At 38.8% G+C, this 72,089-nt stretch overlaps 1 protein-coding gene across 5 annotated transcripts; it reads right to left on the bottom strand.

Moving 5' to 3' along the window:
- Positions 1–18,898: 18,898 nt before the first annotated feature.
- On the bottom strand, positions 18,899–50,076 carry FMR1 (fragile X messenger ribonucleoprotein 1). Of its 5 annotated transcripts, none has more exons than XM_062502692.1 (15): positions 49,939–50,076; positions 41,831–41,883; positions 40,912–41,005; positions 39,860–39,931; positions 39,433–39,581; positions 38,335–38,428; positions 38,126–38,242; positions 34,563–34,733; positions 34,382–34,460; positions 31,916–32,025; positions 28,690–28,776; positions 25,669–25,868; positions 24,203–24,321; positions 23,160–23,242; positions 18,899–21,466 (listed from the first exon to the last, which is right to left on the bottom strand). In XM_062502692.1, the coding sequence occupies exons 1-15, from the start codon at positions 49,987–49,989 to the stop codon at positions 21,305–21,307; spliced, it is 1,641 nt and encodes a 546-aa protein (XP_062358676.1). In that variant the 5' UTR covers positions 49,990–50,076; the 3' UTR covers positions 18,899–21,304. The 5 variants fall into 5 exon arrangements, with proteins under 5 accessions (XP_062358676.1, XP_062358673.1, XP_062358675.1 ...); XM_062502689.1 differs by having other exon boundaries at positions 24,203–24,382; positions 25,673–25,868; XM_062502691.1 differs by having other exon boundaries at positions 18,899–21,415; positions 24,203–24,382; positions 25,673–25,868.
- Positions 50,077–72,089: the final 22,013 nt, after the last annotated feature.

The following is a 72,089-nucleotide window of genomic DNA, read 5'->3' as shown; positions in this document are numbered from 1 at the left end:
GCTGGCACAGCCAAACCTTCAGAGCCACCAGGACAGAGGTGGTGATTGATGCTACAGAGAAACAGATGCTGCAGAATGAAGCTCTACTGCACTTACCTGGACACAGAACAAAACACACACAAGTGCTCAGAGATTTATCCACTGAGATGGGAGATACACAGAGGATAGTGAATTCTGTGAGGAAGCAGTGCAGAAAGAAACATGGCTTTTGTGAAGGGACTTGGAAACAGTACTGTGAAACTTAGAAGGTTAAAGCAGTACAGCTGTGGACAGTTTTCCCCTTTCATCTGGCAGAAACAATTTTTTCCCAGTGTTTTGTTAGAATAAAAAAGTTTTGAAGAACAAACTCCAGAAGCAAAATTGCTTTAGAGAGAATCAGTTGTTCCACTGGGACCTTACAGGAGAACATAAAACACCTCTTCCAGGGAGACCTTTAAACTTCATTTTAGCTGTGCATCCAAGCCTAGGTCAGCAAGATCATAGCAACCATAACATTTAAAAATTACATCCCTTACATGGAAATAAGATGGGAAAATATTTATTGAGTAATGAAGTATACATTCTTCTATATCTGCACCAGCTGGCATTGCATGAAACTCCACTGGGTAAAATACGCCTCAGAACTGAACTTTAAGCCTTCAAAAATACAAGTTCCCCAGTCACAGGGACTTTGCTTAAATACAGTTCTGTATTTGGCCTTGGATTTCTGAGCTTTACAGTTCAAATCTATTCTCTCATTCCATTGTATTTATTTTTTAAGTTCAATTCTCATGACTTTGAAAGATTTCTAAAGGTCAGAAGAGAGATGTACCAAATATTGCCACAATCACCCACAACGTAATGCAGTCATTTCATATTGATTTAAAGCTTTCAAAAAAATCATGGTGACTTTTCATCTCAAGGAGTGTGAGTCAGGTTTCAGGGGGAACAGAAAGTAAGCCAAATCCTTTGCCATTAGATGTGGTGCAGGCTCTGGGTGATGTGATGAAGGGGCTGTCCTGATGTTAAAGCTGTATCATAGTTCCCACCTCTGGGGGAGCAGCATCCACCCCTGGACACAACTATCGAGCATCAAGCTGTTTAGCCTTGTATTTATTTAATCTTTGTGAAGATAAAGAAGGATGTTCCACTGAGAGCTCTTTTGTTTCACACTCTCTCAGTTCAATAGGATAGAGAATAGAGCTAAAACCACAAGCAATGGTTTGTGTATATCATGTAAGTCTTCTAAAGCCTTGTCATGATATGCTGTATTATGTTGTCTTTTTTACTGAGTGACCATTGCTCTATTGTACACTATCTGCCTTTTTGTGACTTGACGAACCACATTGAAAAAGGCAGAAATCAATAAAGTTCTCCAGAACCCAAAACCTTGGTGGGAAAAAGGTTTTCCTGCAGCACCATCTTGTGGTTCGTGATTTTAGTACTGAAACTATCCCTCCCTCTCCCTGGGCCGGGAAGGTTTTTCTGCAGACTTGGGAACCACACCCAGCTTTCAGCAGCTTCTTTTCTAGCCACAGAAGTACCGTGAGGAGCCTGGCAAAAATGATTGTGGCCTCTTGTAGCTGACCTGGAACCTCATCCAGTTCTTGGGAAGGGATAGAAGGGACAAAGGAAAACGGAATTTGGCTCAGTAACATGCAACTAAAAATCAGCAGCCTAGGCACTGGGGAAAAGACATGTTTCAGTTAGATGTGAGGTAATCCCATGCTGAAATTGTTCTGTAATATGCTTAGGTCCAGGAGCCCAAAAACAAGAAAACAGAAGAAATTTATATAAGGGATCTGAATATTCAGTGTAAGGAGGCAGCCAATCAGCTGATCAAAGAAGCCAACTTTTTGTGACACTGTCAGTACAGTTTGTAACACACACAGGCCTGTGAATAAATATCTGTGCTTTGACCCTAACGTGGCAATCTTGACCTTCAATAGTAATGAAATAGCAATTATGACATCTTAGGCACAGAGAACAGTTTTTTACCTAATACCCATGAGCTGAAAGCTATTAATTCAATGCATTGTCAAGCTAATAGAGAAATTAAAATGTAAAATCAGATTTTTTGTCTTCTCTGATTGAAAAGCAAAACTTCAAGGTTTTCAGAACACCTTACAGCAAAGCTGCTGCATGGAAAAGGACAGGCCCCACCTTTGTGTACTGTGCTCTGAACTGCTGTCCCACTAAGGGGAACACAACCTGGCTGTGACTTTTTCATCTCACCTCCATAAGCATAACATTTTGCTTATGCTCTTCTTGTTCTGGTGCTGGCAGATACAGTTACTGCAGATGCACTGATTGTTCACCCTTAAATACAGTAGTTTCATCAGAGTGTGTCCCTTTGCCAGGATGCTATGTGACACTGAAACCAGTTGTGCCACAAAAAACATGGAAACTGGAGGAACTTTTTTCCCTTCAAATTAAAATCATGAAGCACCATATGAAAGCCCAACATTCTCTGGAGCACAACTCGCTCTCCATAATCACCAGCCATGAGGATTTCTCTGGTTTGTTGTATTGCACTGAGTAGTTTGTTTTGTATTGCAGGGTTCATGGGTATTTTATTGCACTGAATAGTTTGTTCTGTACTCCCCCAAGTTTGTGGTGCTGGGGGAGTCGCCCCTCCCCATCGGTTGTACCCCACTGATTGTGGTTCTGTTCCTCTCCTCCCCTTCCCCTGGGTTTAAAATCCCCCACCATCCTCTCTTCTCTCTCTCTCTCTTTTCCCTCGGAAGTTGTTCTGCAATCAAGTAGGACTGTGGTCCTGGGAGAAGGAGCCTCCTTGTCTTTTACCTTTGTCATTGTTGGCATTCTTCATCCCCCATGGTCTGGAGCTGGCCGAGGGGACCCAGGGAGAAAACAAAACCGACAGTTTTGTCACTTGCACAGTTCAGCTGTGACAGTGCCTCGAAATTCATGCAGCAGGAAACTGTTTTTTTCTTTGTCAAAATGTCTATATACATACTTCACCTTCCATAAAAATAATATCAAAAACAGCAAATACACATCAGATATAGAAAGCAAACAGTGCCATATTCAGTTTCCATTTTTCTGTTGCTCCACGGAACAGTAGTTTTATTGCACTAAAAATAGTATGATACTTTTGCTTGCAAAATTTCAACCAAATTATCTGTAACACAATGCTTCTGGCAATGGGTGCAATGTCAGGCTTTAAACTCCTGCACATAGTTACAACTGATTATCAGCAAGTACTCCAACAACTTCATGAGATCACCCATATGCATACTCCACCCATATCACACTTGGATTTTAAGTGATCCCCTTTTTAGGACTTAGGAAATTAAGACAAATATTTTAAATGGGGAATTCTGAAAGTACAGAGTTTCTAAGAATATTTCATAATATTTACACTCCAGCTCACAACCAAAGTTCCATTCCTGCCAGTTTTAGCTTTTAGAAATTCTGCTACATGGACTTCACAGCCTCAAGGAAATATCACAAGTGATTGCATTGTTATGGGTGATACTGACTTCTACTGACATTCTTTTAGGCACTCACTCTGCACTCAGCTGTTGAAAAGTGTTACACATTTGTTTCTTTTATTTTTGTCATACTGCAGAGAAATTGAAAGAAATTCCATTTTAGAATCACCTACTTTGGAAGACAGGTCATCCTAAGATCAAAAAAAGTTGTGTGGTGCAGCAATACTCAGCAGAGAGAACTACAGAGACAACACTCTTGCAGTTTCCTTAAGTACTTCGTATTTTTGCCAAGCATATCTTTAAAGCAATTGCTCAACAACATATTTCCCAAATCCTCTGTAGCCTGGTAAAGAATTAGCTGTTCTCCTCAGCAAGAGCAGCACTACTGTGCTAAGGGCCATCCAATATGGAAGCAGAGCAAGCTTCTTCTCAATACCAATCTAATGAGTGACAACTCCCTTAATCTTTTTCTAAGACTGACCCCTAAGCTGAAATGGACATGTAACTGCTATCTTTTTATTCCTCCACAGGGATGCTACTGTGTGAAAAGAACACTGACTTTACTATTCAGGGGTTGCCACAAGCAGTTTGCCTTTCCGTGTTACCAGTTTTTTTTTTTGTTTTTGTACAGGAGGTATGGAAGGAGTGCAAGAAACTAGAATGAAAAACTTTTACTGCAAAACCAATACTACAATCAAGGGTTAATAACTTTGTATTACTTCAATGCTAAAATAAAATGTGTCATTTTCTAGGAGATAGTAAAATAATCCTGATGTCTTCTGATTGATCTTCAGGATCAGGTGGATGTTCCTATACACCAAAGGGAGAAAAAAAATCCCAAACATGAGTATATCTTCATTTAGGGATGCCTTTACATTTTTTGCCAAATCAGTACTGACTATTGAAATATTTCTCCATTGTCTAATGACCTCCCTGACACTTTTTTATTTCATTGTGACTTTTAGTAGGGTATAGCTTGGCACGGTCACATGAAGTAAATAGCATTTCACTCTCAGATTACATTTATTTCAGTAGTAATTGCTCTTCAGCACTGAGGAAGAATGCCAAGAATGCCAAGGTGTGGAGCTATGGGAATACCTCAGCTACAAACCACCCCTATCCATACAGAAAGGCAGGCTTGTCAGTGCTTGTAAATGGATCTGCCTCTCCTGAAAGCAGCAAATCCATTGTGTTTCCACTTTCTTACCCTACAATTTGCACATGAGATAAGGAACACTGAAGTGGCAGAGGGCTTTGACCTCAGACTGTCCATGGCTCTGCTTTCAGCTGTCAGCCCAGGACAGCAATCAAATTCTTGCAAACTCATTACCTCTCCCACAACAGAAACGGAAGGTGATCCCTGACAACCAGTGCCTTTGGACAATGTCTAATGCACTAGCAGGCTACAGGTATTTGGTAGTGGATATCTTTAGTATTCTACACAGACTCAATGGAACAACCCTAAACTTAGAACAAAAGAATACCCCAAATTTAGCTTACCTTCTTTTCTTCGTCCTTTTGGTTCTCTAAGTCAGTCCAGTAAGTGGTGATGAACCTCTTCATCATGAGTTTTTTCACCATTTGCTCTTTTCTCCTGTGCAATTTTCTGTACTTTTTTACTTATCTTTTGTAAAGGATTGATACACGGACTGCAACATATTAAAAACTGAAATTGGTTGACTTCCAAAGTAGGAATTTAGAGAAGGTCACCTAGACTTCAGCCATGAAATCCTAGCTCCAGTGAAAAAACTCCAAAAGCTCTAGTTGATTTCAGGGGTCATCATAAGATTCATCACCAAAAGAAAGATCAAGGTGAGAAGAAGCATTTCTATGCTTTTCCCATTTCCTCCATTTTCTTCATTAATTCCACCTTTCGATTCACATAGAATCACAGGATCGTTCAGGATAGAAAATGCCTTTAAGATCATCAATCCCAACCATTAACCCAGCACTGCAAAGCCCACACAAGGCACACACAGACCTGAGACACCCCTCGCTGCCCAGCTCTTCCTGAGAGAGGAACTACTGCACAGGACTGCTTGTTTCATCCCCAGCAGGCGAGAGAGGCAATGCAACCATGACCAGAAACTTCCCCAGTAACAAGTCAACAAAATTCTCTGGGCTTCTTACCACAGCTGTACTAGGGATTGGGCAGGAATGAAGACTTTTCTATCCTTTAGTGGTTTCACCCACCTGTCCTTGCATGTGGTTCTTAAAGAAGACTAACAAAAGTGAGAGGAGTAAGATAGACTGGCAGAGTTATGGACATAGCAATACCATCAGAGCACAGCTCCAGACAGGAGATACTGTGCTGATAGCACGCAGGGGAAATTGCCAACTGGCAGGGAACGGATGTGTAGATTCTGCTTCCTTGCATGAAAAACATGATTGGAAGGAGGCAAACACAGTTTGTCCATGGGGATGTGGAAAGTAATAAAGCCTCACTGATTTGGGAAATTAGATCAACTAGAATTGATCAAGTGTGGCAAGGACAGGAGTACTCAGCTCCCTCTATCAATTTTACAGGAATTTCATGTTCCTACATTTTCTTTGTCTGGCCATGGTATAAAAACCTTGCGATATGCTCTACAAGAGGCACAGTGGAGTTAAACAGTTATCCCAAATTTCATCAGCAGAAGTCCGTTTTTTTTGGGTTTTTTTATAACTCTAGAGAACAGTTTTTACTTTTGTGCACACCAGTTGCAGTACAGATTTGGCACTGTACATAGGACTCTCTCAGCAATGACTGTGTAATGCTGAAAACAAAAGAATTTCTATCCAGAGAAGTTTTTGGCTTACTAAAGGAATGTTTCTCAAAGCTCTATCAACTGTCTCTAAGACTGGTAAAACTCAAAGTTACAGTGTGATAGGATTGCATCCTTCCTCTAACTTAAATATATGATGTTGGAAATTTAAACCATTTAGCATCTGGTTAGTTAGTGCATTAAAAACAAAGTAAAAAACCAAGTCATAGCAGAAGAGCAAAATTCCTAGTTTCACTGGCTATAAAAAAACACAGAAATGATCATTTAAACATTAATGTGAATTCTTCCAAAATGAACACATATTAATTCATTTTCCAGAAAATTTATGATAATTTCATGTTGATTCTTTGCCTTCTGCTTTCAGTCACTGATGACTCAGTGCAGCTATCTGTATGCTGAGCATCAGCTGTTGAGTACAGTGTAAGATGTAATGTGGAGATTTTCACAGCAGGTTTTGTCAAAATGTGGAACTCCATAGCAAACAGCCATCTGCCAAGCAGCCTTATTAGTAAAGTCTACGTGTGTGTGTATACATGCACATATATAATCCCACACAGACTACTATATCTTAGAAGAACAGAAGTTTCACACTTGAGGAAAAAATCTTCACTAAAAAGACAATTCTGTCATATTAACCAAGCTGTAGCAGCAGTCATTCAATATAAACTACTACCTATGCAGAATAAAGCATAGTATTTAATTAATTCCATCAGGTTAATGACCCTGATGTTGTGGAGTTCACATTTTCCCTGTATTCTGAGAACATATACACATGCTGAAACTCTTCACAGTATCAGACACTAAACTGCTTGCATAGAACTTGCAGGCTGTAAAGTGCCCTACGCATTAACAACCCCATGCTGCATGTTAGAAACATTAGATATAATTAATTCCCAATTCACAGCACATCTCTCTCACTCTATTCAGGCCTCATACTTTGTTCTTCCCTTCCTTATCTTGCTGCCTAAGTCCAGGTCTGTCCTGGAGCGACTCCACTTTCGTGTTTTGTGTGCAACTTCCCAAACAAGACAAGTAAGATTAAATCCAAGTCTTTTATATCCAGGTCTTTAGAAAGAGTACTGGGGTAATAAATAATCTTTTTATTCTTTAAGCCAAATTCACACTCCGATTTATGTAGCTTCAAAATAGAAGGACTCATCTTTTGTGCTGGAACGTTAGTTTCTTGCCCTTTTTTCTCCCCCAATCTTTTCTCCCCTCACCTAGTTAAAAGATTTCAGTTCTCCATATTTTCATCATTTAGAAACAGTACTTCATAAATTTGGTCTGGTCATGATCTAACACTTACCTTCTCTGCAAAAAGGCACAGCAACAGATTGGTAGTAATCCCAAAGTCAAAAATCCTCCTCCAGTAAGCAAAATCACTCGAATGGCCAGCTGCACATCTGTAGAGCCAGCAGAAATTTGCATTAGTTCTCAATAATTCTGATTCAGACACTGAGGATCTCTTTGCTGCCAGGAAGTCACAGCCATATTGCCACTTAGCTTTGACAGATGTTTTGTCATCAAAGTTCTGACAGTACTCAGACATGATGACATGCTCACACCTAAAGATTTCAGTAAATGCCAAGGAAAACTGCCATCTTTCAGATGAATTTAAACTTGAACTCACTGAACACAAGGGCTTTTTCTAACCTAAATGATTCTATGATTCAGCAGCACAATGGCAAAAGTGTTAGAAATGAGCTCAGATGAGAAAGAACTGGTCTCAAATTTCACTTGAGATAGAAAAGCACAAGTGCTTGTTTAGATTCAGAGGCAACCAGGGTTTGAGTGAGCCCAGGGCATGGGGCACAGTTGAGTGGGGGGAAAAAATAATAGTTTCAAAAAATAATCAAAGTCCCTTAGAAGCTGCTTGAAGAATGGAGATAAAATCTTTCAAATGAATTATCTACATCTACTTCAGTTCTAACGTTTGTAGCATTTTCTTAAGGCCTCATTTTATTCCCAGTGAAATTCAAGACAAACCTCCTAACGAGAAGAACCATTCAGTATGCAGCCCGTGACCAGCTGACACAACTGCCACGAGTCTAATATCTGTTAAGTGCTTCAATTTTGTCAACAGATTGCTACAAGGCAAACAGTAAATGTTTGCATCTTCTTTGGACATATGCTGTACATCCAGGAGAATTCAAGGAGCTCATTAATCTATGAACAAATAATTCTGTAAATTAGTCAGCCCTTGATATTGATGTCCAAACAATAAAAACCTAACTGGAATGAAGAATCAATCAGTCACAGCTGAATAAGCATATTTAATTTCAAAATTTGCTTTAGTATGTATCTTAAAAATGAGCAGCATATACAGTATGCAGTTTCACTGTATAGCTTTTCTTCTTGCTGTAGTGAAGTGTCTTTTATACAAAATATAAAGGCCCAAGCAGGGACTGAATATTATTAAAACTTTTAATTTCTGTCAATATGCCCCTAACTAACAAACAAATTCTGATGGCATCATATTGGATAAAATTCTTCAATCAAAAGTTATCTAGCTGGTGGTAACTATAGCTGGTCCAACACTGGAATGTGGAGCTACTCAAGCACAAGGAAAGTTTCAAAGTCTTATTTTGATCCCAGCTTGCTCCTGAAGAAGCACAAATAAGAGAAAGTGAATTCATGTTAGCTGACAAGTAACCTTGGGGTTTCATGTCTGTATTAATTCAGCTCATCCTAAAAACTGGGATATCACCTCTGAAATCAATGGAGGTATACTGAATTATACCAGGAAGAACAAAGTCATTAAGTTCTAGATTATGGTTTCTTTCTACTAACTTAACATCCATATTTGGGAAGATTGCTTGTGTCTGAAAACTCTTCCTACGTTGTCGGTTGTTTGTCTTTGGACAAATTAAAAACTTGTTTTGACACAGCCCCTGGGAAACCCATTGTAGCTATGCTGGTAGAACAGGGAGGATTAATTGTCAGAGGTCCTTCCACATCCAATAATTCTGTCTATAATAAAACACCTCTAAATTTTTTTCCTTTTTCAATTTATTGAAACAACCTCACCATGAAAAGCAACACCTGTTTCTAGAAAGCTACGAAAACAAGAAAGATTTATGATCAAAAGTAGGATTTGATACAACCCTTTCAGTAGAGCAAAGACAACCATGGAGTTTTAAGCAAAGACAGGATCTACAAAAAATGGTTTTTGCATTCATATGAGGAAAAAATCATGCCTGCCAAGTTGATGCTCAGAGGAAAAAAAAGAGGTAAAATGTAATGCTAAGGCTGAAATTTGGTAACACAGAACCAGTGACATTTTGGTTGTAAGAAACTTCTGCAGAACACATAGATGAATCTTCCTCTTGAAGCAAGGCTACTGCCAATATGAGGTCAAGTGAGCTGTGTCTTGTTATATCCAAGCCTTGAAAACCTCCAACCTCCCTTTCTGATGAACATTTTCCCCCCTAATGTCTGAGCTACATTTCATAAGCATCAGTTAGTGGCAATTCCCACTTGGTAAATCATCTGACTCTTCCAGGAAGAATTTGTGACTCTCATCTTAGTAACTTCCCTTCTGAACAGGTTTCAGTAGCTATTAAACAATCAATTAGCCTCCTCTTTCCCATATAAAATGCATCCAGTTCATTCACTTTTTCTTCTCTGGACTTTCATGGAGTAACTACTTTGGATTAACCCCCACTTTAAATAAACAAAGCCTTTACATCATTTTTTGTACTGACATATGTGACTATATTTATTTGTATGGCACTTGTTCTTTGCCTGTGATGGACTTGACAATATCCAGAAAATTTTCTATTAATAATTGTTTAATTTATTAGCATAGATGAAGAAACACGTGCAAGCTTAAAGTTACTTTAAAGCGAGTGGTGTCCTGGAAAGCTAAAGGTACAAACAGCAACGAGAACTGTATTGAGCATCCAGGAGCAGGGCTTGTTCTCAGGCAGGAGCCCAGAGCAGCACACTCACCATCTCTCACTGGCATGTAGCACTGCTCTTCCTGGCCAATTTTGAAAGGACAGCAGTGAACTTTTGAGCATTCAGACATGTTCAGGCCTTCTACAGGACAAGGAGTTAAGAGTCGCTCATTGCTGAGGCGGCAAGCTTTAAAAAGAAGAAAAAAGAACAAACCACAAACCACTAGGTAAGATGTCTATCCTGGGAACAATGTGAAACAGAAGAAAGTCATCACTTTGGTGTCTCTAGCATGTTTTGATTAATTCTGTCAGGAAACAGTATCATTGACATTTATGTATGTTCTTTCCCAAAACCTAACCAATTTTTATATTGAAATTAGCAGAAAAACTAAATCATGTAACAGAAAATATTTTGTAATTTGCTCTGTTTCTGTAAAGATCTGTTACAAAGATGAATTTAAACACCATTGTGACACTTTTTTGTATTTAGGTTTGTAAAGTAAGGGAAAAAGACAAACTAAATTTCCTGACTGTTCTATTTCTAATTAAAAACCAGCAGAAATCTCAGGCTTTTTTTGTTTGTTTCTGAAGGACTATATTGCAACCAACAATCTCTGTTTGCACTTATTATTTCTTTCTACAAGCAGCTGAAAATAAGCTGCTAAGAAAAACCCCCTACAACATCCAATACAGTTAATGAACAACACATATCAGTAATTTTTGAGATTTCCTATTTAATAGCAGATTTATTGATAATCGTGTGATACTCTGTGGGAACGGCTTAAATGTGTAAGACAGTTATAAATAGTAGACATCTCTGTATATTTAATTCCTATGAAGCATCATATCTCATCCCTTATGCTACATAGAAACTGGAAAGCATCATTTGGTTCCAATGACTCACCCAGGACTTGCTGTATTGTCAATCTCACATTTATCAGAGGCATTACAGGTAGCCAAAATCAGTTTAATAAAGGGGAGGATCAGGATAGCCACCAGTCCTGTGTGTTTACTTAGGGCTATGTGTGAGCAATAGTGGTGGAGGCACACTGATATTAACGCAGAAACACACCAAGTGAGAAGTAGCATTTCTGCTTCTCCTTCCTATTGGTCTGTGGTGTGGTTATGGAACCGGACTGGCAATTTTTATATATAACAAATATTTTCTGTACTCATATTATTTTGCTTTTTGATATTAGCAAGTTAGCATTGTGATTTCCATCTCAATAATTTTATGAAATAATGTAGTTCTTGTAATTTAACTTCAGCAGTCCAAAGATGAGTGGATCAGTCTAATCTAAGAGGCCAGATGCCTGTCTTAGCCAGTACAAGTGGAAGAGACACCAGTGTGGGACAAAATCCTTCTCTGATTTAGACTGTGCCGAATTCTCTTTTATCTCTATGTGTACGTGGGAAGACTGGAAAACTAATTCACATGAGATACAACAAAGCTAGGCATGGTGGATCCTATGCCAAACTTTCAGCATAATTTCAGCATTTCCTGCACAGTCACATCACTGGTGATGGAGGGTTTTGCAGGAGGGTAGCAATGCAAACAAATCTGTGGTCCCAAAGAGGCACTTAACAATCCTATTTTCAAGAGCTCTAGTGAGTTTTACAGTATTAGACTGAGGGTTTTAAACACATGAAATGCTGACAGGTAGGCGAAGGAGGGTGGACTGGAAGTGAGGCAGAAGTGGGAAGGGAAGAGAGAAACAACGCTGCAGTGGTGAAGTGACACTTACTCATTGGTCTGAAGAAGCTTAAGAAAGATTCAAATACACCTTTCATTGTCATGTTAGGTTTGCTGGGTGCCTCTGCATTCTGTTCTGAACCAGGATGAACTGGTGCTGCAAGAACTGAAAGTTCATAATTATTAGCTCATTACAATCAAAACTATCCATAATTAATTAAAGCAATGACATTTTTGTCCCTATTATCATGCATTAGGAAGGCATTTACAGTAATCAAGAACTGTGTCTACTGATGGTTAGCAAGGTTAAGCACAGATATTTCTGTTATATTCACTTATATTGCTTTAAATTGCTCCATGAATCACAATGAGTAAAGAACTAAAGCTGTAAAATTTAAATTAAAGAATCCATTCAGGTGGAAATTGTCAAGGATAAAAAGCCCTGCTGCTCACCTATGAGGTGCAGGTTACATGAAAACATTTTTCTGCATATATAGTTGTATTTCTCCTATGCACATAAGCAGAACTTTCAGCTTTTTAGATAAAGGTCAGATCCAGTTAAAACACAGAAACATGGTGACAGGCACCTTTATCAGACAGAACCAAACATGCATCTATTCCAGCTTCTTATTTCAGACAGGGACCTGCTGCAGTTGCATAGAAAAAACATCCCTAAATATAGAGGTACTGCAGTGTTTACACAAAAGCTACTGTTTTCTTACTCTGGGACTTCCCAATCACCTTTCATTTATCCTATTCTAAGAACAAAAAATGGGATCAGTAAACCTTGCTGCCTTCCTACATCTCTTCTTCATTACACCAAAAGTGCAAATCACAGTACAACTCCACAGGCAATCAACCTCTCCACAGTGAGGGGTTAAAAAGAGACCGAGTATTCCCACCTGTTTGCCTTCTTTCCCCTCTATGAGACAAACCTACACCATCACCACTTTAATAGCTTTGAGTGATGGAGTTTGCTGAAAGCCATTTCATGGTGTTAGAGCCTCTTTGAACAGATGAGACCACAACCTAACAGAAAATGAAGGCATTGAACAATCTTCAGTCTTTTGGATAATTCTTCAGCTAACAGCATTGGGACCATAAATTAGGGAATTAGGAAATTAGTTGTCCTGGTGCCCAACTTGCTTCTTCTGTGCCATACAAAACTCCCTTGGGAAAAAAAAAGAAATGAGTAGAGAGAATTGAAGGTACTGTCAAAACAGATAATCTGAAACTATAATGTAACAGAAACGTGACCACCAAAGCTCACATTGACAGTTTTGTCATGAGGTCCCTCCCCCTGCTAGTAAACAAGACAGAACAGAAGATTTTAAAGACTTTGTAATGATTTAATGGGAAGTTCACGAGATGAGGTTTCCAACATGCGGTTTGGTAAGAATTATTTGAAAACCATGGCTGCCCTAGCCATTACTCTCTCATGTGAGGGTTTAAAGAGACACAAGCCATTTACATAGGTTTATTGGCCATTGCTGTATTACAAACTGATCTCTATGTTAGAGATATAATGCACTTCCATGCACTCTGGCAGCCTTTTATGACACAGCAACTGCCAGCCTTTCACCAAGAGCTCAAAAGTCTCTGGTTTCTCAATGCATTAAGGATCAAATGAAAACATGTTTGGATGGAACCTTTATACTTGTCAAATTATAAAACTTAACTTCTGTTAAGTGCAAGTAACCAGACAAAAACCTTTCTAATTACTTTGAGTCGTCTGCTGTAATAAGCGAATACATCAATTCCCAACAGACTGTAAGAACAACTTTAATAGCATGCTGAAAAAAAAAGCTGAAGTGGGGGGGAAAAAAAAAGAAAAATCTGTGATCAACTGTGAAATAAAAGCAAGTTGCATTGACAGAGATGAAACAAGCAGCATGTATTGTACAGATGCACAGAGGGAACTATAGTTGCAGGAAAAAAAAATATTTTACTCTATTTAAGTCTCAGAATGGATCAATCCAATCTAAAGTAATTGCTTGTAATATTTATCAGTATTTTCCAATCATTTCCAAGACAAGAAACCTGCTTGCTGGTAAAATGCTTGCTGCTTCTTTAAGAGTATTTTTGTCCTTGCAATACTCACGCGAATGGACGCTACAAAGCAGGAGCAGGACCATGAAGACCCACGCTCGACAGGTGCTGAAGGGCAGCATTACTGCAATAAAACCAAGAGCCAGAATAGGTATAGGGTTCTCATAAAACAAATTATTGGTTTTAACTTCATATTTGGATTACAGCAAACCTGACAGTTGATTGCTGCACAGAGCAAGAATACCTTTTTTTTGCAAGAAAGAGGCCAAAACCCATTGAAAATATATGTGCAATTATTGAAGAAATTACTCATTTAAAGGGAGTTTAAAGGAAGGCATCTTGTTAACAGAGACTAACCAAAAAGTTATCTTTCTGGTAATAGAGCTCTCCTAGAGCTGGACACCTGGCATGTAAAAAGATAATTTTCAGCTAAAAATTTTAATCCGAGTTCAATGAACAGAATCAAGAATGAAGAATGAAAAATTTTTGAAATCTTAAAAACTGAATTCTAGTTTAGCTCACTGAATTCTTCACTCTTTTCACAACTGGAACACAGGAAGAGCTTTGGATAACATTTTTAAAAGGTGGTTCAAAACGGTATTATGGACAAAAATACTTTTAGAAATCCCCATGTGATTCATAGTAATTTAACAGAAGGCTTAAGCTGGGTTTTGTACCCCCAAGAAGCCCCTGATGACTGCTTTGTCAGATGCTGTATTTCACTTTGCCTGCCCCTCCTGTTTTACACAAAAAATTGCTTTTTTCAATTATTACCACTTAGCTGTAAAGATAGCTTAAACCTAGAAACAATTTGTTAGTACTGGGAAGGGGAAACCCCATTTTCTGAAGTGCTGTACAGGGAAAAGACTGACTGCATTTCACATGGATATTGTCCTTTAAAGGATCAACTCTTTCTGCACTCCTACTCAGTGAGGAATGCTTCCCTGCCCTTGGAAGTGCCTATGCTACAGAGGAATGCACAAACATGTTCTGTCCCATGAATAAACTACTTCAGTAATGTGAAATTATTTCTTAAGAGGACGGGAATCATGTTTTCCAAGATACTTACTAAAATTTAGTATTATTCATGACAAATTAGGAAAACAAAGAATGAAAACAAGATAAAATTCTTATTCTTGCCATTACTTACTTATTTTGCTGTCTCCTCCAGCCCTGATGGAGCAAAGCATGAGCAGCTCCCCAGGGTGCAGCAACTGCAACTGGCCTGGACAACTGTGGAACCAAAGGGTGTCACAGTCACACCCTCCCCAACCCCCCCAATTCAGGTGCACAGAACAGGATGGAGCAACAGAGGGGCCAGAAAAAGCTCAGTGTGTTTTGGGAGAAATTGGCCCCTGCTGAGACTGTTAGAAAGCCTCCCAAGTTTTCTAATTCACCAAGTTAAAAACAAGTTCATACTTTTACCAGTCACACTCCAGTGTACAATAAAGAAACATCACCTAACTGAGCAGACCAGGTAATAGATCAAAATATACTTAAATCAAAAAGTTCAATCGGAATACTTAAATTACAGCTTCTCACTAACCCATGAAAGGTGAATTAATAAGGTATTGCTTTGCCAAATATTTGCACATTTGAAGCACAAATCTGACATGCATCTTTTTAGACCTGGAAAGCCAATCATATCCTGGGCTGCATCAAAGGGAACACGGCCAGCAGGTCAAGGGAGGCGATTCTGCCCCTCCACTCCACTCTCTTGAGACCCCACCTGATCTCAACAAGCTGGTCTGCAACCAGCTCTGGAGATCTGGCCTGATTTCAGCTGGGATAGTTAAATATTCTTCATCATAGCTGGCACAGTGCTGTGCCTTCGATTTAGGATGAGAATACTGATAACACAACTAATGCTTAGTTGTTGCTAAGCAGTTCTTGCTCTTAGTCAAGGACTTTTGAGTTCCCCTGCTCTGGCAGGGAGCAGGTGCACCAGAAACCAGGAGGAAGCATGGACAGGACAACTGCCCTGGACTGGCCAAAGGGATATTCCACACCATGGCACATCACACCCAGTATATAAACTGCAGGAGCTAGCAGAGAGATGCCAAACACTGCCTAGGCATGGGCAGGGCATTGGTCAGTGTATTGAGCAATTGTATTGTGCAGCTCTTGTTCCTCTTGGATTTCATCTCACTTGCTCATTTTTGTTATGATTATTATTATTGTACTCTATTATAATCTTTCAATTATTAAACTATTCTTGTATCAACCATCATTTTTACTCTTTGTTTCCCCTGATTCCCGTCACCACTGGGAAGGTGGAGGGGGAAGACGAGACTGAGTGAGTGAGCAGCTACTTGCTGTTGCTGGCTGGAGCTAAACAATAAGTTCTCCTATATGAAGGACATAGACCTTTCCAAGCTTGTCCAGAGGGCCATGAAGGTGACCAGAGGCCTGGAACAGCCCTGCTCTGAATACAAGCTGAGAGACCTGGAATGGTTCAGCCTGGAGAAGGCTCTGGGGACACATTAGGGCCCGTCCCAGTACCTAAAGGGGCTGCATGAGAAAGATGAGCCTGGGCAGGGCTCATCTTTTAGCAGGGCCTGTGCAATAGGACAAAGAGTAACAGTTTTAAACAAAAAAGTTCAAATTAGACTAGATATAAAACTGAAGCTTATACAACAAGGGTGGGGAGGCCCTGCCACAGGTTGCCCAGAGAAGCTGAGGATGCCCTGTGCCTGGAGGTATTCCAGGCCAGGCTGGATGGAGTTCTGGGAAATTTGGTCTATGGGAAGGTGTTCTTATCCAAGGCAGAGGCTGGAACTAGATGATCTTTAAGGTCCCTTCTGACCTAGACCCTTCTAGGATTCTACCACTTCTGTTCATTTTATTAAGGAAAGGCTCTGACTAGACTGGGAACAGCGTTTTTAAAATATACAGAAGTCTACAGTAAATGCAGATGCCATCAAATCAGCAGTTCCCCTAACAGATGAGCTGCCTAAAGCAGTTGCAGTTTGCTGCAACATCTATCTGAACTGATGAGCCTGAAAAAACATACATTCACATGGGGTTTTTTTCCTCATTTCAGCTAATGGCAAAATGAGTTTAAAGGGTGGGTCTCTTTAACCTCATTTGTATGCAGCACTAGCTTGCTAAAATAAGGAACAATACACAAGTATCCTCAGTTTCATTGTTTCTCTCTATACCCAGACTACACTCAGCCACTCTCAGTAATTCCAATGATATACTTGGAAATATCTAGTCCCCAAGCCTTCCTTTTCTGAAGCATATGATTTACATCAAAGTGAGATTTCCCACACTGATTTATTTCATGGAACACTCCAGACAGTGTGATGCATTTCTGACATGGGACTTTTCAGACTGCTAAGAATCACAGAAAACTGCCCCCCCCCCCCCCCCCCCATTTTAAATAGAACACTTAATTGACTTTGCTACCTTTAGGAGTGTTAATTTCCCTTGCTGTAGCTGTAGTCTACACCTAAGGCTCAGCCTGGGTACCAGGCAAAAAAGCACATCCAAACCTCAAACCACACCTAATGTTTGCTGTACCATTTCTGCAACAGTCAATTTCTTAGCATTTACAGACCAAATCCATGTGATCATTTTTTGCTTTAAATGAACTGCTTTTATTGAAAACTAGTTTCCTAAATTCAGTGCAAAACTGTAAGTAAACATATTCTCCTACTGAATTTTCAGTAGATACACAAAATTATCTATGACTGTTGCTCTTTCTTGCAATACAATTCCATACAGTACTCAAAGCACACAAAAAAATACTATTTTAAAGTCTATTGTAAAGTAATTTTAAAACAACGTAAAAAAAAGGAATAATTATGGCAAACTGACTCATCCGGATTTAAAAGCAATTATTTCTCTCTATCCAACTGAGATTAATGACCTTTGTAGCTGCGAAAGCACAAGTGACAGACATGCAACACATTTTAAAAATTTCTTGTAGAAAACCAGATACGTCCCCTGATGCAGGCAAAAGATTGACAGTCCCCTGTCAAAGACTCACACTTTCAAAGAGTAAAGAGCTGTTTCTGTAAATCGCAGCATACAAAGATGATGTGAAACCCACACTGCACTTAAGTCTAATGAACCTCTGCCAAGGAGAACCTTGTGATCAAAGTGGAATCTATCCAAAACACTAAGCTCAGGACATGTACCCTCACTTTTCCTAACATGCATTAAGCTGCCTTAACACCTTAACAGTGCAAGCATCCTAGTCACCCCAATCTTCATGGGTGTGAATGTCAGGAAAAGACTCTTTGACTAGCATCTTTTAGGATGAAAATCTGCCAAATTGAAGTGAATGACAAATAAGCTTAGTACACACTACTGTGGAAACAACAAGCTCAGCCTTGTCACTTTTTAAAAAATTCTTTTAAGAAGCCACCAGAACCAGCAACACATCTCCCCTGTCCTTAACACAGGTACTCCACTGCAAGTCTTGCTGCTGCTGGAAACAGACAAAACCTTTAACAATACACAGGATAAAAATATTTTACATTTAGTTCTCTTGCAGATTAGCAGAGAACTTAGCAGAACTGTACAGCAGGACTCCTGAAATGACTGAGGAATGCTCACTGGAAGCCGAAGTCTTCCCTTTTAATGTTCAGTATTGAAGGACTGTGCAGTTCAGGAAAATAAGCTGCCTTTCACACTAAGCGCTCATAAATAGTAGGGTATACACTCAGTCCCATACTGACAGTACTCAATGTCCTTCCTGGACATAGTACACAATATTTCATATTAGGGATCAAGAAGGGCTGAAAATGCTCATCAGTAACTGATTCAAGTAACTTCTGTATTTACCAAACTAAACCTAGTATCTTCTTGAACTCCTGAGTGCTCCAAAAGATTTTTATGTGCTTAAAAAAGCTGAATAAAGAGATTCTTTTCCTTGACAAAGTTTTAATAACAACTCTGAAAATCTTAACTCCCCACCATCATTAACAAAAATGCATTCATTAAACAGAAACACAAACTTTCTCTTTTTTTTAGCATTTGTTAATTCATATACTTAAAGAGTTTAATCTTACTGAATTTAGACTTTGGCATGATTCACAAATACCTCTCACTCTTTCAAAGAACTTTATTTTAAAAATAATTTTAATTCATTAGACCATACTTTATAATAGTTACCAATAAGGATGGACCTGAACTCAAGCAGCAGACATTTGTTGCACTTTCCAGTTTTGTAACAACATGACTGTTCAAAATAAAAGTGTACATTTAGGTTCACAGGTTGATTTGTTGAAATCTAGTAAACATTTAAAAAACACCAGAATATGAACCAAAAGGGATATATATGTTAAGTACACAAATACTGGAAAAAGGTCATGATCCCAAAAGCCACTTGGAAGTGGAATGCAGCCAATTAGTCAGACTGTGGCTTAGTAATTTCACATTTACGTGGGTTAGCACCTTAGTGAACTCAACCACTGTGTGAGAAATGTGAGCACATGAACTGCAACTACTCAAAAGATACCGTACCACTCCATGAGGAGACTGTGTCTTCCTAAGCAGTTGGTGGTGTATTTTTGGAATCTGGTAATATCTGAGACTTTTCTAAAATGTGTAAATAAACAATGGCTACAGTAGAAGTCTAAACAAAGAAATACTTTCTACTTTCTATCGGTTGAGATTTTTTACAGCAATCATTCATAAGGATTGCGTCAACATCAGTTAGCAGAGGAAGATCAAACTTTATTGAAACTGCTTGCATACAAAATATATTGCACTATAACCAAACAAATGTCAACATAAAATCCAATCTGTTGTAGCTAATATGTACAGAGAATATTGCCCAAGAGCAGTTACATTACAAGGTCAGTCTACCTTGGTTAATTATCTACAGTATTTTAAACCAAACAGCTTACAGATGATGTGTGCAAGGTACCAATTTCTGTTTTCAAATACTATACATTCCCAAAATAAATAACTAGAAATCAACATTAATGTTTGGCAATACTTTTTAAGACATTTTTATATTTGTTAAATCATGTGCAGTTCGTTGCCAGTTTTAGTATGCTCACCTGTATGCAAGGAAAAAAAAAAATGAAGAAAGCAAAGAAACAAAACTCACAAAATACATCAGAGGCAAGGTCAAGTTTGTACAATTCTGTACATGAACAGTGGCTCTTCTGGAGTAATCTGAACAAAAATGGACTAAAATGAAGGTCCTTATGCAGTTGTGCCCAGTAAGTTTAACATGTGATCAGAAATGAAAGAAAGCACAGCACCTCCCACCATTTCCCACTCTTCCCTGGTGTACAGCTGTACTTTGGATCAAATTCTGTGACAACTTCATATTGGCTGGTAATTAGGACCTTGCAGCTCAAAATATGAAGAATTTTTGTTTTACCTTCAATATTTTCGACTACCGTATCTGTACTTGCCAGGGCATGGAATGTGGTGACTTTCTTCCTACTTCTCCTGAAATAGTCCCCAAATTAAAATAAGCAATTCAAAAATGTTGTGAAGTTGAAAACCATCAATGCTTTAGGCTGGTCATCTGGCCAAACAGCAGGCACGCATTACTAGCTTGTGAACATGTTACACTTGTTCCCTCAGTAACAATGAGTTTTTTAGTTTTCCACAATGGAAAGATTTTTTTTTTTAGTTTTATTTTTTTAAAAAAAAAGCTTATGTACTGCCTACAAAGAAAAAAATTACACCCCTTTTTCAATAACACTATTTGCCAAATCTTCAGTGCAAAATAAATTTCCTATTCTTATAACTGCCTAACTGAATGTTTATGTAGGGAAAAAATTATGGAAAGCATGCACTTGTCTATAAAGTACTAACGTCTGACAAGGATTGCTACATATATTTTACATTTAGTGTTACCAACTCATCTTCCCTGATTTCTGCATCCAAATATAATATTCCTACCTGCCAAGATATAAAAAAGGCACAGATCATACAACTTTTTTGCTAATGAAAATGACAATTGTTACATCACACAGATTTCAGGGTCCACCAAACTATTGAAAAAGGTGGACCGCAATGTGAACTGACACAGGACATAAAACGACATAGCATTTCATGAAGAACTGGTAAGTTAGATTGAAAACAGAAGCCAATTTGATTACTGCAAACACTATTTATTCTGAAAATTGAAATTGAGCAGTGAATTTGACCCGATGTGTTAAAATGGTACAACTGAACAGAAAGTTTACCAATGCACAGCTCAGTATTTGTAAAACAAACAAAAAAAGAATCTTTCATCGTTTGAACTGCAATATGTACTTGGAAGCGATTTTCAGAAGTTCAGGTATTTTTATGCAAATATTTGAGTAACTTCTTATTCTGAAAACAACTGCATACTGTTGATGTTAAAAAAGGCTAACAGAGAACATATGTTCATTTCATGCCCTGCGCCATCTTGCCTACTATTTGTCTTTGGCCTAACAAGTTTCTCTAACATGGAATAGGAATTACTGAAACAGTATAGGAAATATGACTTCAGAGTTATGCAGTTTAGGGGACTCCGTTCACCAGCGGCTGTTGAGCGTCTGCGCTGTCCGTCTTCTCCTTCTTCGGGTTCCGCTCCTTGCCTGCCCGCAGCCGGCTGCCTTCGCTCGAGGTATTCTGTAATGTTTTAGTGTGGACACTTCTCTCATTATTGCAGTCAATTCTGATCTGGAACAATTCAGAGTCATATAAAGCATTCTCCTCCTTTCCTCCACCCCTGGGTGTTGTCTACCTTGGCTGTATGGGAGGAGCAAATAGTGCCAGCCCCTCATGGCACTGTTAAATGTACCTGGCTGGAGCGGAGGGCGTCTGTTCTGTACTGTGCAAAAACACCTGTGACCCAAAAACTCCTCTCCCATCTACCTACCCTTGGAAGTTAAGAGAAAAATTTCCAGTTTTTATTTGTGCACAAAAGAGTTGAATTAATATCAGATGGCTCTCTGAAACATTATTTCAACATCTAATAATTTGACTTCGTACTCTTTGTATGCAAAAAGCCCCCAAAAGACGTAGTGTCATTTAATGACAGCTTTTCTCAACCTCAAAAAAAAATCTACTCAGACCTTTTTTGAATGTGAAAAACAACATCCGTTTAACGCATCCAAAAAGGCATCCATCTGCAGCCTTTTTACGTGGTCTTGAAAAAATTTCAGGAGAGCTTGTTGAAAGCATAAAAATTTGCTTGTAAAGGGGGAAAATGCATATTCCTTGATATATAAGATTTTTACAGCTTTATCAGCCAGATTTGAACAACATGCAAGTACTTGTTTTCTTGTAACATATCACTACATCCAAATCATGGAGCAACAGATAAAACCCCCTCATGATTTAAGTGTTTTATGGTTATTTTTCCAGTACCACATTTCCTCACTGCCTACTTCAAAAACTTTGTAAGGTAATTACTAATTAATTACAAAACTCACATGGCCATTATTTATTTTTTGTTTTGACAAGTTAACTATTTGCATTTCAGATGAATATTCAGTTACTACACCTTTAAGTTCAGCACTCACATTTCAAAAATAAAGCATCTGGTCACTTGTTCCATTTTTGTCCTTAACCAGGCTTTCTAAAAGCCAAGAGTCATCTCTATGCCCCATAGGAAATGTGACTTCTGGTAAAACCATGCAAAGGCAGCACCTTGCAGCTGCTCTTTGTTTCTTCCTTCCAACTTAACTCATCCTATGAGACAAGAGATGGTAGAAGGTTTGCAAGCTACCATCTGAAGCAAAAACAGTTTCCATGTGGGGAAACTTAATATATATACATAAGGTATCAGCTTGATAACTTCATGAAAAAAAAAAAATGAAAAAAAATGTAGAATATCTTTAGGTTACAAGATATTTCAAATCTGTTACCTGAAAAGTTTCTCGACGTGAAATTTTAGCTTACTTTCTAGACTGATTAGCCTTCAATTGCAGATGTTTCATTTAGCAGTGAAGGTAGTTTCTGAAGTTTTATCTTTCTTACTCTGAGGATTCTGGCTACAACACACTCTTTATATAGTGTTAAGGATTTTATTCCCTCGAGTACATAGAGGATAGATAACAACACACAACAAAGCAAGAAATAAAAGCTAAGACTTAAAAGCACTAGTAAGGAAAGAGACTGAAATCAAGCTGGTTAGTAAATCCTTGGGACTTGTCATCCGTTTTTCACCAGACAGGCATTACAAAATTGCATCTTTACATGGCTTGATATATTTGGAGACCTGAGCATCTGTGTCATTTTGTACCACAACCTTCATAGATGTGAATATGGAATAACAAGGCTACTGTGTCACTCACAACCTTGAAGACACTACCACTGTATGACACAATGCAATTTGAACAGTACAGACTTCCCATATGAGAAGAGTTACCTCAAGAGACCCATCTGCTGTCCTCCCTTTTGCCTCTCTTGAGTTACGCTGACGGTTATCTGTTCGCGACTGTTCATCACTGCCTGGAAGAAGAAATTACCAACTAAGTTGTTTAATAAAGACATGATGTCCTGCCACTTCATTTTTACACAAGTACAGTAGGGAATTAAGAATTTTCCGTCTCATGAACAATTATTATTAAAAACATATAACAGCTCTTAAACTATGGGCCAGGAATCACTAAAGAAAATGTTCTCATGTTATAATGCAGACAAAACCTCAGTGTCTAAAACCACCACAGTTTAAAAAAAGATTGACTACTGACTGAAAAAGACCCACTTCTCAAAATAATTAACCACAGAAGAGAAGTACAATCAGCAGTATTTAATACCTTAAGCCTCCTAAACTATACAGTACTTTCTTACAAAAAAGTCTTATTACGCAGTACTCATACTTTGAGAAAAACATTTCAAGAAATAAGCAGAGCTGCAGAAGAAAGTAGTTTAAAAAATAAATATAATGAAACATCCTATGTTTACAAATGAATATAATGAAACATCATATGTTCAAGTATATATATTTAACTTTCTAAAGTTTTCCCACCTTACTTTTGCCTGGTCCTTTCCACTGAACACAAATTACAATATTGCCCTGTTCCATGAAAATCCAATACAAGAAGATGTGAATATGGGCAGGTGAATGAATAATACAGATATGAAAAGATTTTTCTGCATCTACTGACAAACTAGGAATTGATTTCTTGATGTCCACATGTGATGGCACAGGGCACAAACTTGGGCCAAGAGACATTTTAAGAAAACAGGTAATAGAGAAAACTCCCAAACTAAAGCAGGTCAAAAAGAATTATTCCCCTCTGCTCCACGTTCAGCACGTCTGAAACAAAATTCTCCATTTAGAAGACTGACAAAGAAAGAGAAGTCAGGAGAGTGGGGAGTTGGAACAGGTGAGCAAAGGAGCAGCTAGCAGAAGTGAGTTTTAGGATTCCCACAGCACACCCGTTTCCAAAAGCAGTCTCCATTTACCTTTGAATCCTCCGCGCCCCCTCCCGCCTTGGCCTCTGGCGCCGCCGCCACGCCTCCGCCCGTCCCCCCTGCGCAGGTAATTGTCCCGCTCCTCCTCCGCCGGGGCCGCCGACCAATCGCTCAGCTCATCTCTGTGATCAGACTCTGTTTCAGAAGCATTTGATGCTTCAGAATTAGTTCCTATCAAGAGGATGAAAAAAATCCAAACACGCCAGTGTAGCTTAGCATGAAATTACTATAGCAGAATGCAAGATGTAGATACTTAAGTTTTTTCTTCTTTTTTTTTGTTAATAGACAGTTTTGGGATGTTTTTGCCTCCCAACCTCTATAACATACATAACACAGAAAGGTATATATGCATAATACATACTACTACTTCAAAATTCAAGACAGAGTAATAGAAGTTTGTTTTGTGTTTAAGGCTAAATAATTAAGTGTGCCACATGCTTAAAATTGATGTTATCAGCATATCATATTAACACATTACTGAACATACTACAAAGTGTACTAAGAGTCTAGTAAACGTAAGTGTAAGAGATTAGAATCCTTCATATTTCTACAACTGAAAGTTCTGAATATAACCTGTCCTGTCTCCTCTCACCACTGCAACTCATCTTATGAAAAGAAAAAAATTCCATCATGAAACAGCCGGTAACAGACTACAAAAGCAGAGAACAAAGTTAAAATGCTGGAAATGTATCAAATCAGATAAATGGCCATTGCAATTTTTCCAATTAACAAATCACCTTTATTGACAAAACTTTTTGACAAAAATCCCTATTTTTCCCCAATAACTCTTATTATTAGCAAAATGAGTTCAAATCTTCTAAAAATAGTAAATGTCACAAAAAGATTAATTTTGTATTATGCAGAATGCAAGCTAAGATTTTCTTAAAGATCACACTACAGGCCTTTCAGTCAGGACAAACACCAGCTGACCTACATTATGGATAATGAAGTAATAGGTTACTCTGAAGAAGCACAATCTGGAAAACTTCATTAATGAATTATCCAAGGTTTCAAAGAGTAACACACTATTTTGGTGACTACAGTCTTCTAGTAAAACCATAAAAGTTCAATTTAATATGAAGAAAATAGCTTTTCTGTATATTGAGCTACACAGTATTTTCACCTATAAATATTTATATTAAGACAGACGCACACAGGTTTAAATGAAAACAGACTTGTCAGGAATTGTTCAAAATGCAAATAAAATAAAAATCCTCACCCTAAGGAGTTATGGAGTAACTAGATATCCTCCATAATGTAGAAGACAGAAGCATGCTGTAACAAGCAGGAACTGCACGGAAATCAGTGTAGATTACAGGAAAGCACTACACTCCCAAGTATTTTCTTACAGCATAAAACTCTAGATAACTTTCAAATATTAATATCAACTGCATTTTTAATAGCTCTAAGTCCAGCCTTTTCCAAGCAATCACGGGAGCAGCTGGCCCTGGAGGTACCTACCTGAAGCATAGCCTGGCCCACGCCGGCTGTGCCCGCGGTTTCTGTAGGGGCGGCTGCCGCGGCCGAGCCCCGGCCCGTCGTCGGTCATGTACCCTTTGTCCTTATCCGTGCGGTTCGGGGGGGGCCTGGAAGTAGCTCCGATCTGCCGCAGTTGCTCATCGATTTGCAATCTTTCCAAACGCAGCTGGTCCACTTCCTGTGAGAACACAAGCCCAGCAAGTCATGTACAACCACTATTTAACCATCTGCACGTGCAGGAAGCAGTAAGAAAAAAACCTGAAATATTGCAACTGATCATCTATTTAATACTCAAACAGCAACTCAGCTTTGAGAATAACTTGTTTAACAGAAAGTCTTTCAACTGCTCAAATCCGTGCGCTACCAACGCAATTCTTCCTGTGGCACAGTTGACAAGTTTAGGTTTAAAACATGCATCAAGAAAAAGCACTCAGATCAGAACACAAGCTCTTTACGCTGCTCAAATATCAAAGGTATTAAACAATTCAGATGTAACAGTATTGTTTCAAAAAGGCACTCTGCTGCTAAACCCTACGTAATGATAATGAACAGTATGAGGAATGGGAGGAAGCATAAAAGCACAGAGAGAAAAGTGCTGTAACTCAGGCACAGAGGCAGCAGCACACAGCACCCTCACCATACACAATTAGGTAGAAGAGATACAGCAAGGCATATTCAAGGAGTACCTTTGCCAGTTTCAGACGTTATCTAGCTCACATCAGAGTGGCAATCCCCTTTTCTTTTATTAGGGAGAGATATAGAAGTTTCATTCTGACACTGCATCCTCTGCTGGTCACCTAGTCCAGCTAGAACTTTGCTAAGATGCTTTGGTACTCAGAAATGCACCCCATTAGTGACTTGGTATATGTATCTCTTCTTTCCCCATAAACATGTTCCCTAACTTAATCTTCCTTTTGGAAGACTAAGACTTCTTGCTCCACACTCTCCCATTGGTGTCAGGGGGCTGGTGTTCCTTTATAAATAAAAAAACCCCAAAACTGAGGATGGCATTCAGTACCTCATCCTTCCTGTTTGTGAGCAAGGTCCTTCCTCCATCCAACAGCAGGCATGCATTTTCTTTGGTATTCCTTTTGCTGCCAATACATCTGCAGAAGCCCTTCCCATTTCCTTTATTTTTGCCATATTCAACTCCTGATGAACTTCAGCTTTCCCAAAATCATCCCTGCCCACTCAAATAGTGTTTTTATACTCCATTTGAATCACCTGTCCTTACTTTATTCCTTGCATCCTCATTTTTTCTGTATTAATTTAGCCACAGGCTCCTTGTTGATCCCTGCAGGCCTACTGCTACTTTTGTGTGAACACCTGCATATCAAGATGGACTATTCTTGAGCTTAGAGAATGTGATGCTTTAAGAGGCAGGTCATCCAAACCTGTTTTCCTTCCAGGAATGTATCCTATGGGATTCTTCCAAGCAGATCCCTGAACAGGCCCAAGTCCACCTTCATGCAGTCTGTGGCTGTAAATCCTCATGTTAGTCTTTTTCTTTCCTCTCAAGATCCTGAGAATTCACTACAGTCATTCCAGCCAAGTCTGCTTGTTTCTTTTTACAAAGAAATTCATGACTCTGAGCTGACACAGTACATTTGATGTACTTTTACAAGTCTTTTACAAAAAGTTTCCTTAATAACCTTTGCCTGGAGGCATAAAAATCTGAAAGTCTTAGAGGAACAAGTCTGTCCCACTCCTTGTCAGTGTACTGGAGGACATTTTTCCAAATCATTAAGGCAACAAGCCACTAAGACAACAACATTTTGTAGGTATATGTCTAATAGGATGAGAAGGCCAAGATAAAACAGAGCTCTGAGAATCTAAGAAGCTATCCAGTAAAGAATCTATCCAGTAGTTATCACATAGACTGATGAACACTTATTTGTGACCTTCTGCTCAGGAAGGCTGGAGAGCACAATGACAAAGTGACCATAACTGATGATGAACTGAACAATCTAAAATAAAACTGCTGGGCTATTAAACACTTTCCACTACCATGACAGTACCCATTTCAAGCAACTGAAGAAGTTTAAACCAGAAATATCTTTTCAAATCATAGTGAGCATGCAAAAAATTAACTTGATTTTTAGTATTAGTTTTCATCTGGTCCTTCTCTACTTGTGCCTTGTGACAGCTGCAGAGCTGCTGTACCTCAGAATACTGACAAGAGCAGGATTACAAGGTAAAGTGACTGAAAGGTAACAAAACAAAAGTTGCTTTTCCTGACTTCTTTGATCACCTGTACTGAGAAGTTTAACAATGCATAGAAATTTTAGCATTGTAAAAGATTCACTGATAGCTACTGCACTGACTGGACAAGTATCAAATCACCAACGGTCTGAAGGCTTCAGAAGAGATGCAAGACTTTATTTAATTAAATGAACTCAAAAGCTGTCCCAGCACTTAGATCTGGCCCTGCCATTGAAGACTGGGCACCTGGCCACAACCACCACAGGCAAAAGTAACTATAAGCTACAATGTGGGATATTTTTTGCTCCCTACACAACACACCACTTATCATAGACTACTGGGAAAGGTACAGAGCCAAAAGGCCAACACAACACAAACCTGAGCCGCCTACAAAACTCAGGTATGAAATGTCAGTTCATTACAGAAGAAGTAGTTTAGCATTTTTGTGTTTAAAAAAATGCCCACTCTATACAAGATTCTGCATAGAAGGCTGTTTGCAATGCAGTTGCATGAAGGTCTGACTACTCTCTCATACACAAAGTTGTCAGCACATTTTGACATAATTCCCCCCCCCACTCTTCTGTAATTTGCATCCTGAAAAAAGTTGTCATCCCATTCTATAGACAAATTACTCTTTTATTAAAAACATTCAACTTTTAGACAGAAAACCTGCTATAGTCCTAATTCTTCAACAGCCTCAGGACATGAACACATCATCATCATCACACTGTTACCATCCCAAGTACTGACAGAAAAAAAAAAACAAAACAGTGGTAAAGAAGCATCATTATCCTCACCTTTAAATAATTAAGATGATAATCCAGAAGAACAGTTGCATTAGTAATGCTATCCTTGGTTCCTACAAACACAAATGGTACCATTCCCTAAAACACAGTAACAATAGGCTTTGGTTATTGATTAGGCATTGAATTCTGAAGAGAACCAAACTTCTTACTGTAAAACTTGAAAACAATTCTTATACCATGCATAAGCAAAAGTGAAAAAGTGAGACATCAGTATATTTTAATTCTGATATTGACTACACCATGTAGTCTAAATCCCTTTATGCAAAGAGCTTTTTTAAATAGACAGATTTAGATAATTTGCATCACAATATCAATATTTATTTTCTTGAACAAGTGAAGAAGAATCAATTTAGAACACTTCATGTTTCTTCCCTTCGAAATAACACCTTTGCTGACCGCATCCCTTCTCACACACCAGCTGCTTTTGGTCTACTTTTGAGCTATTAAAAAAGTACATCAAATTAACATTGTGTCACAAAACAAAACCTGATCCTTCTTGAATACCTCTACAGTTGTAAAAAAATAACAAAAAATATTCAAGAAAGAGTTAGTACTTCAGGTGATGATTTCTAATTTATAGTTCTTCTACCCCTTCAAGTATGTTAAGCAATTCAATAAATCTGTGGAAAATACAAATCTGGAAATTCTAAAGTCTGAAGTTATGGCATTGGGAGACAAAACACCTAAAGATTAATTTAGCTAAATAAGCTTTCTAAAAAAGCTTAAAAATAAGCTTTCTAAAAGGGCCTCACTGAGTATGGAAAACAAAGTAAACCTTATCAATAAAAAGAAAATTTCTACATCAAAACTTCTGATACTTTGACAGGTCCATGTAGCATTTCATGGTGAGGTGTGAGTGCAGCCCACAGGGGCCAAGGAGTGAACTGTTTCAGCAGCTGCAGCATCACCTGGGCAGGAGAAGCTTCACTGTGGACTGCAGACATTAACCTGAGCATCTCCAACACTCAGCTGCTGAAGCCCATGCCACTGCAGACCAGATCTTGGCACACCTACTGATTATCTCAAATACTGTTTTGCTATCTCATCACTGCCTCTAAAAAAAGCCCTTAATTTTCACTGTACACACACTCTTTAAAGAACTGCATTGTAAAAGAAAGGTTTGCTGCAGAAGTGATTTGAGACACAAACGTCTTAAAAATTAAAAGCACAGTATGCTGAGGTTGCCCAGGAGTGGCCAATCTATAATTTGTCTCCACTTTTAAGACTGTGTTTGGTTTTCTTCCCCCCCCCCCCCCCCCCCCCCATTTCTTTAACAGACAAAAACCTTACATTAGACCTTACACATCTACCTTAAGTAACCAGGAAAAATAATATATACACAGTCCTCTAGTCCTAAGGAACCTCAGCATTAACACTGACTTTCACGAGCATTAGAAATTCTTTAGCCACAGGCATTGTTGACTGAAATGTTTTATTATCTGGGGTATTTTAAGTCTCATAAATATTTTATACAACCTGATAAAGAGCAGTGAAATTTCTACTAAACTGGCATTAACTAGCTCACAGTATCAATTATTAAATGATGACAAGACAAATGATTTAAAAGGGCATTTAAGGAAACTGCCTGCTTGGCAGCGGATTCAGGGTATGACAATGCCAGCTATTAAGAATATAAGCTGGTAACCATGTCAAGCAATTTTAGCCATAGAAAAGCAGCAAAGTGCTTATTTAGTGAACCTTACTTTTGTCTTCAAAGCAGAAGTTCCTATATTCAACTTGGCTGCAGTGGGGAACACTGAGCAGACCATATGTGCATAATAAATTTAGAGAGAAAAGTAATATAAATTACTGTAACAAACAGTACCTAGCTCATTTTAAAATATGAAAGGCCTGAAGACAGCCTGTTATAAAATTACAGGATATATAAAACTGCACTTGAGACTAATGGGCAGTATTCTAACATCTCAGTCACTTACAAAGAACCAAATGCTGTATTAAAATTTAACTGAACTACTGTTTCATTACAAGAAGGACTGCAATATCCAAATTCACACATGGGAAGATTATTTGGATTTCATAGTTGAAACAAAGCTTCATTCAATTTACAAGTACCAACTCTTACCTGTCAAAGTCTGATCTCAGGTTTCTGTATTGCACCTGGCATGACACAACTAACATGTGAAACAGTACAAGCAATGCTAGTACAACAGAAACATGAATGCAGAGCTTGACAGCTAAAAAAGACCTTTCAAGGTAATCCTTAAAAGTTGCATTTTGGTCAGAAAAATGTAAGTAAATCAGCTTTTTCAAGTCAGAATTTAAAAAAAAAAAGCGCCAGACACACTCCCTGCAGCCATGAGTACTGGCTCTTTTACTCTTCTGTGACTCCCTAGCCTGCAGCAATAGCAGCACCCTCCTGCTTATTAAACTAATTCCATTTTATGCCGCAGGAATTTATCTTCAGAAACTAAATACAACAAACCAGTGAAACCTTTATGTCTAAATATTGACCATTTACATTTTCATATAAAACTAGTAAAACAGTAAAAAGCCCTCAGGTAATTGTTTAGCCCCTCTGAACAGAAAGATGGTAACTGGATTGTGGATTTTCAGCAAGTCTTACAGTGATAAAAGAACAGAGGAAGTAACTACCCAAGCAAGAACATAAAGGCTCCAGAAACCATATTTCATAGCTTATCCAAAGCAGCAAAGGTTCTTAGCTGGTACATATTTAGATTTTGAGGTAAATGAAAGGCAGTTCAGGTGTCTTTAAGCACATTTCACATCTGAAACTGCATTGAGTCCTTTTGCACTGAGATGTTAAAACCTTCATGCTGGAAGTTTTTTTGCACACCACAACCTTGCCCCTCAGTGCAGCAGAAGAAATTGCTAATGAAAAATCAAACCAGGTAAAAACCTAAGAAATCAAACTCAAAGCAGATTAATGAAACAAGCAGGTTTCATATCTATGAATTTATAGCCTAGCACATGCTGGGAAAAGTCATTGCTTCCAACAGGAGCAACTTGAAATCTCCTTATAAGAAGTTGCACCACCAATAAATTTCACAAAGCATTCTTCTAACACAGAAAAGCCAAATTTATATAAGCATTAATAGGAAAAGAAAGAATCAATCAGAAAACACATTAATCAACACTTCATCTTACCATTACAAAGATTCAAGGAAGAATTTATTTTAACATTGGGTAGAATATAACCAAGTAACAAAAAGAAAAATTGTATTAACTGAAAACATACCTCCTCTTGTGGAATATTTTTATCATTTTCAGCTTCAATTCTCACTCTTACAACGCCAGATTTGTCCACTATCTCCTGAATCAGTTTTCCATTTTTTCCTATTACTTTTCCTACAGAAAGAGCATACAGAACATTCCACTTTTATGGTCTTCCCCCAAACCTGAGAGTATTGCTGTACTCTAATTAGACAGGACTATTTACATACCAGTGCAAGAACTTGTCCAAAATACCATAATCCTCTACAACAAAGACTTGGCTAACAAGCCACAAATTGAAATGTCCACATATGCCTGTGGTGTTAACTCATAAAACTCATTGATCCCACAAATACTCAAGACCTTGACTGTTTATTTGGCTTTACTTCGGTACGTTTAAAATAACTTCAGTCAATTATGAACATTTCTGTTTGCATTTAAAATATCCAGTCAAAACAAACAAAAATCCTTTTACAGTGCCATAACATTTGCTGTAACTATTTCTGGTGTAAGCAGAACTTAACCCATTTACAAAATTTTAGTTGATCAAATACTATCAAAGATACTGTTTGAGGCAGATGTAAAATTCTGTAAAACTGAGGTTTTTAGGCATTTTTGCCAGCAGTTTATAATTCGCTAAAAAGTCAAAGATAAAAATGGAAATAAATTATATTCCAATGCCAGTAATGCAGACATATATCTTCTGAAAGAGACATTCTAGTGTGAGACAAGGAAAATGAAAATTTAGTTCTCTCCAATCTCAGCAAAAAAATGTGCTGTCTGCAAACTGGCAGAAAAACTAAGCTGCTTGGGACATGATGAGGGAGTGCCACATCCTTCAATCACAGTTTTTAAGAAAAACTTAGGAGTGATGTCAAGATGTTTTCTGCATGTATGAAAATGAAGTATTTTTATTTAACAACTACTGGAAAACTTAAAACACAATCTGTTTTTTATTGGTACATCACTAAAATAGAGGTAAAAAGCCCCAAGAGCCTAACTGCTACTGTTTGTCTGATACAATTAATCCGTGAAGAAGAAATTAAACATCACTTTTAGTCACAACAGACTCCTATTGCTCCTATCACTCAAAATTTTCATTTTTGTGTTTCAACTTTTCTGACACTAATATTTGCAAAAAACAATATAAAATAGGGCCAGTAAGTTCCTTCTCAGTGACAAAGGCTGTTCTGAGTGTTAAAAATTACTTCTGAGCATTTTATCTGAGTATTTTATTTCATTACATATTACTGACAAATTGAACAGTACCTTACTAATAAATGTAAAAAAGCCTTGGTAGTGATTTAATAAAGTAAATCAAACAAAACCCCCAAAACCTCCACAACTTACACCAGTTATTCCAATCCAAGATTTTGTGAGGATTTGACAACACACACACACACAAATATTTTCAAATAAAAAATATCCATACAGTCTTAAAAAAAGATAACATATTGGGTGGGTTTTTAGTGTGTGTGGATTTTTTTTGCTGAGTTTGAGTTTTTAAAAATATAATTAAATAGAAAAAGGTGGTTGTTTACATTCTCTTTAGATTAAAAAAAACAAAACAACAAACCAGGATATATATAGATCTAAAAAAGCCTTCTGCATTTTTAAAGCAAATTACTAGGAATTTTAAAAGCCAAACTATTAAACATAGCTTATTTCAGACATAACAGTGTTCAGCCAAAGATGTATTCTAAATGATCCAGGCCAAGAATTAAGAGTAGAAATGAAAACCTGACAAAATTAAATTGCTAAATTCTAAAGAGAAACAGACTTTAAGACCTCAGATTAAAATCATGATGGCAGTTTCTAATTTTCACTTATTGCCAGCAAAACCAGGAGGGAATAGGGAAGGGAAAACAACAGCTTTTAACTAGTTCCAGAGCTGAGCTGCCACATTTCTTAGTACTTGTCCCACTGCAGAATTTCACACTGCTTCAACACCAGCTTTCATACACTCCCTGACAAACCTCGTAAAGCTTTTGCTTTTAGGACTATGTTATACCATAGAGTATTTTCTGTGCTCTTTCCTTATCTACTGAGTGAAATCACATATTTGTATTTTGCTTTGTAGCATAAAAAGCTCATTAAAAGATTTCTCCAAATACACAAGGGCTGCATGTGTTCTTAAGGCCTTTTTTAGTGTTTGGCAATGGAAGTATTTTAGATTTTCTTTATCACTGTTACCTAATTTATCCCACAGTGCTGCTTTTAAACATACTGTAAAAGACCAGGGGAAAAAAGACAAATTTAAGTCAAAGAAATTATTCAAGGTATACTAGGAAAATATGACACTGCAGATTCATCTCTTGTATAGCTGAACTAATCTCTGGACATGTATGGGGGAAGTAATTAATTTCTCTGGCTCAGTCCAGAAATTATTCTGCCTTGTACTTCAACATCAGCACATTGCTTCTAGCTCAGTGCAGTTCTCAGAAGGCATTTATCATTACTGCCATGGAGGCAGCTCCCAGAACTAACATACCTACTAAATTCCTTGGGACTTGTATGACATCTTCAGCAAATTCAAGGTAACTTCTTGCCTTTTTCACCGCATCTTGATCCTACAAGAGGAAGATGTGCAAGAAACAAGATTAATTTCCCCAAGGTTTTTGTTTGCTCGTTTCTTTCAGGTATTTTCTGAAGTGATGAAGAAGGGAACTTACCTCTCCATAAATATGGAATGTACAAGTATCTTCATCAAGATCAATGGCAGTCACTCCAGGGACTTTTCTGGCTTGCTGAATATTAGCACCATGAGTGCCAATGGCCAAACCCATTAGGTCTTCACGTACTACAAACTGTTCGTGGAACCGGGATGCAAGTTGCCTAGAACTCTGAAGAAAAATCTAATGTCAGCTCACTTTGATTGTCTCTCCAGTACACTGGAGAGAGAAATAAACATAAATTTCAAGCCTATTTTTCAATCAGATGCTTAGCCTACTTTTTATTTAATCAATCCCTTTACCACACTTATTTTAGCTTCAAAAACACCAAGGAGTCTCCTTCAGAAATCTTTTCAATATTAACATAAAACTGGCCTCTAGCTGTGTTGACACCTCTACTCTGAACTACTCTTTAATAGCCACAGCTATCAGGCGTTACTAGGTAAGACAGCACTCATATGGTAGTAAAACAGTGGTAATTATTAAAGCAAACCTTTTATCTCTGAGAATAAAAAAGGCACCAATTTCAACAGGTGGGTGAAACTGTAGTAACTCAACAACTGACACAAAATTGTATATAAAACAGAGCAACTCTGGATATCTATTTCACTTTAAAAAAAATTAAGAATCCGTGCCCATGCATGACAACACAAAAAATTGTTTGAATTCAGAAAACAAATATGTTCAGAATTTCATCCAAGAATCACACATCTACCAGGACAGAAGGGTCATACTGAGCACTCACAAGCATGAGCATAACAGAACACAGGAAAGGAACAATAGTTCAGTGCACTGTGGGAAGGTAAGAGAATTTCCAACTGTGATAATCTATTAAGACAGAAGTGTTTTGCAAGGAAGAAATAAGATAAAAGCCAAGATATATAATCCTGTCCATGTTTCAGCATTGCAATCAAAGCTGTAGCCTCTGTCAAGGCATACATATGCACACTTCAAATTAGCAGTTTAATGTCAGCAAAATAAGACCCTACAGATGTTGAGAAAACACCAAGCAATTGCCCTCAAGAATCCCTATACTGTTCCAGCTAAACTGGTACTGCTTTCTGACCTGCTCCTGCTTAAAGCTGTTGGTAAATATCGTGTGCTAAATCACTGTTTCAAAGAACTGGTTACAGTAGATAGTGGTGTAAGTACCCATGAGTTATGAAATACTTCAGATACTCTGAGGGTGCTATCAAGCACTTCAGTAGCTACATTACAGACAACTTGGAAAGCAAAAGTTATTTTTAATTGTTCACACTTCTACATTTTAACAGATAATCCAAATGCAGATTTACGAGTGGACATCTTTTATAGACAGCCAAATAAAAAGAACAGGATGAGCAAGACAGTTGTTAATTATCTCTGACATGTGGAAAAGATGAAGATACATCATCACTGAGGACCCTGGCTCTCACAGTCAAACCAGAGTTTTACTGCCTGCACTAATACATCGTTAGCTCTTCTGCAAATGATTAGAAAGTATGTTCTCTTTAAACACCACAAATTCTGTATTCTATTTCCCTCCAATACATTAACAAGAAACACCTATGCAAGTAATGTATTAAAACTGAATTGTACCTACAGTAAAATACAAATGAGAATGCAAAACACTTGCAAATTCAGGCTTTTTAGTATGTGAAAGACACCCAAAACAGCTAAGTCACACCCACTGGGAAAGAATGTAAACAAAAGATAATCGACTGTTTTACTTGCTGCTCTAAAAGCCACGTTTGAGAAGTAGAGCCATGCAAGTCAAGAATGTAATACACGAAGGAGAAGGTACAACAAATAGGAAGAAAAAACTCCATTGAACAAAAGAAGCAGGTCTAGTGATAACGACTGAGAAAACAAAATAGGTAAAACTACTAGAAGAAAAGAAGTGGCAGACGTTAAAAGTTCAGTGACTATGAGACACATACAAAGGTTTATTTGATGAAAATGGTGAACTGCTATTAATAATGCAGTAATGCCCAAAGTGTTCACTAAGTATTTTTTCTGAAGATGGACACATGCAATCTGTTGCTATGTCAGTGTCTCAGCAGCAATCACGAGTATAATTTTTATTATCTAAAGCTCTTCTTTTCAGCTTTGGATGAAACTGATTTTGTATTTATTCTAACTACAAGAAACACAAATGCCAAAATTAAAAATACCAGCCAACTTCGGTCACACTAATTTGAACTTCCTATACTTATCTCCCAACTTTTATTTAAGTACTGCTTAGGTAGAAACTGAAGTTCAACAATGGTCTTCCAGTGAAAACCAAATCGAGTTTGAGACCTTCATAGCAGCACAAAGGCTCAGTGTTACAAAGACAAGAAGAATCCAAGATTAGTTTGGGAAAGGAATCAATGACAACAGCTGTTGGTGCATGCATTTGTGGGGGCATGTAAAGAGAATTAACTCTAAAGAGGCTGTTGTTCTTTCCACCTCCAAAATAATACTTTGCACTTCAAGAGGTAAACCACCCACACAACTGTCAGTTCTGGAGGATAAAGAAGAATGATTACTGAAGAGCTATAGTGGGGTGCTCAGTAAGGAACACCAATGAGGAAAAAATGGTCCATCCTTCATCGTGAAAAAAAAATCAAAACCCAAAAAACTTGGATCTCACCTCTGACACACAGAAATCAAGATACTAAAGAGAGAACAACAGAAACGAGCACTTCTTGTAAAAGTGAGTATAGCCACTGGATACAGGAGACCTGAACATGACTTCATCCCCCTTCAAACAGATGAATCTCCTGGGAAGGGGGAATGAAACCTCACTCTGCAAAAACACTGCTGGTATACACCTGTGTCAAACTGAGTTACACTAGTTTAAGTGGTACCTCTGGTTCTTGACAGGGAATCCAAAAAGTTTTCAGAAATATTGCTGCTACTTTTTTCTAATTTGCAGATAGGAGAAAAACCATGAAGAAATGTTAATTGTGATGTATAAAGAACCCCTTATTTCCTAGCCTACTCTTTCTATTTTCTTTTTTTTCTTCTACACATGGACAAGTATGACTCAAGCTTCTTGCCAGTCAACACCCACTCCCCAGTCACAGGAGTATCAGAAGCTGTATCTGCTGTAAGATTATTTCCTAACATTTTATCTATACACAAACCTATCCCTTCATACATTTTACCAACATCAGTTTTCACCCCTTCCATCTCATTTTCACTATCTTATTTTGCTAGATCTAGTTCTAGTCCTAGCGCTATCATGACATTCACTCTCAAATATTTCTAAAGTTACCTAATGTATGTCATTATTTGTGCAATGACAGCTATTTTACTCTTCAAAATATGAAATAAACACATTTATAAGCATATCTACAAATCTGTATTTAATCCTCCACAAAATCCTGCTGATAAAAATGAGTCTTTGAAAGAGCAGACCCTATAACTGTAAACATCTTTGTTGGATGACACTTTCATCTGCCTTTTTTACCCCCTAGACTATTATCAGTACATCATTACTTTCACCTCAATGCAAGTCCTACCAGCTAAGAAACACACAAGGGGTTTTTTTGTTATCTGTTTCACTCAAATTACTTCAGGGAAAGCAACCAACATACCTCCAGCTGTTTGCTGGCTTCTTCATTTCTCAGTATCAGGGACAACTTGGTGCGAAGACTCCGAAAGTGCATATCAATCAGCATGTTCGCCCGCTTTGTGGTTACATCGTTGATTGACTGAATTATTAATAAACAGAACAGTGCTTTACACATGGACTCTGGAAACAAACCACTGCCAATGAATGGTACAGTAAAACACTTGTACTTACCAAAATAATAAGCTGGTGGTTTTCAGAATCATACGTTACAGAAAAAGCTCCAACTGCCTTTTTGAAGTCCTTATGCGCAGATTCTTTGGCACACCTAGGAATAAAAAAGTAACAAATTTGAAAGTAGTAACCACTGCATTTATGCTTAACAGCCAAAAAGAGTAATTCCTTAATACAAAGAATGCAAATAAAGATTTCCAAGCTCTCCCTTTCAAATCGGGTGTTATTTTATTCCCTTATAATTTATTTTACTCATTTTTCTTTCATTTGTTTTCACATGAGTAGGGCAAGAAATATTTCAGAAATCTTGCATATCTGTGAAATGACAAGTTAAACAAAACTGCATTAAAAAGCTATATAATCATGATAATCAAGAAGTTCGACATTTCAAACACATCAAGAACCATTAAAACATATTATTTCATTTTAACCTCTGCAGCATTCTAATGACCTTATGTTCATCTCATGCTGTGCTTGACTCCTCCAGGTTTCCTGTGTCCACTCACCACTAAGTGAACTTGTGTATACTGTAACACTAGCTTCAGGAAGCTTTAGTCTAACCTGAATTTATAACTCATTCCACACTGAAGCAATAACATGCATCTCAAGGAAAGCAGAAAGAGACCTGAAGGTAAACAAGGGGAGTCAGTAACAATCTGACTTTTAGAGCTGTATCTATATGACAACAACATGCCCCTGGTCCAGGAGAAAGCTAGCCAGCTTTGTATCATGCTCTGGAAGTTTCACTGCTGTTCAACTACTACCAGAGCCAGCATCAAATAATAAAAGTTGACCAAGAATGGATTCAGATTAACCTGTGCACATCACTGAACAGCTCTAAGAAAAAAAAAAATCTTAATCTGCACCACACACAAACCTTAAAATTTTGAAGAAAGTGTTTCTTCCTCCAGGACTACACTGCAATTCAAAAATAATCTTTTCTATTTTTGAAGTATGACCGTATCAATATTTGTATTTTTTACATTCTGATATTTCAAAAAGTTAATTTAGAGTGGTAAGAAGCCTCTTTATTCCTCTTGTCTCAGGCTTAAGTTACCCACATTCTGAAACAAGTTATAAAGAAACGCTTGTACTTACATTTGCCTTAAATCTTCAGGAACTGCCAGTTTGATTTTATGAAAAGTATCTTTTGTTGCGGGTTTATTGGGGTTCACAGATCTCAAACGCTCAATTGTGACAATTTCGTTGTATGTAGCATCACAGGCTGCATATTCTATTACGTAGAACTGATATAAAAATAATAAAATCATCCAAGCCACATATTTTATGACATGAGTGAGCATTACACCATTAAGGAAAAGGTACTTTTGTTAACTGCACAAGTCAAACTTGACTTCTCAGGTTGAGGTTAATGGTAATTGCAACTGTCCTAATCAAGAAACTCTTAAAAATGAAGAGAGATTAGCTCAAACCACAGTGCACATCAATATATAAACAGAAAAGAAAGAAAAAAGTATAAGTAAATATAAAAAATATATATATATGTATATATGCATACTCCTACCTCACCCTTTATCATTCTCACTTTAGCCAACCACCAACAGCAGGGTTCTTTTTCATTTGCCCTGGAATAAACCTGAACAAAATACATACATTATATTCTTAAAAGACATCACAACAGCTGACAATATATAATATGATCAGGAACTCTATAGGAACAAAATCCAGCAAAACATGTTAGTACATAAAGCCTCTGAGCACAACACAAAAAGCATGTAACAGCAAGACTGTATAGATAAAAAATTATAAACAATACAGTGCCCAATCTACTGGCATTAGCTTGCATGCAGTCAAAATAGAAAATTCAGACTTTTATGTCTGTTAATATTTTATCAACAATATTTCTAATTGTGTGCAGATCTGATGAGGTCATACCAGTGGGTGAGGTCACACATCTACACTTCTTTAGCACATACATGCTATCAGCTACATCCACATTACAGAAGTTTTGCTATTTTCTGATCTTTCAAATGAAAAACTTCCAGAGCATGCAAGCAAAATGCTAATCTTGAAAGTTCAATTTATTTAAATTAATTATAAAAATAAGTGTTACAAATCTATAAAATAAGGAGGTTTTAGGAATGTGCTGCTTTAAAGTCAATCTCTTTGCATATAGACATAAGTATTTACATATAGACACTTAAAATGCAAATTATCTGATTCAGCTGGAAGCTTTGGTAATAGAGACATTATTACCTCACAGCTTAAGAACTACAGTTCATTACCTGTTTCTGAATTAATCCAGTCCTAAAAAGGACTGATCTATAAACAATGCAACACTAATCCTGTTTGTAAATCAGCATATTTGTAACTCAGCATGGAGGTCATGGTACATGGAATTTCACATGGCCTTGTGTGGTGCATGGAATTTGCATGGTTTACTACTGTCAGACTCTGGGTTTGGTGATGTGTCTGACACTGTTTTATGCAATACTTAGAATCAAAAGAGGTGACATCACTTAACATGGAAGCAAACCTTCCAGTGGCTTGGATGCCATTTTTCACACCAAGTTCTCTCACTTCTCAAGACAAGAGCTGTTAATGGAGCATACACACCTCTACTTCATCGCTTTCATTTATGTCTTTATTATAACCTGCAGGTGGTGGGAACCTCACATCATGGAATGGGATTTGTCTCTCTGGTTGCCAGCTACAAACAAAAACACAGTGAACTGTCTAAACATTTCATCTTCTTTGTAAACAGAAATCAAACATTTTTAATCCATTAATTTTACAAATTCTGTGGAGCTTTTATGCATATGTGAATTCAAGGTAATGTGATCCAATGTATGCATAATTAAAAAAACCCATCTAAATGACCATTAAGCATCTTAAATGAAACCTGATGTCACCTGCAGTCTTTTGAACCTTCCAGTAGAAGTTCCTCCTCTATTTACAGGTATGGTTTTTAACCCCAATATTAAAAATACAGACTAAAAACCATTTCGTAACACATCTGAACACTTCCTTCTAAACAAGCCTGTATCATCATCTTTGGTTCTACTATGGGTTATGAAAATTATATCAGGATCCAGTCTGAATACAGTTTTAATCTTCAGTTTCTTTAATGGAGACTGGATAAATTTAGTTTCCAGATCAGAAAATTGGTATTCATCACTTATCTAGGTAGCAAATTTTGTAATAATGTAATCTAAAACTAAGGCAAGACATTGACATGAGAGAGTCAGTAATGGGACAGCTATTGACTTACCCAAATATGGGTTGTCATCACATAATTTCAGTAACAACATGATTATCATCCCAAGAAAACCCATGCTACTATGGTTTTGCACTTGAAAGTATTTAAACTATTAAAAGCACTTATATAGAAATGTCACAAAATATTAGATACTTTAAAACATGCCAGCAGCAAGTTCAGTGTATCTAATATACACTACTCTCCAGTAGGCCATATTTATGTCAATCAAGGTTGATACTCTGCCACTTACAGGTACAACACCAGCAATGCACTTACTTGTTTTCAAATGAAACTGTTAATGAATCTTCATGCACGTCCTTTACAAATGCCTGTGAAAGAAACAAACAAAGTATAATTATGGTATGCTTATGGACACTTTCAAAACTAATTTTAAGCCTGTAAAACACCTCTTTTTCCCAAATATCAATGAATCTCACAATAAAATTATGTTTTAAAGTCAGCCTCTTTAATTTTGCAATGGACTTATATAAACACATCCTGAAAGCTGAGAACCTCCTTGGGTTCATGACTGCCAGTGCATTGATACACAAACAGAATGCCTCCTCAGCTATGAAGACATTATTTCTACATTTTAGATGCAACAGGAAAGGTTAGCAGGAAATGACAAGATAGTTCAAGAGTTTAAAACGTTTTATTTTATAATCACTCTTAATGCACAGATAGACAAAGAAATTAAACATCAGTATTCCTCAAAAAACAAATGAAACCAAAGGCCACAAAACCTCTAAGTCCTGTCGCTCCTCTCTTTACCTCCAAGTACATTTGAACATTACATTAGCAAAACTCATCTATATCAATTTCAGCAGAATCTTTCCCATATTTACTTAACCACACTGTCCATAATGCACAAACTTTAGCACCTCCCTTCCCTTTTTTCCTGGGCAATGGACAGCAGAGGACACAGAATTCAGTACCAAGAGCTCCTCCTGTCTTATGCACTCAACTGCCTCATTTGGATTTGATCAATGTTTAGCTTAAAGCCCCAAACGTTCCCCCATTCCCCATCCACAAAACAGAAAGACCAGTGTACTCAAAGAACTTTGGGATTTACCAATGAAAATATTTTTCTTAGCCTGAAACAATGGAGATGACAGGTTAACTAGGGATGAAAAGATTGTGAGGGCTCTTTATTTTTTAAATTACCTCTATGAACTTGTGAAATAAGTCGCTGAAGTGCTGAGTATTCCACTACTAGTCCACATGTAGTATTATTGCAAGGTAGGTAGAAAAAAGCCCATGAGCAAGAAAGAATAGAGTTTGTCCCACTAATGCAGATCCACTTTAGTAGATAAAAAAAATTCTCAGTAAATTGAAAATAATTTAGCAGCAACTACCACTTCTGCAGAAGAATCAGTGAATGAAGTATGGAACATTTTGGGACTCTTCATTTCATTATTCTTGCCCTTGCAAGTTTCCAAGACAAGAAGAGACCTTCTATCTTAAAAAAGGTTAAGAGTCTCTCTTATATGGAACCTAAATGAGTTTTAGAAAATTGTTTTGCTATTTTCCCCTTACAAAGTATTCAAAAATATTTCCTGAGCTGCAGCAGTATTTCAGCATCAAAGAAAAGCAACATCTGACGACTAATACAGAGTTCCAAGAACTGGCTAAAATTAAGTGGTACATGCACATGAATGTCATCACTTAAGAGTCATTCAGTACAAGGAAGAAACCATCCAAGCTGATAACTGAAACATAACCAATGCCACCGTGAACAAGAAGTCAAAGGAAAGCCATAGTGACAACAGCAAAAAATTATTTTACACCTTGCTTGCCTCAATACTCTTAAGAACAAGATTTTATTATTGCCAGCAAGCCAAGGAGACTTAAAAAAAGTCTCCAAATGTATTTGCATAATTATGAATTTCAAAATTCCATATTCCTTCAAAAGGGATTGCAAGCACAGCTGATGTATTTCAATCACATAGTATAAAGAAGACTTAAGACCACATCTCAAGATCAATGGAAATGGTATTTACACAGAGACAACAGAGCTCTCACTTGATCATTATGGATACTGAACATTTAGTTTATGTTTCATATTGCAGTGTATTCCTTAAGATTCCATAACTGGATACGCATTTGAACAGTACAATGGTAGTACTGACTCACTTCACAACATTACGCATATCACCTTCAAAGGCTTCACCCACAGTTCTTCCAATGATTGTAATATGCAACTTAGAAGTAGCTATTCATACAGAGGCAGCTGAAATGGATACCTTTAATACCTGAAAAACACTATGATCACTATCAGATATTAGGTATGGCTCCTTTGCGCCACAGACTGGACAAAGATTAATAGTAGTACTCGAATATGTAAAAGCAGAGATTATTTTACAAAGCAAGTTCAGCAGAAATAACACCAGCAACACTTAAGAGCCTTCAGGAAAATGGGTAAGAGTAACACAACCCATGCCCTGAGAAATAATCTTTTGTTACTTAATTTTCTCATATTTATAAAATGTCAAAAAAAAAATCACCTTTCCTTGTATGTAACATACTTTGAGTGAAGTCATCACTGCTGTGGTGATGAAAACACCAAAAGGTGTGCTAAACAGCACTCTGAAATAACGACAGAAAACAGCAGAAAAATTCACAAGCACAGCAGCAAATAGCAAGACTACATCTCCTATCCAGAGAGAGATGGAAGAGAGCTCCTAACATCCAACCCACCTTGAGCAGAATCCTAGGGACTACAACAATATACCTCATTAAAGGCAATAACGCTAAAACCTAACATTAATAACTAAATCAGGATCTGCAATAAATAAAGCTAAGCTAAGATGAAGACAAGCCTGGACCTTCAGTTTAGCAATTATGCATTGCTAAAATACAACAATATTTTAAAACAAAAATTGAGAGGCATAGCTGGCTGAAAGAGTAATGAACCACACTGTTCTGTTTCAGCTCTTCTTGAACAGTTCTTCCACACTGCTTTGGTCACAACTGAGAAATCAGGAGAGAACCCGAATCAGGAACACAAACTGTTGATCTAACTGAGGTAGCACCAATACAGACATTGCTAGGGAAAATTACAAATCTGAATTTCTTTAGCTTATACCAAAATTCAGAAGAATCAACAACAGAAACAGATAAATACCTGGTTTTCACTTTAGTCGGGACATAAACATTGATGTCATAACACTGTGGCTTTTCTTTTAATTTACAGTCTCACAAAATTACAAGTTCATTGGAATAATTTTTTAATTAATTACTAAGTGAACAACACCTTGCCAAATATCTAATTTCAAGTATGCAATATATGACACACTTCTGCACACCTCTCTGTGATATTTATGTTTAAAAATAACCACGCAAAATATATTCATTACTACTAATACAGTCCTTAATATTTGGTTGTCTAATCCTATCTATCCAGAGAAAGGGGGTTTTCCTTGTTTTTCAGTTACTTGTGACACAGAAAAATGTCAGATACTTATCAGTTTACCATTGTCTGGACCACAGCATTATGTCAATTTCCCTCCAATATAAATATTTAAACAGATCTGTAGTACAAAAATGTATTTGGACTCTCTACCACTATATATTTAAATTTGTATACTTCCAAGTACAAACAGAAATTCTGAAACATTTTTAAGTTTTCCTTAAAAAAACTAATATTTAAGCAGCAATGCCTTTGGAAAACCAAATTAATGCTTATCTGAACTGGTAGTCTTTATTTTTGCAATACTTGTGAAATCACGCACAATGGTAAAAAGAAATTAAGCCTTTTAACTCCATAATCCAAATCCATAGACATAGGACAAGCCAGCCCCAGATGTCAGTAAAGGTAGAGAAGAGGCTCTGATCTCACACGAAGTACCACAATACAATAATCATTCATCAGTTTTTTCTAGATAAACAGAGTAAGTAGGCATGGAAATTCAAACATAAAGGTGCAGATATGTGAATTTAAAACGTACCCCCGTGAAAGGACAGAACTGTGACACAAAGATGAATGCTTTAAAAACAAAGTGAAACTGGATGGAAGCAAAATGAGGTAAAAGGACAGTGAAAGACTGAAGCAGCTGAGATACTACTATTGCTAACAGCAGAAATACCAAGAAAGAGTACACCAAAAAATTTCTGTGAACAGAAGCACATTTTATAATGGCAAAGGTTGCTTCTTCTTCTCTAATGTGGAAAAAAAATATCAAATGTGGTAAGTTTTCTACACCAGATTTGACTCTGAGTCACATAAACCATTTCATTTCTCTCCACGCTTCAGATATAATTAAATAAAAAAGTTTATAGCATGACACTTCCCAAACACATAAGCATTCCCATTCTACGAATGGCTATTTGGTCTAAATGTTACAAATTATTTGTTAAAAAAAAATAAGAATTACTGGAAACATCATCTTATTTTTTATATTTATGCTAAATGGAATGAGAGACACTTCAAAGGAAAACAAGGCTTCAGCTGCCATGAAATTTTGCTTTTTTTAGTCTGTTCACATCATCAGATTTGAGCATTGTCAACCATTTTAATAAAGGAGGATAATTAGCTTTAAGAAGGAAGAGTAGGGAAAATATGCTTCTTAACATACAAAAGCTATGTTGATAACAAACGTGCATCTACTGTTAGTTTAACAGTTCTGTAACATTTCATACCTGTTGGAAGGAGAATGTCAAAAGGGAACTCGGTGTATAATCAAGTCTGAGAAAGGCTGGACATACAAAGGAACAGAATAGGGAAAGAAAAATAGTCACAGAAATGGTCACCAGACGAGGGAAAAACGTACAGGCAGTCATCCTCAGAAGGACTGAGCAGACAGGCTCATGAATGTACAAAAGGATTGGAGATACTGGCTGAGGGTGTCTGTATGGAGCAGTGAAAGAAAAGAAATGGACACAGAGGGCCACAGGAACAGTTGCTAATAACAGGAGTACTAAAGTAGTAAGAAAGATGAATTATTTTATCAATTGCAGCTTGAATGAAGTTATCTATAAAAACAAGCAAACAACAGCAAGGCGCTGAAACTACTGGGATAAAAAGTGGAAGATTTTCACAAGGTTATAGAGCAAGAAGTGGCAAAAATCAGGTTACAGACAACACAGAGATGTTAACAACAAACACCATTCCAAAACTGACTGCCTCATCAACAGGATGCTTTCCATCTTTAGCAGAGGACACATGAGAGAATCACTCCCAAACTGGAAAAGAAAAATCAATCCCATGTTGGAAAGGCATCCAGCATATGTCCTGTTTCAGAAGGAAATACCTAAAGCTAATCCAAAAAAGATTAGGCAAAGGCTGTCTATTAGTCTTCTGTGAATAAGAACTTCAAAACGCAATTTACTACTCCTATACAAGAAAAGATATGAAGGTATGTTCTAATACTGCACATCTTCAATATTTAGTTACTTGGCTGTGAGCTGCAGAAATGGCAGCTTCCTCCCCTTGGATTCACAGTCCTGGTGGCTCGTTGAACCAGTCTTCATAAAACAAATAAGGAAATCTAACATTTTCTTTTCAAGGATTTTGGGCCCAACCACATAGCAAGTCATGACTAAGCATCTCTAGGTACCAGATTGTCAAATATCCCTGAATCATGCCCATCTACTGCACTGTGCTTTCCATGGAATAATTCATCTTAGACAAGGAAGAAAAAAAATCATGAAAGCATGAAGTATGCACTAAGCAGTATTTTAACTCCATTCAGAAAGAACTAGCCTCCACTACAGCAGTCACACCAACACACTTCAGTATTCCAGGGCACCTGACCAGGATGAAATTTAAATTTGAATATTACAGCTAGCTACGAAGGCATCCTCAAACCATCTCTTATGTTTTGTGTGGGATATGAATCCTCTGGATATATCTCAGAAAATATTCATTTATTACTTTTAGCAGGGCTTAGGTGGGCAGTTTTGCACTGTCAAGATCCAGACGCTGCTGGGTACACTCAAAAACGGTCAGGTCCTCAGAGAGACCTACAAGGAAGATATGAAAAGCTGAAGCCACAATTAGGTGCCTACTTAAGCCACTTCATGCCATCCTGACTATAGCACCCTCATACTTCTCCCCCTTCCATATCTTAGTATCAAGAGACACATATTTTTCCAAAATTTTTTCAATTCTCATTAATTCAGAATTATTCAAAGCCAAAGAAATCTTCATCAATTATCAGGAAACCATGAGATTAAATTAAATAATTGTTTTGCCTTTGGTTTGCTTGAAACTGCTGTAATTCACTTCTCAGGAGGCTACCTAGAGAAACTTTTAAAATGAAAAAATAAAACCATAGAGCAATTAAATTCACACTTGACATCATTGCACACTTCTTGTTATGCTGGGTCAGCATTAATTTTTTATTACTGAATTGCCAATCTATAAGATGGGCATGAAATTCACAAGAAAAAAAATTATATATACTACTTTATAAGAGAGTGATACTCAGACATTATGATGAATGAAAAATCTGTAACTAGAATTCAAGTAATTCAAACTAGGGCAAAACTAGAGAAAAATTGCTGGTTTATACTGAACATTATTGCATGAGAGTGTAAAACAACTCCCACTTTCTTATTCTTAAAAAAAAAAAATACGTTGCCTAAAGAGGTAATTCAGGTAAAGACAGATAAATCCATATACTCATTTTTCCCTTTAGACAATTTAACCAAAACTGCTTGGCTAGTGATAAAGAGGAAACAAAAAAAAATCCTGTCAACATTTCTAGAAGTTAAAGAACAAACATAACCATACTGCTTGGGGCAATGTCCGTGTTACAACCTGGGTACACTAAATCATGAATAAGCTTCCATGAACATATACACAAATTAAGATTTCACCTGCACACAAGGGGTACAGGGCCTCATGGTGTCAAACTTGAGCATAAATAAAATTTTCAGAAGCTTTACATTCTCCCAGGTTTATTTGATAATATTTGTCAAGAAAGAAAGCACTAAAATGCACTAAAGAATGCACCTTGTCATTATTACCACCCTCTCTTTCACATTCACATTACAGTTACATTGTGTAACTATTCTAATTTGATGAAAGCCTCATTAAAAGTTTTTCTGTGCAATGTATTTACTCCTTCTGCTACTTTCTAACCAAATACTGTACCTTCAAAACTATAAAACTGATTTTTTTAAATTGACAGATTATTTAATCCCAGGAAGCAATATACAGATCTAGAACTTTGACTACAGCACTGTGACCTCACGGGATGCTTATTTACCACTGATTTGTATCACATACTTTTTGCGGGGGAAAAAAAAAAAAAAAGATTGTCAAAACAGGATACTAGCACATGAATTTTGAAAATAAGCTTTTAAGAAGTCTTTTTTTCCCTAGAAAAACTCAGAGGCACTGGAACTGTATCATTTGGGTATCTACCTGGCTTTCCACAGGAACACGTGAGTGTGAAACTCTACCTGGTTCTTCATTGCTAACATAAATATTGGATGCCGCACAATAACTAGGCCCAATTTTTAAAGTCCTAGGATCACTTAAACCATGGGAGACTTGCCGGAACTGATCCATGGCTGTTCCTGGTATGCTGATAACAGGTCAATGAGAATAGGCCCAAACCTACCACATCCGAATTTTATTTTCTGTAAAACTACTAATTGTACCCTATTAACAAGCTGATTAATACAACCCAACTCATGCAAAGCCACACAATACTACACGGTATTAATAAAACATATTCAGTGCTCATATGTTCGAGGCTCAGTGATGGCTTCATTAAACCCAAGAGCTCGGAAACAAACATGCAATGCCACTAAGCAATTTCAGTAAGTACATTTGATATCTACACGTATAGATAGCGACTCAAAACAGACATATTTGGCCAAGCAATACTGTCTTTAATATCACTAGGCAGCTTCCCCTGCCATGGCATTAGAAACAAGAATCCACCATAGCATTTCATCAGGAATGTGTATTAACGAGGGCCCCCTACTCCCCGCCTTGCAGGCCGTGCTCATGCAGTCAGCTCTCCAGGAAACCCGGACGGCGAGAAGAGACTTTACTTAAGTAGCGACAAAAGCTGAGGATTTAACAATTAATGCCCCATCCCCGCGCTGATCCTCGCTCAGCGCCGGGACAAGGCAGCCCCGGGCGCCCCTTCCCACAAAGGGGGAAGGCCCGAGGCCTCCCCGCTCTCCCTGCTCATCGGGCCTCGAGTCCTCTTAGCCCCGGCGGCCCCCGGCTCGCTCTATGCGGCCACCGCGAGGGACCCACCGCGGCCTCCACCCCTGCTTGGTTCTCCCTCCTCCTTCCTGCCCCAGGGCCTCGGCTCTCCCTCAGCGCGGGGAGGAGGAGGAGGAGCCGCCGCCGCCTCCTCCTCCTCCCGTTGCCGTCCCCGCTCCCTCCCCTGGGGCCCGGCCCGGCCGCGAGCACCCGGTACCTTGTAGAAGGCCCCGTTGGAGCCCCGCACCTCTACCACCAGCTCCTCCATGTTGTGCGCGGTGCGGGAGACCCAGGCCCGGCGCCGCCTCCCTTCCCTTTCTCTGTGCCGGCGCAGGCGGGGGAGGAGCGGTGTGTGTGTGCGGGGCGGGGGCGCTCGGTTCACGCCGAGCTCGGGGGTGTGGCCGCCCTGGGCGGGAGGGGCGGGGGGGCAGCGCCGGGGGCTCCGCTCGGCGCCGCCGCTCGGGGCCCGGGGCCGCCGGAAATGAAACCGAAACGGCGGCGGGCGGCGCGCGGAGGGCGCGCGCGGGGCGCCCGGTTCGCACGCGAGCGCTCGGGACCCGCGTCACGTGACCGCGGGAGGGGCGGGGCAGGAGCGGGCCCGGGGCCGGCGCGCGCCGCTCGCTCGCCCACCCGGAGCCGCCGCGGCCGCCTCTGTAACGGCCCCGCGCGCGCGCAGCCGCAGTGGCGCGGGACGCGCGCGAACCCGGCAGTTGCGGAGCCAAGGTCCCGCCTCTCCCGCGCGCCCCGCCCGTCGCGCGCCGGAGTGATCGCCCTGGTGGCCAATCGGGTAGCGCGGTGCCGGGCCGCGCGCCTGAGTGACCGGCACTGCCGCCCAATCAGATCGTGCGGCCTGACCGGCGCTAGTCGGGGCGCGCGGCACCCTCAACCAGGCCCGTATGGCGGGGGGGTGTGTGTGTGTGTGTGTGTGTCCGCGCCCCCGTGTCCGTGTGCTGTGCTCAGCCCGGGGCCGAGTTCAGGCGGGGGCGGTGTGGACGTTGCTGAGGCCCTAAACGGCGCCGAGTAACGGCCGCAGGGAGCGATGGCTGTGCTGGACCCGGGGCGAGGCGGAGGGAATGATGGGCCGGAGAGCGCGGGGCCTGCTGGGATGGAAGGGACATGACGGTCGGGCCCGTAGGGCGCGGAGTCGGTCCGTGAGGAGCTTCCCTGGGGGCGAGAAGGCTCAGCCGTGCAGTGGAGTCTGCTTGCCTGGCCACGGCCAGGAGTTAAGAATAAATGTTAATTGAGCACACACCTTGAGTCCTTTGTGCACTTTTGGGGCACCATAGTATAAGAGCTAAAGCTCTTACTGGACACAACTGTCCACGGTGACCAGTGACGGTCTGAGGGAATGGCCTGAGGCTGGATCACAGGAGGTTTAGCTTGGATATCCGGAAAATATGCTTCACCCAGAGGGTGGTCAAGCACTGAACAGGCTATCCAGGGCAGTGGTCACACCCCCAAGGCTGCCAGAGCTCAAGAAGTGTTTGTGCAGTGCTCAGGCAGGGAGTGAGATTCTTGGGACTGTCCTGTACAGGGGCAGGAGTTGGATGATCCTTGTGCGTCCCTTCCAACTCAGGACATTCTATGATTCTGTGAGTTGTGACTCTGCATTAGGAGTAGTCCTGCTCCTGCAGTGGTGGTTCTGCTGAAGACCTGAACACCCCCGAATGAGTCTGGCACCAGACGAGCTGAGCTGAAGGGATGATTCCTCTGTCTCACCCTATAGCAGTTACTTCGTTCAACACACAAGTTCTCCATGTAAAACATACTATTATTTTTGGGCTGTAGATTCCATAATGTTGGAAAATATCTCCAGCATCATTGACTGCAGCCTTCATTTGCATTTAAACACTCACAGACATTTCAACATGACATTGGACATACAGTTCACTGTAGAAGCTGGTGGTCAGTAAAGAGCTCTGATATGATGGAACATCTGGCACGAAAGCTGCTTGTTCAGCCTTACATTAGACCTGCACAAATGTTAACATCTTCATGTTCTCTAACATAACTACAAAGAATCAGAGAAGGAATAAAAGCCCAACTGTTACCCTCTTTAGGCTCCAAAATGGCAATGTATTGCTACGGCTGTGATTTCTCTGAATATGTGTGATGCTCTCCTTACATGAGTCGTGGTAAAATTCTGTACTCCTTGCACTCATTAGACAAGCAGTCACAGGATCAACCTGCTTGGGGATGGCAGAGAGTCCAAGAGGAGCTGAAGAATGAAAACTTTAAAGATGAGGAGCAGAGGAGCAATGACAAGGTTTTTTTTGTATGAATAAAGCCCCACCAGACAGAGATTAGATCTTACAGAGTCTCCATGAAGGAATTTAGATACAATGGATCACTGTTATGACTTGTTCATGTTAGAAATACTTTTAAAACTGGAAACCATATAAATGGTTCAACTCAACATTTCAACAGTCTGCCAGGAGTGATGGTGCCCATCTCTGAAACTTAGATTTTTTTTTTCATTCATTGTTTGTCATAATTATTCTCTTTTTAATCAAATAGGTTGCTGTCATGATGGCAGATTATCTCTGAGCAGACAGAATATAAAGATAATTTAGCTCCATCTTCTAAGTGATTATTTCACTACTCTTCCCAAGAAGAGTATGATCTTCCCTAATGCTTAACTTAAATTTTCCTTGTCATTGCTTAAATTAACATTCTTTATTTTCACCTGACTAGTGGATGTTTTAATCATTGGCTACTTAATGAGACTATGTACGTATTTCCAGAGCACACTCCCTAGTTTATCATCTCATTTACTCCTAACCTTTCCTCTTGCCTTTCAAATTACTTATTGCTTTTCCTATTTTACTTTGATTTTTACTTTGAACTGTCTTCAGACTGAACTGTCCATGCCTTCTGCAATGTGTTCACAAATTAAGTAACTAGTTCTTAGACTTCCAGTAAACTAGATCTTTTCCAATGTGTCTTTATTTCAAATGTGGTGGCACTATCAAAATACATCTCAGTAATTCCATTACAGTCTTTTACTATTAAAGGTAAAATGTTATTTAATTGAAATATTAGAATTCACTGATATATAATCATAGAATCACAAAAGGTTTAGGGTTGGAAGGGACCTGAAAGATCATCTAGTTCCAACCCTGATGTGTGCAGTGTCTTTTATAATTCAACCAAAATTCCCCACCCCTCCACCTCCTTGAATTTTTTCATGTTTCCTGATAATCGCTATTGACCTGTTGCAAGTCCTGGGTCTCGTCCTGAGAATAGAATAAAAACCCAGCGCTTCTATTTCTTACTCAGATCTACACAGCTTGGTGCTTGCAGGCTGATCTGTTGACTGGATTTGTGGCAATCATGATTTGAAGTACCTCTTTTCATCATCCAGATAATTAAAAGGCAAAATAAATCAACTTTGACTTTAATTCACTAATTGATTGACTCAAATGCCTTCTTAAATATTTATAGAGAATGTAAGAAAAAGGTCCCTTCCCATCTTCTCAGGAAAGTTGAAGGACAGAAAGTGGATTTTTAATATTGACACGTTGTTACACCAGTGAAAAAGTTAGATGCGCCTTTGTGAACACACATGTAAAAATAAAAAAACCCGGGAATTGCTCCTCTGCTTTCGGCTTCTCAACAGGTAACTAGTCTGGCCAGGCCAGGCCTGCGCAGCCTGCGGGCCTGGTGGGGCCAGGCTGAGCAGGGCCCTTCCTCTGCTGCAGCGCTGACCACGCTGGGTTCCCCCTCGGCGCTGACCATGTTGGGTTCCCCCTCAGTGCTGACCACGCTGGGTTCCCCCTCGGCGCTGACCATGTTGGGTTCCCCCTCAGTGCTGACCACGCTGGGTTCCCCCTTAATGCTGACCACGCTGGGTTCCCCCTTAATGCTGACCACGCTGGGTTCCCCCTCAGCACGGCCGGGCAGGCCTGGCAGGGCCAGGCTGAGCAGGGCCCTTCCTCTGCTGCAGCGCTGACTGGGCTGGGTTCCCACCCAGGGCGGCTGGGCAGGCCGGTGGTGCGGCTGTAATGCTGCTGCTGTTGCTGAGTTTCACCATAAAATTGCTGGGCAGGCGCAGGGGAAGCCATCAACCCGTGGAATGCTGCTGCTGTGTTCTAGCCTGGCTGCTAAGATCCTAGCCTCTTCCCCAGCACAGCTGCTGAAGAATTCTCCATCGTAAACACCTCTGGCCACCTGGCAGGGATCACATGACCCTCTGCAGGCCTCGGATGAGATATTAACCTTTTTACTGCACACATAAGACTTGCAGACCTTCAATTCTCTGTCAAGTAAGAAAAAAGAAAAGAGTGAAGATACATTGAGAAACAACATGAAGACACTAAGGTCCGATAAGAAGTCAGGTCCCAGATAGGAGGAGAAATGAGGAAATGCCTTAAGCTGAAATTCTCTTGTAAGCTATGGTGATGGGCTATGATATATGGAATATCCCTATAAATTATGGAAGAAGCATGGGGGAGTGGAGTGTTCGCATTGTAGACATGAACAAAAGCATCCATGCTGAACCAGCAGATATTGAAGTAGTTGTGATTCCATGAGAAATTTGAACAGAGAGAAGAGTGATGAAGGCTCTTTGCCCCCAGGGAGGAAGAAGATCTCTGTTCCCAGAGATAAAAATGATCTCATAGATAGATGAAGGCAACTTCTGCTCTTGAACAGCTTATCCTTAAAAATGTACTCCATTGCCTAAAGATTGAGCCCTTGAAAACAGCTGTGGGAAAAGCTGTGTTCGAGGGGGGGGAATTTTTACACAGCGATCAGATTTCCATTCTCCCGAGCAGCTGATTCACAGTGATATTGAAGCCATGAGAGAATAGTTTTCTTGTGGAGAAGTCTCCATAGCGTGTCAAGAGTGACCCTAAATGAACTGAAGAAAGACTATTTTAGAGATGGTGAACTGATTTGTTGTGTCATTGGGAAAGAAAAGAGAGTGTAGGGGGGCAAGGAGAAGTGTTCTGAAGGTTTGATTCTGATTCTTATTATTTTTTTCTTTTAGTTTCTGTTAATGAAGTTTTTCTTTATACCCTTTAAAGTTTGAGCCTGCTTTGCTTTTCCCCTAATCCTGTCTTGCAGCAGAGAGTAAATATATTCTAGTGGGTGCACTGGTGTTTAGTCAGTGCTAGACCCACCACATAAATTGGTGCATTGTCTGGGAAATCTCAAATTGGTGAATTGAAACCACTGCACGGAATTGTTGTTTCTGCCTGGTTTGGAACTGAAACTGCCACATCCAATTAACTATCAAAGTCTCTTAATGGAATTTTACACAGTATTCCTTACTTACACACCCGTTTTTGGCCTTCAGTCTTGACAAGATTCATACAGATTTTAACTCAACTTTTCAAATTTCTATCTGCTGGTTTTCCTTGTGCATTACTTCACATGGGAGCCTCTTATTGCACTCTTTTAATAATGATCAGATGTTATTTTCTTGTTAGTTTGCATGGTATTCTCAATAAAGGCTTTTCAATAACTTCACTGAAGTGGTGATAATATAATAACCAGATCAGCAACTTAGAAGAAGCAGTTAACAGAGATACCAAGATGAAAAACTTCTTAGACATTGCTTTATGAATAATCAATAATAGCTGAAGGTTAAATATAACCACAATATTGCAGTTTTATTAGCTTGTCCTTGACTGAAGTGGTACACAGAAATGACATACCCCAATCAGGGCATAGAGTAGTGGGTATTCCCAGAACTCGTGAAGACAAGCTGAGCTGAACTAGGGGTGATTAGAAGTGTTACTGTGTGTAGACAAGAAATCAGATTATTCTATGCCTGTTCATTCAGTTAATGTGAACTTTCTCTGGGAGTGCTAGTAAAATACTGTGTGAGGTAGCTTTCATATAGAGAGGCAAGAAAAGCATAACAATTGCAAAAAGACAAACCCGAATATTGTAAAATGATTAAAACAAAAAATCCTTCATTACTTGTCTTAGGATGGTGGGTAGTCTTTAACCCTGTAAAAATATATTGGTGGGAAAAGCCAACTAGTCTATTGATTTTCTGTCTTAATTATATAAGCTGATCTTCAATGAAACTTGACTGTTTCTCTGTTTATTTTATAAGCCGTAAGTTCATCTTTGCCTCTGAATATGTAGTTTTCTGTATGGTAGCCAGGGTGCAGGGAGCCATCCAAGGTTCATTTTTTGCCACAGATTCTACTTTAGTGTAGGTATATGTTTCCATGAGGGATTTTCAGTTTCTATGGTATACTGTGTCTTCCTGACCTGAATATGGAAAGAAGACTGAGGGATTTAAGATTACTTTGTGCCTGCAATACACAAGTCTCCCAGTTTAATAGAGAAGAGTCAAAGAAGTAAACACTGGAATCTGAATTTCAGGAGATAATTACAATGTTTAGCTTACACAGATACAATTTTCTAAAACTATGTGTTTTTAAAATACTGCCTATTGAACTGTGGAGCTCTAGCTCAATTTGCTTATTCAAAAAACAACATTGTCATTCAGTTCAAACTCACCTGTGTAATAATTGTCTTGGCATGTAATCTCTTTCTTATTTGCTTCATGTTATGTTATATGTTGCAATTACAGGTCTCATTTAAAATTAATAGTAATTTCTGTATTCTTCCAGAAAAGTGGCTATATATTGCATTGTTGATCCTCAGCTCTCAGTAGCAGATTTCCTTTTTTCATGTCAGTGAATTTGAATATGTACCAGGAAGAATTTTGCTGCTTAATTATTCAGTTTCACCTCCCACTCACTAGTTTCCATCCACTTCTCTCGTAACCCCACAAGTGCATTTATCATTATATCAAACCCGCACGTTATTTCCTCTGCAGAAGCACAACATATTGTAAACAGTCCTTTTTAAACAGACAACACTCACATTCATATGAAAAGCTGCATGTCAGTTTACTCAGCTAATTGTTTTTAATCACTAACCAAATAACATGAGATGAAAGTGAAAAGATTCTCTGAATTAAGTGTGTCTTGAAAATGCATTAATTTAAACAGAAAAAAACCTCAGAAAACTTGGGATACAACTGGTTAGAATGCAACACAAGAGAAATGTTCTGTTGTTTTCACATGGTTGGACACATCCATAACCACCCCTGTGCAGGGGCCCTATGTGCAGTGTGCATGCTGGGTCACACAGCAACCCTCAGTTTAGGTCAGGGAGTTCAAGTATGAACATAAAGCCTTTGAATAAGAGCTTTTACTCCAAGAACTATAAACTTAATATTCAATATTTGATCATCATCATGAGTATAGGTGTTGATGCTGTGATCAGAAAAGGAAAGATTTTGGTGCATTGGGAACTGATCTGTCTGGGGTGGCTCTCATTCAGAGAATTAAGAATTGTATCCCAAAGTTACTGGCATCAAAATGGCCCCGATTCTCTTGACTACATCAAGAGAGAGGGAGGAGAGGGAGGCAAGTGCAGCCCTACATTGCAGTGGCTGTAAGCAGAACCTTGGAATGAAATGCAGATGGAGACGGCTGCGCTGTGGTCAGTCACACCTGGATTCCACGAGGGTCTTCACTGAGTTTTCAGCCAGCCTCTGTGTACGTGTTCAAGGGCAGCCTTCATCAGTGTGCTGGGTTTGTGTGGCCAGGTTTTGGTAGAGTGTGTGGGAAGGGGATCAAAGACGTGGTAGGTGCTGGAAGTAGCTTCTGGTGTGGAAATCAGAAGCTTCCCCCATGTGTGACAGACCAAACGACAGCTAGCTCCAGGATGGACCTGCCACTGGTGCCAAGGCCAAGCCCATCAGGAATTATAATAATGTTTCTGTTAGAACATATTTAAGAAGAGAAAGAAAATACGGAGTAGGAGTAATTGTGAAGAGGGAAGTGAGAATATGTGAGAAGAGCAGCCCTGCAGACACCCAGGCCAGTGCAGAAGGAGGAGCCAGGAGGTGCTCCAGGTGCTGGAGCAGAGGTTCTCCTCTCTCCTCAGCTCCTGGTGCTGCCCATGGAGAGGCAGCTGTGCCCCTGCAGCACATGGGAGTCCATGGGGAGCAGAGATCCAGCTGCAGCCTGGGGAGGAGCCCACACCAGAGCAGGGGATGCTCCAAGGAGGCTGTGACCCCTGGGAAAACTGTGCTGGAGCAGGCTCGTGTCAGGGATCTGGCCCCATGAAGAGAGAAACCAGTGCTGGAGCACTTTTGCCAGCAGGACTTGTGACCCCACAGGGGACCCATTCTGGGGCATCCTGTGCCTGGAGGATTACAGCCCGCTGGGGGGATTCACGTTGGAGGAGTTCTTGGAGTGCTGTCTCCCATAGGAGGGAACCCATGCTGGAACAGGGGAAGAAGTTCTGCTGATGGAAGACGAGCAGCACCACATTAAGTGGTGAACTGACTATAAAACCCAGTCCCTGTTCCTTGGCATCTTTGGGGACAGGAGGTAGGGAATTGGGAATGCAGTTAAAGCCCATGAAAGAAAGAGGGGTGGGAGGGAAGGTGTTTTTAGGATTTTTTTACTTCACATTTTCCTGGTGTGATTTTGATTGGTAATACATTCAACTAATTTTTCTAAATTGAATCTACACAATCGGCAACAATGTTAAAGATGGAACTTGTGAGCTTAGAGAGTCTACATTCCTCGTCAATCTAAACTAGACAATTTTCAGTACAATAGAGTGACATTTCTAGAATACTCATCTGAATGTATAGCACAGAACATGGGCATGTTTTTCTAGCATCATTGTAATTCCGTTGGGTGACCATCAGGCCTTTGTTTTGCTGTGTGCTTGAACAGGAGGCTTCAGCCTAAAGCTGATACAGAGAGTTACGAAGGTTGATGACTGCCTCTCTTGAATATACTGCACTTTCAGGTGAAATTAATCTGAAAACATCACATGACTCTTTCCAATCCGTAGCAGAATTCCCAGTGATTTTGAGGAGCAGTAAGTCTGTATTTCAAAGGCTATATATGCCAGTACATTTATACAGCCTAACGTTATTTGTATTGACCCTGATGGCAACTGCTATGGAACTACTATATAAAATATTATTTTCCTGACAGACGGTGATATTTAACTTCCTATTAGAAGCATATATAACTTAAATGATTTATATTTTCCCACTAAATTGTTGTAGAAAACAATGCTGTAATCTTATTCTGCGGCAACACATAAACTGTGTGGGGAAAAAAAAAAAGCAAAAGAAAAAGCAAGAGAAAAAATTGCCCTGAAATAGTAATCTTTTGGTTATGCTTTTTGTTGTAGTTAATTTTTGTTTGTGTGGGTTTTTTTTCTTTCTTTTTTCCTTTTTTTTTTTTTTTTTGGCTGACATAGCTGACATTTTTGTCCCAGTAGCTAATGGCTTTTTTTCTTTACTAGATGAAAACACCGTCTTTGACATACCATTTATAGTTCTATATCCTGGACACAACTATGCTTTCACCTTTTATTTTCCCTGTGTCTAATCCCTTCATATGAGCCCACGTTTTCTGTCCCTTCTAAACCGCGGAAAAGACGCGGCTTTGTGGCCCCGCGCTGTGAGGCTACCGGGGCGCGCAGGTGGCCACCGCAGTACCGGGGTGCTGCCACAGGAGGGCCCCCCAGGACAGGGCGTGCGGCGGTGCCGGTTCGGGCCGGGGCGCGCCCCGGTTCTGGCGCTTTCGCTGCACTCGCTGCGCACAGCGCACCGCGCTCCTCCTCAAATACTGCCCCCGGACCGCCCCGGGACTCGCAGGATTTCAGATCACCCGGCGGAAATACTTGAAACAAATTAAACGCTAAGAACCTACAATACCGTTTATTTTTGGTTTTGGTAATAGTAAATTTAGACTCTTAAAAAGGATTTTTTTTTACTATGCTGAATGTATTTTAATTTTGAGAGCTGTCTACATGTCATGACCTGGCGTGTTCTTCCAGTACTTTCAGGCACTCAGGAGACTGCCAAGCACTTGTGCAGTACATGTATCAAATCCCAATGTTCCCTTAAGAACCCTTTAACTGGACTAAACCTATTTTACTTTAATGGTCCTGTTCCTTTCAGCTTAGAGTTCCTTTTCATTTTCACAGCCTTTTGAAGAAAGTAATGTACTGAAAGTGGAGAGTGAGGTTTTGCTCTTTTGGGTTGTATGAAAAGTCAACTCAGTTTTCTCATTCAACAGAAACGACTTTGGTGCCGTACTCTTTACTCTTTGAAAGGCTCCACTTCAATAATGTATCAGTTAACCAAATCAAATGAGATTTTCAGCAAAACCATCATGATATTAAAGGGAAGGTTGACAAAGTAGAATTTTGTCAGAACTCATTTGTCTCTCCACTTTATACATCTTCTGCTTTTGTTAATATTATTGTCAAAACATCTAGTCCTGTACTAGATGTTAGGTTAACAATTCACACCTTTACAAAAGATTCGGCAGATCTCCAGTGTTTTGATGTCAGTTGTGATTATTGATTTGCATTTTGAAGAGGTGTGATTCACTCGACGCATCAGCTTTCCTTTTGTACATGTAACATTTTTCAGAAGAGATGGAAAACAAGACTAGTATATTTATTTTAGAAGTGCTCTCTAAATCTCTTGGAACAAGAAAAATTGCTGAGCTTGGGAGCTAGTGAAAGGAATGTTTTAACTGCAGAAGGAAAACTTCAGATTTCAGTGAGTGAAAATTAGGGTTCCTCTTGCAGAGGTGTTGTGCCTCTGCACCAGTTGCAGGGGCTGTTTTCGTGTTGGCTGCCTGAGAGCGTGGGCAGCTTGACATCCCCTGGTTTGAAAAACAAAAATCTCAGGTTGGTGACATGCAAAAACGTCACCACTAGGAAGCACAGGTTATTTTTTCACTCTAGAGTCACCAGCTACACCTCACCACCAATACTGAAGTCCTGCGACAAGGTTGTTTTGGTGAAGGGCTCTGCTGAGCAGAAGTACCCAGAGCTTTCCTACTGTTCCAGTGAGGTCAAGGTTCCTCCTTGTCATCTGCTTCAGTCTGCAAGATCTAAGCTTCCCAGCTAAGAACAGAGGTGCACTGACTGACCTTCAGACTGGCCTTCCAATATAAATTATTCTGTGATTCTGTAATGGTGTAGTAATTCTGCACTTCAGGCATGTTCAGATATTCATGCTATTTGATGGAACAAGAAGTGATGTCCATGTCCAGTTTTCATGAAATATTAAAATGCCACATCTGTGGTTAAAAATAAAGCTTAAGAGGCACTATTTTTCTTCTTTATTGACTCTTTCAGTGCCTTTTCAGTGCCTCTTTCAGTTTTAAAACTCAGCTGCTGAGTACATTGCAGCAGATATCTGAGTTGGAAACTATACCAAAGAAAGATCGGAGTGTGGACACAGGTTTTGCCACGCAGGATTTATAGGGATGTCAGGTATTGCTGAAAAGTAGCTGATGAACATGGAAGGATAAAATAACAGAAGGCACAGTTAACCAACTGCTGAGAAAAGCATCTCTGAACAAAAGAAAAATGTCTCTGAAATGGCTGTCTAACATTTCCCAGGAATAGACATTATCAGTGTCAGAGTGTTATCAGTCAGAATCACGAGAGACCAATTATTTTTATATGACGTTATTCTGATAGGCATCCTACTCCCTGAAGGAATTTGTCTTAATGAAGTAGTGTGGCAGTTTCATGTAAAACAGCTTCCAAGTGGTATAAACACAAATAGTTGTATCAAAATTCATAAGAACAAAACACTTCCTAGAGTAAACTGTAAAGGCTATTAAAGTCTTTAGTTATGTCACCCATAAAAGGGAAAGAAATGAAGGTAGTCAAAGCTTTTGGCCCACTGGAAACTTTTACAACAGCCTAAGAAGAATAACAGGACTCTGGTTACTTGAGGAGAGGAAATGAAACAATATTGCTCATCAGGTAGTTTCTCGACTATTTGTTATTGATTGGACAAAGAATAAATAAATTTCAGCCTCTGGGCTAAAGCATTAGGGAATAAGCATAAAGGGAATATGACTCTAGTACCAAAATGATAGAAAGAGTTTTGCAGACAAGACAGAAAGAACTCTGAATGATGCAGTTGAGAGGAGGATGAAAGGCCAAAGAGAGGATCACTGAAAGAGATGAAAATCTGATTCTGTAAATGAAAAGAATTATGTACTGGTGGTCAAGCAGCTGTATAAACCAATTGTTTGTTGATGGTGAAGCTGCAAAGATCCTCTTTAATGAACAAAGGTGATGGAGAGGCTGTTTGTGTCATTGTGGTTGACAAAACCGTGCATCAGAACTGACCAAAAATTACCCGAGGAGAAAAGTGAGGGCCTATGTTTAGATAAAAATTACATAGGGCATTCGGAAGACCCAGAAGGAGCCACAAGTGAGACCTCTCTTTTAAGTTTGTTTTCAGTCTGAATTAAGTAAACAGTGTTCGTCCTAACATTCTTGGTCCTTCCACCAGTGAGAGACATTTCCAGCTCTCTCAGAGCCTGAAGCACATGCTGTGCAAACCACTCAACCTTCTCAACAATTACACATCTTCTTTGGTTACTACAGACATGAAGAGAAATCATAAGTGATTTTGATGAAAACTAGAAAGACACCGAGGAAAAGTAGAAAAATACTCAAACTTTACCATATAAAATAACAGAATTTAGACTGTTAGGGTTTGGGGAGGATTTTTTGTTTTCAGTATATAAATATAGATGGAAGAAAATCAGTAGGATGTTCTTCAGCAGCTATTCTTAGGGAAATACGTATGTTAATAAAAATCTGAGCACCCTGAAAACTTTACTCTGCTTGGTCTATGTCAAATTAATCACCATTAAAAACTTATCCAAACTGATTAAATTTACAACAGTGTGTCTGTCAAAACATGAAGCCTTGGTTCCTTACTTGCATTCTCGGTCTCTTGGAATATGGGTGCATATAAGACGACAGTCTTAATGAAAGAATAATAGGTACTAATTTTTAACTCTCCAGCTACTACACAGAAGACTAAAAACACAATTTTCCCAGGAAAGCATTTGCATTACAGTTGTTTGCTACCACCTAGAACTGCTTTCTTGACCAGCTATTTTTGTGCAAAGAGAAAAAGAAAAGCTTTTTCAGCTAGAATTGAATTTTCTTTTTGGTCAGTACTATAAAACAGAACAGCTTATATTAGTTCCCATTTTCCCTTATCACACCATAGTTTCAGATGCACCATAGTGTAAAAACACCTCCTATCTCAGTGTGAAAGCCCGCCATTAACAAGTGATTATTCAATTTATTTCTTCTTTTTTCTCCCCTAAAATACCTCATGAGCCTTCTAATGTTTCAGTCACATAAACCAGAATAATTATAACTTCTTTAGAAGCATTGCTGAAGGTATTTTTTTTCTGTTTGACAGGCTAGGGGTGATTGACACTTGGAAGTTTGGGGATTTTTTTAGAAGTTGGATTAATTTATGAATTTTTGGTCAATTTCCACTGTGGGCGTTGCTAATTCGAGATAAACACAGAAAGGTTTTATCCCTGCTAGGACTAAAAAATGTAAAACAGAATTTTTCTTTTTATTAGAGTTTGTCTTCTAAGCCAGAGGCTACAGTAATAACAATAAGTGAGATAATTTTGTAAGCATTATCTGTAGGAAATGTAATAAAATAGCTACAAGAGGAAATGTGTTTGGAATTATCTTGTTGAAAATATTATTCAATATGTTAGAGATTAGAAACAATAATATCTTGTTTCCTGTAGAAAAAATGTGCTAATAAGAATGGTTATATTAATAGCATTGTTGCAGGCAGCCAGTATTGTTGGAGTTTGGCATACACTAAAAAAGCCTGGGTTTTTTAGACTACTTAGATTTTACCATTGGAAGAAATAATCAAGATTTCTTCCTTTTTATCTTAAGTTTTCATTGCAGTTGGTTTTGAGAGCCATAACGTTTGAGATTTCATTTTGCAGACTGTATCTATAGCTGAAATTCTTTTGTTTTAAAGACAGTGTTGGTTGATCTGTTTGATCCCACCCAAAGGCTGCAGGCTGCTGTCACTCCTATGGAGTACACAGGAGACTGGGTGGATGTGGGTGGTGGTCCTTTGCTGTGCTGGTAACACAAAAATAATTAATTTCAGCAGATACCAACTTGGTTTTCTGAATGCGTGGTTGAGGTTGTGACTTATAAAAGAGAAAGATGAGCTCAGGATAAAACAACAAACCCTGCTTGGTAGAAAGAATGTAAAAGACAAAGAAATAAAATAATTGGAAGAAGTCGAAATGATCAGTACTGGACTGCATCTAGAATACTGTAAGAATATGAAGTATTCAGCAAATAATTCACATTTAACATACTGATTTCCCAGATCTCTATGTCAGGTTCTTGATTTCTGCTGCTGTCTTTGGTCTATCATATCATATTTCCTTCTCTATAGATTTTCTATTTTTTTTTTTCAGACTTCTTTCAAACTTATCTGCAAGATATATTGCCTTAATTTTTTGTTTTGTGCTTTCTGGCAACCAACTTCTCAGACGCTCCCTGCAGTTTTCTCTTCCTGTATGTGCTGCCTTATTGCATCAGAGAGAGCCTAGAGTGGGAGTTCATTTGGCTGGCATAGTAAAGTTAGAGTGTGTTTGTCCTCACTCCAAACCATAGACAATAGGAGTAGGCAAGATTATTTTAGAGAAAGGGTATAGGGCATATGCCATGTAAGTGACATGATTTCGGCATCTATTAAATTTATGCCATAGCTTGGAAAGAAATTGTAAGCCTGTTAAGTTGCATTAAATAGAAAGTGGGGGAAAAAAAGAAGCAGCGAAAGGAGGCAGATAATAAAAAACCTTTTTATCACTTTTCACAGTTCTAGAACTTAAAAGTCTTTCAGACAGCAAGGCATTCAGAGACTTTGAGGCTGAGTATGGTACTTGTGGAAATGATTGAGTAGAAGCAGGATATTTCATCAGAAAAGACAAATGGAAAAGAAAGAAAACTGTAAACCACCTTAATGTATTCCACATAGTGTTCTCTAAAGCAGTATTTGGTGTTTTCTGAACAGAAGGACATAGGTACACAGAGATGCTGGTAGGTGTCTCTTTTTTGAGCTTTGCAATGAATAATGAGGACAAGTTTGGGGCATGTGGAGTCAAAATTTTAAGGTGCTCTCAACACCTTAGGCTCCATTTTCAGGTTATTGTTATTGGCATAGTTACTGGCAGTGTGGTTACTGGCAATGATTACAGTACAGTCATATTAATTTCAGCAGTCGAAAACCTATTTGACCATAATAGGGAATTTCTTATGGGTAGCCTAAAGTACAGGAAAGTGAGGGCTAGAACTCATCTACTGTTACTGTTTTGCAATGCAGCTCTAAGCACTACATCTCCCTGGTATTAAAAATGCAGGACTTCCTGTTTGTGTGGAATCAAATCAGAGCCATATAAAAACTAAGAACTCCTCAGCTCATGTGTGGTAGGTAGGAAAACAGAGGCAGTGTAAGTATTCTAATCCACTAGATCAAAACCCCCTGAGTTTGCTTAAACTATAATTGAAGCTGCTGCTTCTGGTTTAAGCACCCAGGCTGACATCAAGTACTGCAGGTTGCAGGTAGTGGTACAACATAGCAGGTAGCAAGACTGACAGAAAAACTGGTCTTGTTGCTACATGGTGCTGTTGATTTAAAGCCAATGAGTGGCATAGCAAATTAAGAAGTCTGTTAGATATTCTGTTTGTGAAGACCTAAATTTAAAAATAACTAGTCTGAGCATCAGCTTGTTTCTTGGGCTGAGTGACATGTTTTGAAATTTCCTCTGTGCACAGAAAATGGAAAAAGCTGACTAAAGAGTTCCTATTGACCTATAATGCAGACATGTTTCAGGCACTAAATGGCTTTTCTGCAAATCCAAAATAACTTCTATTGCATGAATTGTTTAGCTTGTCCTAGAAGGCAGAAAGTAGCAACATGTTCAGAAGTATAAAGTTAAATAGGACCTAGAGACTGACTGCCACGCCATGTGAAATGAATGTGAGTTCTTTTTTCCAAAGCAGGAGGGGCGTTGTGGACTTCAGGGTGATCCAAGTGAAAGATGTTTATCCAGCCTTTATGTGCATGGTTTTATGCATACAAGTTGCATATCATCCTGAATTTCCTGCTGGGTTTCAGTTTCCTCCAAGGAAAGAGAGCTAAAGCTATTAATTTTAAATAGTGTGCATTGCTCCTTCTGATTATTCACTGAAGGGCTAGGTGATTATTGAAAAGAACCTCTTTCTAATTCCCTTCCTAATATGAGCAGATTTTGGTATTCAGGCACCTCCAGAATTCAGAAATACTCTGTTTAGTAGCATTAATCCTTATGTTTGTTGCAACAGTTGTTTACATGAATTGCAGTCTTCTCCTAACACGACTGCACACAGAGATGTGTGAAAAGGGCACCAAAAATCCCTGCACTGTTTCACCTTTTATTGCACTCTTCTCTCTACCTTGCTTCCAGAGCCAATATTATTCACAGCCAATGGATTTTTATACAAGCATGTGCCAGAAGCAAGCAGCAGTTCCCTGCTAGGCTCTTTATGCTTCCTCTCCCAGTTTTGACATCTTTCAGTTCAAAATTGTGCCTTGTGGGGGTGCTGTGCCACCTAAAATAAATTGCATTGCATTACACTCTGAAAGGCCTCTATAGATCAGAATAATATAGTGACACATATCTGAAGACATTTCCTTTTCTTCCCCCCCACCATGCTTCAGCATATTCTGTTCTTTTATTTCCCACAGGATTCTAAGAGCAACTCTACAACCAAGATTTCTTCTTCCAAAGAAATCTTCAAATAAAAAATAGATTTTTTTTTTTTCAGAATTAAGTAGCACCTTTCTACATGTAGGTGAGAAACTTCCCCAGGTGAAAAAAGGAGAAATATATACTTCTATGAATTGACTTTTCTAAATCATACCAAGATAAATAGTTTTAACAGATTTCAGAGAATTTACTAAATATTTACATCTGCTTGTGTGATTAGCATCCAGCTCTACAAGATAGAAACCCCAAGCCAGCTTTGATGGTACCTATTTAGGACATTATTTGAAGTATTTTCTTATATTTTTTCAAGTAACCTACAGTCTTCTTTTGTTCAAGTGATAATTCATAAGGAATAAGTCACATTAACAATTCTTAGGACACTTTTACTTCTTAAAGGCCTCAAAAAGAATCTGTGTAACTTTTAGATTTTTTTCCATTATATGGAAAAGATGAAAGCCTGCTACGGACCTTAAAAACACAAGCAGATACTTCAATGACAATATTTATCTGTTTTTTAATATATGTGCCAGTCAAGAGTGTGCTCATGCTTGGAGCTGGAGTGCTCTATTGATTTGGGAACTATATTTTTTTGTCTTCAAGAAATCTGCAATAAAGTCTTTATCTACTCTTTCACTTGAATCCTTCTAGATTTCTTAAAGTCTTATCACTTGAGGCTGAACTTTCAATGCCAGATTTTATTTTTTTTTTTTAATTTAGAGGACAGTAAGGTTGTAATAGGCTTTGTACAACTGTTACTCTTTTTTTTTTGTTGTTTGCTGTTAACCTCAGACTGGCAGAAAAAAATGTTCCAGGGCTGATATGTAGTTAAGAATTGCTTTTTGAACTTAACAAGAGAAATCTATGTTTCATTCAAAGCATTTCCTAAGATTTTAAACAGAAAATAATATCTTGCTGCTTCTGTCATGTCACAGGGCTTCCTTTATGTTCTGAGCAGCCTGAGAGAGAAAAGCTGCTGGTTTCAGGTTGCTGCTGTGAAATGCAAAGACCTTACTCAAAGCAATAAAGCAATGTCCTGAAGAAATTCCTTAACTTAATTGAGAAAAAATAGAAAGGATATGTTTTGCAATAAGAGCTGTCATTTAGAAAATATAGTAGTGAAGCAATTTTTCAAATATATAATTTTAAAATTACTATTAACATGGACTGAAAAATGCTTTTGTCCATTTTCCAGGCAGAATTATTTACTGAAATTAATTGAAATTCATAAATAATTTTGATCCCTCAAACCCCAGTAGCACAGGACCACAAGGTATTTCAGGCAAGAAGGGCTCTCAGGAACTCACCTAATCCAATCTCTTGCTGAAAATGGGGTCAGTTGTTAGGTCAGACCAAGCTGCTCAGAGCAAATCAAAACTGGGCAAGCCTGAGATCAGATTCCTCGGTATCAATATATTTCCTGTGTATAACTAAATGAATCTGAATCTACCTGATACCACTGAGCTTTGGATCTAAATTCCTAGCATAGCTCAGCTAAAGAGCATCTGTAGCTGGGGAATTGTGTGAAGGAGCAATTCTGAGGCAGCACACAGAATTTAAACCCAACCTGTTTATTTAATGCAATCTGCACCCAACCTTTAGGTGCCTTTGGTGTGTGCTGGGTTGTGAGCTCCTCACTGCACTCCAGGCTGGGCCATAGACTGTGTTAGCTCTGTGCTTCCCTTGTTCCTCGTGTTTGATGTGCAGCTATCAACACATCCTGAAATGTTGTTACTTTCATAACCACCCAAATTTACTGAGAAATTTTACACATGTGAGTAAACGTTCCCTTCATTTTTAATGGAAACAGTCATTCAGACTAAAAATAAGAAGTCATCTGTCACAGCAGAGCGTGAGTCCAGTGACTGTGTGCCCATGGGGAAGAGTACAGTGAAAAACAACATCCATTGCAGGATGGAAATCAAGCAGGCATGAAGGAGCAGGCTGTAGAGTCTGTAGGGCTTTACCTGAGAGCTGATAAGTGGTAACAAAGCAGATACAGCCCTGCTCAGAGCCTTCCCAGTACTTCTGCTGTGTGCAGGTCTGGTCTGTGAACGGGAGCCCTGGTAGCCAGCGCAATAAAAAGTAGATTTGCTCTTCCTCCAGCAGCTCAGGGGAAAATTGAGCAGTCAACGAAAGTTTTAATCTATAGGCTGAAAAGCAGATTTTGTTTAGGGAGTTATTACCTGTGCCCTCTAAAACTCATTTCTCCTTTTCAGACTTTAAATTTACTGGATTTTGAGTGCATGTTGTAAGTTTATGATGCACTTCGATGCACTTTAACAGGAGAAAATTATTTCCTTCCTTTCTTAGATTCTCCAGTTTCTCCAGGAATTAAGTGCCCTGCAAGACCTCTCTTTTTTTTTTTTTTTTTCCCCCCCAGACAATGACTGTTTCTTTTACCATCACACAGCACATTTGTTAAAAAGACATTATTAAGAGAAACACCACTGGAATGGTGAAAAACTAGGAAAAATGAACAAAATTTATTAACCCTGTAAGACAAACTTCAGGCTTTTAGGAATCAATTTTTCTAGCCTGAAATTCAGTTTCTCAGTTTGTTACTTCACTTTGCCCTGCCAGAACTTGACACTACCTGGAAGCTGCAGATGACAACACCTCCACAAGTGCTTGCCCCACAGGCATTTTACTTTGAGAAGAGCTAGTGAGCATCAACTGTGATCCTTCCTTTTCTTTGGTGTTCTCTGAAAGAGCTAGTGATGGGCACATTCAAGAAAATCACTTTATGGAATTGCCCCTCATTTATGGAGCAGGCTCCATTAATGTAGATTATGAATGAATATAGATTCAGGCTCCTTTGAAGGATGAAATGCATTGTTTGTTGCTATTTCCTCCATGAATCCCTAATGGAGCTAGTTCAGGTTGTGTAAATTAAAACAATGCATGATTCAGTGGTGCAACAGCAGCTCAGTTCAGGGATCAGCCTTCATGTACTTTGAAATTAATTCTATAGGAAGTTTGACCGGTGTAGAACAACACAGAGAACCAGTTAAAAAGCTAAGGATACAAGATTATTAGAACAGGAATGAAGGACAGTGGAATCCAAATCTCTGATTTTTCATTTAGGGCCTCAGTGATCCTTCCACCAAAGGGAAAACGATTGTTGCATAGGATTCCAGTAGGTGGCTGTGGAAGTAGGAAAAGGATACCTGAAAGCAGAGTGAATGCAAATTAATATTAATAGGTTTACATATCTCAAAAAAGCAGAAGAATGAACATAAACAGTCACACACCAAACCACAGAAGCACTGAAGAATTCCCATGGAGGGGGATGTGGATTTTAACCTGAGAAAACTCTACAACCTTTTTGAGAAACACTGCTATAAATTAAAGATGCTTTTCCCCCCTGGAAATGAAAAATCTCCCTTTGCTCCATTGCAAGTTCATCACTTCTGCAGTACAGCTGATAAAATCTGAGGAACACGTATAAGTGTTTCTTTGTGCCTCAAACAGCAATGTTCACAAGCCTCTCAAATCCAGTTATTCATAAAACAATGCCTTGTGCTTCTTCCAAACATTGGTATAACCATAAAAGACTCTGCATTTAGTGTTTTTAAAACAGCCCATAGAAAATACATATCACTGAAAGCCCTCAGATGCTTATCTTTGTCTGTAAAACTCAGCATGGGAACCTCATTGTTTACTTCTTTACTTCTTTCATTCCTTATCTGCTTTTTCTTGATCCACTATCCCTTTCATTGAAAAATACTATCTTTTTTTTTTTGTGTGTGTGTGTGGAGTACCTGCAGAATTTGCAAAGTATTTTGCACTATAGCGTTTAGTGATCCAACCATTGCTTGTCTTCAGAGGCAGGTTTTGTTAACAGAAAACCCACAACTTCTTCCAGCTGTCCTATACGCTACTAAGCAGCCTCTCTTTCGCCTGTGGAAGTTTGGTTTGTGGGGGATGAGTTGTTCAGTTTATTCTTTTCTATGTGCTTGTTAGGAGCAGAGTGTTAATGGCACTAAGATAAATACTCCATTCAGTAAATCTCCTGCCATTCTTTCAGCAGTGGTAGATGCAGACCTCTGCTCAGTAAGCCCTTAGATGTCATGAGGGAGGCAGAGGAAGGATGTTTCTGGGTTCTGCCTCCCTGTGTGACCAGTTTGTTTCTGGAGCACCCAGAAGAGACTTCAGACTGAATTTTGTCAGCATGATTCTCCAAGGTTTCTAAAAGATTGTAGCACTCCTACAAAAAGGGACAAGGTTAGCTGATCTTCCTCTAAGGGCAAGGCAGTGCTCCATGGCCTTGGAGAGAGATCAGTTAACACAGTGCCAAGTCAGACAGCAGAACCACAGAGGTGCAGTGCTGGGAATGGCCTGTTAGCACTACTGCTACTTATTACTTGACTGACTGAAGCTAAATAATTGCCTGAAGGAGTCCTTAAACCGTGAATTTTGCTTTTAAGCAATTTAAAACCAACAACCTGGAGTAGCCTTTTATGGCAGTAAACCTTTGAAAGTTTCCAAACACAGGTAATCAACTGTTAAATCAGAAATGGCAGACACGCTTTCACAAAATAACCATTCCTCAGGGCTTCCTAAAAGATGGATTAACATATTTATTAACATTCCCTGTGACCACAGGCACATATTCCTGAGATGTGTAGATGTATCAAAGTTTGAATACTCTCAGATCAAGAGATTTGACTTGTTTAGCTCTGTTGAAGGTCACCACTTCAGCAAAAGGACAAAGCAGAAAAGCAGAAGAGATTTTGTAAGTAGCAGCTATTCATATGGCAAGTGTCTCAGACTGAGAAGTTATTTTTGGCCAATGAAACGGAGTTTGATACAGCACTTACATTTTAACTGCCTCACATTCTATCAAGCATTCATGATTTCTGAGTAGTTTCATAGGTAAAAAGATCAGGCTTCATTTCATTCTGTCCTGCCCATGTAGCTTGTGCATTGTTGAGCTTTAGTACAGCAAATACATCCTAGACTTTACAGCCTGAAGCAATCTCAAAAGAATGTTTTTTGAAACTATTCTCTTTTGCTCAGCATACATCAGCTGCACTTGGTCAGCTTCTGCAACTGAGGATCGGGTAAGAGAATGCTTGCCTTCCTACAAATGCTGCATGTCTGTGTCAGCTAGGCTTCTTTCTGGGACTAAATCACATTTTCCTTGTCCTACCCTTGTGCACTGACTTAGTTCATGTGCACATTACAATCCTCAGTGTTTCATGAGAGTGAGGGGCACTGAGCTCATGATATTCCTCCTCTCATTCCAGCAGCAAATTGTTTCCCAGTAAATAAGTAAGATACCAGAGCACATATATGATCGGTAAAGAGGAAGGAAAAAAATTAAGATACAGATCAACTTGAAAGAGTTTTGGATGAAAATATTGTCAGATCAATAAAGTTTTGGGATTTGTATTTTGTTTTAAAAAAGTTGATTAATACATGAAAGTTTAAGGATGTGTTAAAACTCTCCAAATAAAGGTCTGTCAAGTCAAACAGCTCATTTGATTTAAACTGAACCTTCTTCTTGATGCCCCAGGTCAGTTATTTGCATAGATCTGATTTCTTTATTTACATAGATTTGTATTCCTACATCTCCTTCAGATTTTGCATTATCTCAATTATATATATTACATAAATAAAAACCCCTGGAATTTATCTCTGTCTTGTCTGGCTTTATTTAACCAGCAATTTAGGGGTGGTTCAATATTAAGATATAATCAAGCTAACAGCCCCTTCTCAT

The sequence above is a fragment of the Cinclus cinclus genome, chromosome 15 (assembly GCF_963662255.1).
Source record: "Cinclus cinclus chromosome 15, bCinCin1.1, whole genome shotgun sequence".
In the NCBI taxonomy this organism is placed as follows: domain Eukaryota; kingdom Metazoa; phylum Chordata; class Aves; order Passeriformes; family Cinclidae; genus Cinclus; species Cinclus cinclus.
Note: the sequence above shows the minus strand (reverse complement) of the source record. Positions and strands in the feature narration are given on the sequence as shown.

Bases quoted from the DNA above. Each gene is read 5' to 3' on its own strand.
- FMR1 (XM_062502689.1), bottom strand. From the start codon at position 49,989: ATGGAGGAGCTGGTGGTAGAGGTGCGGGGCTCCAACGGGGCCTTCTAC. The intron at 39,932-40,911 runs GTGTGTATGCTC...TATTTTGTTCAG, and splicing joins ATGAAAGCGATGAAGTAGAG to GTTTATTCCAGGGCAAATGA. The intron at 24,383-25,672 runs GTAGGTACCTCC...TCCTCTTGATAG, and splicing joins TGGGCCAGGCTATGCTTCAG to GAACTAATTCTGAAGCATCA.